We start from the raw sequence: 60,948 nt of genomic DNA on the forward strand, positions 1-60,948 counted from the left end.
CCTATCTCAATGCTTAAAATTTCGAATTATATATATATATATATATATATATATATATATATTATAATTTTGAATTCGCAAGGAATGGGTTAGAAAAAATTAATTCTATTTTTATCTTTTATCACATATGCGAACATATTTCTATACAAATATTTTCTAATAATAACTATTTGGTTATTGATTTTTAGTTTTTGAAAACTAAGACATACAAACACAATTTTTACACATAATTTTTGTTTTTATTTACTTTACCTTATTTTAAATTACATCTAAGTTATATAAGTTCAATCCTTAATTTTTAAAATTATGGCTAATAAATATCTAAACTTTCAAGTTTAACTCTAATAAGTCCCTTAAAAATGGTACTAAAAAAATCCCTTAAAAATATCTAACAAATATATAAACTTTCAATTTAGTATCTAAAAACTTCATAAAATATTAAAAATGCATAAAAATTTTCAATTTTGTAACCAGTAGTTACATCATTTAAAAAAAGTGTTTAGTACCGTATATAAACCACAAAAATCGAGATTTTAGTGATCTATTATATATTTTTTTAAGTAAAAAAACTATATATGACACAAATTTAAAAGTTAATGAACTAAAATTTAATTTTAGATATGTTATTGTTCGTATATCAGTTAGTTAGGCTCACTTTGGTATATTATAGGACTAAACTATTATATCAATGCATCTAAAATTAAATTTATATGTATTTATGCCTCTAGATAAAATCCTAGATTTGTCACTATCTTGAATAAAAACTAACGAGGACAAGATTCACCCCTTCAAGAAAAATAAACTTAGAATCACCTATCTATTGTTTTACTTAAAATGAACATAGGAAAACAAGAAATAAAAATCAAAAGACCAACGTTACCAAACAATCCCTTAATTAATTACCATAAACTTTGTATTGCCTGTTCGCTCGGTTGCCGATGGCGCGAACAGAGCTCAAGATTGCAGGAAGAAGAGGAGCCATTTCTGGGTTTTGGTCAGATCCTTCGTGATCATCTTGATTTTTGGCTGGAAATGGAGATAGAAGTGGTAGTTATATATGGTGTTGTTGCTGCTTTTGTACTTAGCTGCAGGGTAATTAGAAGCTTTGATTTGTGTTTAAGACTGGTGTCGCCAGATCGAGCACGTCGTTCATAAATAGACATCTATTATTACTTCAAAAGTTGATAGTTTAACCTTTGAACAGTTATTATTGTCAATTTGAACATAACTCAATAGATAAGACACCAATTATCATTTAAAAAGCCAGGATGTCTTATATATCTATGTGTGAGAGAGTATGTAAAAAAGCAATTGTTGCTCAAGGTTGGGTTTTGTTCGATTTTAACGTTTACTTTCCAGTAGATGTGATCAATCAACGTAATATGGAAAGTGTAGCTCATTTAAATATATTCCCATAAAACTAGTCAACAATATTCTATGAATTATTAATAATAAAAAAAATTTATTACGATTGCAACAACTTTGATTACGGATCTTTGAGAGTTGTTAAAGTTATTAACACTTTAATTATCCCTTTTTGCCTTAGAAAAGTAAAATATTGATATTGATGCCAACATGAACCTAGCTCAATTGATAAAGTTTTTACAATTGACTTTGAAGCTAAATGTTTAATCTTCCCATCCTACATGTTAAAAGAATCTCAATATCGATATTAATATCAAGATTTCAATTTCATGAATATATCAATATAATAACGAACTTAACATATATTTTTATAAATTTACAAAATTTATAATAATTATTTAAATGAGTAATTGGGTTTTTTTTTCTTTTTATTTAAATTATAGATCTTATTATTAGTATTTATATGGAAGTTAATAGACAATAATTTGTTATATTTTATATGTATTAATAAAATATATAGGAAGAGTATTGATTAACAATTTTTTATATCAATATTGAACTCTCCCATTTGTGAATATATCGACAAATCGATGATATATCCATAAGTCTACCCATATCACTTCCTATGTTCGTTAATAAATTAAATTATTGCAAAAGGATGGAAACTCAAGGATTATATTATTTTGGGAATGTTCTATTTTTTTTTTTTTCCAGAATTATATGTTTGTTTTAGAATCCTAATTTCTAGTTTATTTCTTGTTTCCGCTTTCCAATTTTTTGTTAGAACATATACGAACCTACATAAAATAGGCACTACTTTATCGGGTTTTTTAAAAAATAAAATATGATAGATTCTTACTAATGCGTTACTTTTCCTATAAAAAAATTGTTTTTTCAATAAACCGATCTAATTAAACATTAAAACTTAATACTTGATGCAGGAAATTTTCATTTTTTTAATTTAAAATTTTGAGAAGAAGAAATTGAAAAAATTTAAACACCAAATATACGTCAATTTGTTCTGCCAACATAAAAAAATCAAATATGTTCGTTTTTATTTATTAAGAAACGACACAAAATGCAAACTGTTAAACAAAAAATGTTCGTCATTGGAATATAACATCGTGAAAGCAAGTTTAATTAAGTAGTACTTGGCATGCAATTCTTCTTTTAATGTTGGAGGTTCGATCTCCTTATTTTCACAAATTTTTTTTTAGGTCAAAGGTGCACTTCTTGCTTTAACGATACTAAAGCAAATTCAATTTCACTTTAATTTGACATATCTTTTTTCTTTTAAGGTTAGAGGTTCGATTTTTCTATCTCTGCAATTATTATACTATAAATAAAGCAATGAATTCAAAATACACAACTAAAATGGGAATTTATATAGTCTTATTAATCTCATTCCAACCTTTCAACCATTTAAACTAACTTTGTTTCTCTAAAGATTTTTGTTTAAGTTTTTTCACATTTTTTTAAAAACACATTAAAGTTTTACATAAATTTTAAAAAAAAAAATCAATTTTTAAATACTGTTTGCTTTTTTAGTTTTAAAACATTAGGAGAAAGAAGTATAATTGAAAGTAGGATTTATGAGCTTAATTTTTAGAAACAAAAAATTGAAAACTCGGATGATTATTAAGTGCCCGTTTGGTAATCATTTCGTTTTTTTATTTTTAATTTTGAAAATTAAGCCTATTTCATTCATATTTATTACAATGATTTGTATTTTTATTAAGTACAATGGTTAAATTCTTAATCAAATTCAAAAAACAAAAATAACTTTTTAAAAGCTACATTTTTTAAATAGATAACAAATGAAGAAATTTGGAGGTGGAAGTAATGTTTATAGGCACCAAACGAGATCTAAACATAATATTATTGATTAAAACAAGCAAAGCATTTATTTAAACAAAAATGTCACAATCAACGAACAATACCACCATCGGCCAAAGTTCATCTTTTAAGTCATTTTCTTAAGGGTCAAAGTTGAATCATGTGGTACTAAAAAAACATAAAATAAAATATATTTTTTTAAAAAAAATAAAGGTTGGGTCATATATGGTTGGTGAATTAAAATTCAAACCCTACCAACCAAACATTGTCTTAAGGATATCAAAGCATATTAAACAGAGAAGGACATTCAACCCACCTCTAGTCTTGTAAGCCAAGAACAACAAAATCAATTGTCACGCTTCTTCAAAATTTAATGCTTACAAAAATAAAGCCTTATTTACTCTCTGTAGGGCTCTAATTTTATACCTGAAAAAACATTCACTAATTGGTCAAGGGTACAAACAATAATAGCAATCCATTCAATTGGTCAAAGTGATTCAAAATTACTATTTATATTTACTCAATAAGATAAGATCTTGCATTATTAGCTAACAGAAGGGCAAAATGGGAATGAAAGAGAAGGCCACTCCTTTCCATTTTGTCTTTGTTTTAGGAAATTGTTTGATTACTTATTTCTTATGTGTTTTTAAACTTTATTTGATTGTATCTTTTTTTGTACAAAGAGACCAAAATTCTTGAAAAAAAAATATATAGATTTTTACCCTAAAATTTTGTCCCATGAACATTCAATTTCATTAAATTACAACTAAAATTTAGGTAATTTAGGCAAGTATTGAGATTTCTATCATATTTATGGTACAAATTTGATAAAAATTTAAAGAAATATTACATGAGAGATAAGTTTAAGTTTTAAAATGTTGAGTTTGACATTAATCAAACTTAAATTTGTGTCAAATTTCATACTGATGAAATTATGTTGATTTTTTCATATTCTTTTTATATCTATTAAAACCAGTTGGTGAATGAGCGAAAATTAAATATAAAAGTAGAAATTACAACATTTAACTAAACCCAAAGTCTAATTGGATGAAAATTGATACAATGAAGTGAGTTTTCCCTATTTTATCATTTAAAAAAAGTTTTGGAAAACAAATTAAGGGTGAGTTTAGATTTTTTTTTTGAGAAGGAAGAGAAGTGATTATAAAAATCTAAATCGCTTTTTGTGTTTAGGAAAACAAATTGAGATTAAATCTATTAAAATCATTTTTAAAAACATTGGAATTATGTGGCAATGACCTAAAATAATATGATGATATAGATTTTCGTTCTAGGTCACTATCACACCATTTGTATCTCAATTTCCAACCAAGAATTTAAAAAATTTCTGCTCCTAAGGTATTTTTTTAAACATTTTATGAACATTCATGGGTAATATTACTACTTTAGAAGTATATGAATATATATTTTTTTTAATGATCTTTGCACTTATATGAGTAATAATTAGAAATATCTTAAGTTGCACCTATATTTTTGTAGCTCATTCCAACATGACAGAAAAAATCTAAAAAAATTTTCAAATAAAAAAATAATAAAAATTTGTTGATTGACAAAATCTAATTAGACAACTAAGTGAGATACAGAAATATGTGTAACTCAAAATAGAAATAAGTATTTTACATAATCAAAATTGTTATTTATCTTTTTTTTTTTTTTCTTTTTCTTTGTTTGATGACTTGTTATTTTCAATTATTACATACAAGTTTATGAAAAATGTGTCCAAATGAATGATATCGTCATGTTATTAAAATAATTCACCTAATTTCTAGGTTTAATTTATAGTCTCTAGCATATAATTTGACGAGAAAGGCATCTTCAATCCATCATATAAAAGTGAAAACAAGGCCAGTTGTCTTTCATTCACAAGCTTTGTCTTGCCAATATATATTTAATTTAATTTAAAATACATTAATTTATGATTTTAGATACGTACAACTAAATGGTATTAAAACAACTTATTTCGATCTTACTTCATATCTAAGTAAATATTAAAGTCAACACACATACATCACACTGTTAAGAATAATTTGTTCTTGTAAACCTAAATATTTATTCTAACATATTCATTCATTCAAAGTTTGAATTTAACAAATAACTTAACAACAACCATGTTGATTCTTCCCTACATCATGTTTTTAACTTAGTCAAAGTGAGTCTAGCTCCACATAATTGGCATGATCTTTTCCAAAGACCGAAGGTTTGATCCCTTATCCCGTAATTATTATACTTCAAAAAAAGAAAAAGGAAAAAAATCTTCAATGTTCAACTCACGTGAAGTACTATAACATCCTTTTTCTTGATCTAAGTTGTCTTACTTTTCCATCAAGAAACAAAACAAGACTTCCATCTCCAAGTTTAGCTCGAACATAGCTCGCCTCTTTTTGCATGTGAAGAGTCAAACCAAAATATCTAACAAGCATTAGCTCTCCCTAAAAAAGAAGGTAATCTTAACCACCTCTTTTAGCACAACTATCATGTTACGACTTCAACATCCCCCTCCTTAACATTGTTCTTGCCAAGGTATGTCCTTTTTCAACCTACTCAACTCCAAACCATTAGAGGACCCCTTATAGTGGATCTAACCAAGGGGCACAAAGATCCCAAAAATGCATCATCTATCCCCAAAAATGACTTCTTCTAATGCCAATATTATAAGAAACTATTAAGGTGGTCACCATGATGTGGTTGATAGTTTTATGCAAGAGAAAAAACTACAAACTACCTCAAACTTGTATCGAATAGTTATTAAGGAAACGTTTGGGGTAAGTAGTTAGTTATTATAATCCTAGGTTATTAATTTATTATTGTTGGGTTATAATAGTTTGTGTTGAGTGTAGATTATTTTAACTTGGATTATAATAACATGTGTTTGAAATGTAAACTATTTTAATTTGAGAAAAAAATAGTAGAAAAAATGATGAAGGCAAAATAGTTAAAACTGTGGCAAATAGAGATTTTGAAATAGTATTGACAGTAGTTAACTGTAGTATGTAGCAAGAGGGAGTTATTATAACCTTAAGATACTACTAGCCCCAAATACATCCTAAATGGGTGTAGGTCCTAGAATCTACTTCCACAACTGTTGTTATAAGACAGCCACATGGAATGATTTTTTTCGATATCCAAGCTGGCATATGAAGAATGCGTTTATTTGAAAAGGAAAAAAAAATTGTCAAAGAGGAAGTAGATGTAGCTTTCATAACAGACTGGAACTTATCAGAATCTTCCAAATAGCAGCCAGATCAACAGCAAGTATTGATCTACCATTAACAAAAAACAGAGGACCCAAACTCCCCATGGGCTATATGGGCTATGGAGAAAGATATGGCGTGGGTAGGGAAAACCTTTAACAACTATCCTTGCCTTTTGGTTCAGTAAACACAACACACTTTGCCCATCCTTCTCATTATTCCACATGCTCATTTTCCCCCCATCTCTTCAATTATTGCTTTTGCAGTTTCCAGCCAGCTCCCTTCCTTTTCCCCCCCATCACTTTCAATCCCTTTTCTTCTCAAATTCTAAACTCTATATTTGGTTCAAGTTTCAAGAACCAACATCTTTCCATAATCCCCCCTCCTAAAAAGATATTACATTCCCCCGTGTACAAAGACTCTCTCCCAGGCACCCTGACAGTTAATGACCCGCTCTTAAAAAACGAATGAAAACTAACATTTTGCTTACGTCATAGTGCACTTAATGCTTTGAACTTGGTATCGCGTTAAGGGAACGTCTTACCCATCGCGAAATGTTCATAGCTCTAACCCAATGATTAGTCTATCGCGATTTTCATTTGACATTGTTATTGGGTTAGGATTACAATCATTTCGTGATATGTGAGACATCCCCAACGCGATACCAAGTCCAAGGCGTTAGGCACATTATGACACAAGCAGAAGGTTAGTTTTCATGATCATTAATTGTTAAGCTGCCTAGGAGAGGATCATCCTTACAAAAGTCTTTTTTTCTTTTTTCTACCACTTGCTGAGAATCAAGTCAAAGTGAGGGAGGGATTTACATGTGAAGACAACAATTCTATTGGTACAAATTTTTGGTAGAATCAAGGAACAAAACAGGACTAAACAATATTGAGATCATAGTGAAGTAGAATCCAAAAACAAGAACTGAAGTGGCTTTCAGATGGACATTCTAGTGCAGTAATAAGGGAAGGGAGCAAACTGATCATTGTTTTTGGGTAGAATACAAAAAAAAGATTATGTGAGTTTAGAACTAAAATGGCTTCAAATTGACATTGCAATTAAGTAACAGCTGAAAGGACCTAGATGGTCTATAGTTTTAGAACTGGACAAGAAAGGTTTGAACTAAGAAGGCATTCATTGTTATGCCAAGTCAAAAAATATATATATACATAATCTAATTTGACGATTTGTGAAGGTATTGTTCAATAAATGTAATGAACAGATAAAAAAGAATACAAGGCAGAGTAATTAAAATTGTTGAATGGAGAAAAAGAATCACCATCGGCCATTTTCATTCTGGTTCTCCAACACCCAAGCTCTGTTTTGTCTTCGCAAGTATCTGCTGAAGACTGAAGAACTCGAATGGCTATGGCTTCTACTAACAGACTCAGAATCATTTGAAGGCGAGGAAGAAGATGAAGTCGACGACCTAAATCTCCCAAAGAAGGAAAAGATATTACGAAATGTTCGTCCAATTCCACGGCTCTCTCTTCCCCTGCTTCTTCTCGAAGCCCACGAGACCCTTCTTGGAGCTCCGTTAGCATTGAACCCACCGTCCATTTCGGTGTACACGGCCGGTGTGTCTCTCTCGCCGGCCAATCTTCCGCCAGCGAATCGTCCGACGGCAAACCCACCGCCAGGGAGCCTCCAGATCGTTAACCCAACGGTCTCTTCGTCAACAACCCGATCTGAAACACTGCCGGCCGGAGACACACGTTCCGAGGGCAGCTCGTGCCGGCAGACAGGACAGGAATTTCTCATGGAAAGCCAAGGGATTATGCAATCGGAGTGATATATGTGCTTACAGGGCATTTCTCGGGCTTCAGTTCCGATTTCAAACGCTTCTTTACACACAGCGCAGTGCGAATCGGAATCCACATGACTTTCTAAAATCTCAATCGTCGGCATTGATTCCACAGCGGCTTTCGACGCCGGCGGATTTTCAGATCTACCAAACCCGTTGATCTCCAGTTGAGCCAACTGCTCCAGTAACCGATCGAACCCAGTCCCCATCAGAAACTCCGACATGGTCGCCGGAACCGGCCGGAGTCCAGACCCAGCACCATCGTCGTAGTAAATATCAAAGCTATTCCTCTCTCCACCACCAACCACATCGCCGCCATCAGCAGAACCACGAAGAACAACAACAGGGTTAAATGTCGACCGATCCCCAAGTCTCCGACGACTACGGCGGGTGCTCAAACGAGGAGACTGAAACGAATCTTGATCCAAAGTATGGATCGTAGAAGGTGAGAATCGACGGTGGAGATTCGCCGCCGGAAGAGAAGAAGCGGTTTCAATTGCTTCGACAAACCCACCGTCACAGTAAGGACAAGTGATAGAATCCTGAGCCCAAGCACGAACGAAACGATTGCAACGGTAACACCAATACGACGCCGTTCCGGAAGACATGGCCTCAGATCTGACTGAATCAAAGAATTCGAAAGAAAGGGGAAAAATAAAAGAAAGAAACTGGGAGCTTGTCGAAACGAAGTAGACGAAGAAAAGGGGCTTTTATGAGGCACCGAAATTTGAGTACAAATCAGGCACGCGGTTTCACACGAGCGTGGCCACGCGCCTTCACGTAAATGAACTGGCACGACACGTGGCTCGATTTTATTAGTGAACTTATTGACAGTATCAGTGACCATTTTGAGTTGGAAATTCGGGCCCATTCCCCGCTCCAATACGGATAAAGTTTTAAAAGGAAGAAAAAAGAAAAAGAGTTTTTTTTTTCTTTTGGTAATTACTAATTAGGAGGAGTGGGCGCGTGAACCGGAGTAGGACCCACTGGATTTGAGACGTTGACTAAAAAGGACGGCCGGTTAAACCGGACCGGGTCTGGCCCATTGCCACGAGGGAGACGCCGAGTTTGAATTTCAAAATAGTCGCCGGTGGCACGGGTGAGACAGTGTAGAAGAAGATTCTTTAACGAGGCGACTTTGAATTGAACGAGTTTTTTTTTTGCTCTTATTCTCTCTGGCAAAATGGTAGATTGCACTTTTGATGTTTGAAAATAGTGTCTATTCGATTGATAAAATTTTAAAATAGACACTTCTTGTATTTGGTGTTTGAAAACATTTTTTTTTGTCTCTAAAGTTAAATTGATGGGCTAATGAATGAATGATTTGTATAATTGAATTACATTTTTAAAGGATGTGATAGTTAAATCAACGATGTATCCAAAAACTTAAGTTGATGGATGAATGTAAATTCAATATTATATTAATATTTTAAGACTCTTCCCAGTTTTGAGCTTGAAAAATTGTTAGAAGATTTGACAAGTGAAAATAAATATTAGTTGGGAAGGAAAATAATAAAAGTGTGTTTGGCCCAAGGAATTTAGAACTTCACTCTTTATTTGCCCCAAGGAATTTGTGCATTCCATTATTAGAAAACATCATTTTATACCTTATCAACTCTTTATATTGTGGGCCCTAAAAGTTCACAACTACCTAGATTTATAACTTCTGTAAGTTATAACTCACTGTTCCACTTCTTACCTCAAACACCTCTAAGAGTTTGAACACAAGACCTTCTACTTTAATACCATATTAAATGATTGATTGACCAATTTTGAGATCAATTGATGATTTAATATAGAGTATTAATTAATTTAATATCATTTTTTAGTTGAATGACCTTTTTTCTTGTCCCTTCTATTGGGGTTGATGTCCTAAATATCGTAAGTTCTGTAGTTTGTAATTGTATTGTACAAACAGTTTATTTATTTAAAAATTTTGAGGTATTTTATTTAATATTTAGTATCATTAACTCACAAAACCAATAAACAAACATCCAAGGTTATCTTCTGAAGCTTAAACATGCATGTAGAGACATACAGATGGATTATGTTTAAGTGATAACCTGAAGGGTCTATAGTAGATGGATAAGGTTGAGTATCTTATCCTGGTGACACTACGAATACTACCTGTTTTGTAGATGTTATAATTCTTGTAAAGTTCTACAAATGATCTGATCCTGATCATTCAGGTAAAGACATGTGAACGGGGGTGTTCTATAAAAAAGGGTTTGTATAAGACCAAACCACAAAAGGAATGGTATCATTATATAACACTGTTAATAGTAGAGACTTACATTTCACCAGAATGACCATAGGTGACATGATCTAAATCTTGAGTGAGTTGTGAACTCCTGCTTGTGAAGGCGATCCTTTGATTTGCATGGGTGAAAGTGGCCAGTTCATCGATGCAATATGCCTACCATTTTGGGGATTCATCTGATTAAGGAGTTGGGTGTTAAGGTTGATGCCCTAAATCTCGTTGGGTTCAATAGTTTGTAAACATGTATTTGAACAAACATTTTGTGATGTAATAATATGAGATGTTTTTTTTTTCACTACAGTCTTTGTTATATGAGATATTTTGTTGCATTAACCACAAACCAATAAACTAAGATCCTTGGTTATCGTTGTAACTTAAGCATGTATGTAATGACATACAAGTGGATCGTGCTTTAAGCGATAACCTAAATGGTCTGTAGTAGATGGATAAATGAGGGAAACCTTAACCTGTTGACACTATGAGTGTGGCCTACTTTATAGATGTTACAAGTGTTGTAATGTACTATAAATGGCTTAATCCTGACCATTCATGTATTAGACATGCGAGCGGGGATGCTCTATACAAAATAGTTTGTATAAGACCGGACCACAAAATGTTTAGTTTCGTTATATAACGTCATTCATGACAAAGACTTTCATTTCACTAGGATGACCATAGGTAACATGACCTTAATCCTAAGTGACTTGGGAACTCCTGCCTATGAGGGCGATCCTTTGATTTGTATGGGTACGAGTGGCCAGATCGTCAACTCAAACCTATCACTTTGGGGATTCGTCTGATTGGGGAGCTAGAAACTCAGCTACACAAGACGGAATTCACTCTTTCTCCGATTTATGGATAAGTAGATAAATTGCTCCCTTAAGGGCTGATTCCGAGACTTGAGCAATGTGACACCACACCTTCCCTTGGCCCGAGAAGGATTTACTCATAGTAGGACTATGATGTTAGTTTGAAATGTTCAAATTAACAAGAGAAAATTTGATTATATATGATATAATTAAATTGTATCAATTATATGAGATATAATTGAATTAATGCATTAGATACATTAAATGGAGGAATTATTATTTAATATTATAAGGGAGAAAAAGAACTATGATTTATATATTGCATGAGATGTGATATTAAAACTATAGGTTATGAATATATTATTTATATTTGTAACTAAACCAATTATAGGATAATTGGTTACGGTTTTTTCTCCCATAACCAACTTAGTGAGAAGTTGTGATCAGTTATGGTAACTGATGGTTAAAATGAAAATTTTTACACAATGCGCTCATTTCGATATCGTGAATCGGACGATCAAAAGCATAAGCTATACGATAGCTTAAGAGCATACACGATCGTGTAGCAAGTTTTCTATACGATAGTCACTTATCTTCTAAACGATTGAGTACACTGTCTATACGATAGACTAAAACTATCTCCCACTCACTCGATCATCTAAACAATCTGAAAATTCCTCCTACCCTCTACCAAATTCTACAGAGCCTACAACTCTTGGATTCTCACACCGAGAATACCGAGATAACCTGCTGATGGTGTCTGTTTACTGTCTGAGGGATAAGTGTTGTTAGTGCTTGTTCGAGGATATAGCTGAAGCTTGATGTTCGTGTTTGGTGAACGATCGTGCAACAAAGTTCGAGGGAACGAGAAGAATAATTCTTCAAGGGTAAATTCACTTGAACATTTGTATTTCCCTTTTGTTGCATGCTGTAATTTAGAGTTTTGCATAACTATTACTGTTTGATTGCAAATGTGTACGTTCTATCACAATGGGGTTTGGAACGATTTCGCTTCTACTCACAGGTCTCTTTGTTAAGAGTTCCTTCAATTGGTATTAGAGACAGGTTATTCTGATAGTCCAAATTCTATTGATGCATCGAATTACATTTACAGTCTTAATTGGTTTTTGTGTAGTCTGCAATATGTTTAAATGTTAGATGTAGTTGTGGATTTGAGTCAATGGATGTTTCAGGATGGTTGCCTCTGTTCTTTAAAGCTTTCTTTACTTTTCAAGTTCATTTGTAAAGGCCCCTGTGTTTTTAGGCATAATGCATTGCTATCGAGTCTGTATTCAAAGTGTTTGAGTCTGTAAGAGTCGTTCGTGAAGAAGCTTTAGGAGAGTTTTTCATAACTATTACTATTTGATTGTAAATCTGTACATTCTGTCACAGACGATTGTTTACCTTTTCCTACACGATCGCTTACTTTGACTACACGATCGTATACTTTACCTAAGCGATCAAGCATATTGTCTATGTGATAGATGACCGCATCTCCCACTTGCTTGATCGTTGTGTATGATCGCTTTTCCTCCTTTCCTCTGCCAAATTCGAACAAAGCCCACACTTTGGATTCTCTCTCAAATAATACTAAGGACTCCGTGTGGTGTGTCTTCTTTGTTTCCTTCTGTTCGAATGGTGACTATTCGAGGTAGACGGCTGGGCTTCAGACTTGCTGTGAAGAAGAAATCTTCATCTGGTATGATTTCTTGATCCCTTTAGCATTATGAAAGTATGTTTAAATGTATATGCGGTAATTCCATCACAATGAATTGGAAAGATATGCTTCCGCTCGTAGGTACTCTTGAAAAGAGTTCCTTCACATCCCTACTTAGGAACTGACTTGGAAGATGAATTAGATAGATTTGCTATACAAATGAAATTGTTGATTGAAGTTTATTAAATTGTTTAATGAATATTCATCATAATTGTTTGACTATCCAAAGTAAGTATTATTTTTGGGCAAACTTAAACAATCACTTAGTAAAAATAAGTAGTTGTATTTTTTCTAAGTTAAATTAACCATAGGTAAAACACTCGGTGGGAGAAAAATGGGGTATATGATACTTCATTATTCTTTTCACGTTTCTCCTTCATAGTTTACACTGTGAGACCTATACTCGGCCTCGAGGCACCTTTACTTGTGTCCCCTACAAGTGATCTTTGTATAGGTCAATACCAAGGTGAATGGAGAGAGTGTTTATAGAAAATGGAAGTGGGACGTGTGTCAACACATCCCACGGTCTCTCTCATTAGTTTATAGTAAATTTTCATGCTCGGCCTCAAGGCACCTTTGCTTGTGTCCCCCTAAGGATGGCATTTACATGATTCTTTACTCAATGGGTAGGGTTGCTTTAATTTTTGCTCCAAATGGTTTTTCCCGACGGTTGGCTCATTGGGGTGAAACTTTAGAATCTAAAATGAGAGGTTACACTTACAAGAAAATGTTAAGCTAGTTAACACTTTCTAGACCGAACAATGATGACTAATATTTATAGGAACAAAAAGTTGTCCTATATATTGGTTGAGATTGTCTCATTTCAGTAAAGGGGTACCCGATCACTCTACGGTGGCTTTTACCCTGCCTCACTAAAACATCATTGCAAAATAGATGTCACATAGGGTGCATTAAATTATTTTGCTAAATTTAATTGATTTTTCAAAATGAGTAATGCATGGATTACTAATATAAATAAATTGTATGTTTCGACAATATTATCAATATGACTTCTATGACTCTAAATATGCTCATCACCAACAAATTAACTGGTGATAATTACATCACATGGAAAAACACAATCAATACAACTCTGATCATAGATGACTTACAATTTGTCCTAGTGGAGGAATGTCCTCCAAGCCTTGCCCTAAATGCCACTCAAAACGTTCGGGAGGCATACGAGCATTGAGTATGGACAAATGAAAAGGCCCGAGTATATATCTTGGCAATTCTTTCTAAAGTCTTGGCTAAGAAGCATGAGCCCATGCTTATTGCTTGTTAGATCATGGAGTCCCTACGGAGAATGTTTGGACAACCATCCGCTCAACTCAGACAAGACGCTCTTAAATTCATCTTCAATGTCCGTATGCAAGAAGAGGCCTTTGTTCAAGAATACATTTTGAACATTAGGTCCATTTTAATGTGCCTGAGATAAATGGGTTTTTCATTTATGAGGCCACTTAAGTTAGCTTCATCTTGGAAACTTTATCTGAAAGTTTCCTACAGAGTTTCCTATAGTTTCATAGCAATGTTGTTATGATCAAGATTGATTACAACCTGACCATCTTGCTTAACGAGCTACAGACTTTCCAATCCTTAATGAAAGTCAAGAAATAGAAGGGTGAGGTAAATGTTCCCTCGTCTTCTAAAAAGTTCTACAGAGATTCGACCTCTGAAGCTAAGTTTGTTCCTTTCTCTTTCGGCACCAAAAAGTGGAAGAAGAAGAAAGATGAAAAGGGGAAAGCCAACCCACCAGCTACTGTCCATAAGGGCAATAAGGCCAAGGCTGCAAAGGGAATATGTTTCCATTACAACTAGAAGAGACGTTGGAGAAGGAATTGTCCCAAGTAATTGGCGAAAAAGAAGAAGGCCAAGCAAGGTAAATGTGATTTACTTGTATTGGAGACTTGTTTAGTAGAGAATGATGATTCGACCTAGATAATAAATTCATATGCCAATAACCATGTTTGTTCTTCATTTCAGGGAATTGATTCCTAGCGAACGCCTGGTGAAATGACGATGCGTGTAAGAACTGGGCATGTTGTCTCTGTGAGGACGGTGGGAGGACTCTGGCTTACTATACAGAAAAAATATATATTTTTAGAAAATGTATATGTAGTTCCTGATTTAAAGAGGAACTTAATTTATGTAAAGTGTTTTCTTGAACAAAATTGTACTTTATCTTTTAATGTAAATAAAATATTTATTCACAAAAATGGTATTAGTATTTTTTCTACTAAACTGGAGGATAAAATATATGTGCTAAGACCGTTAGCAACTAAAGCTCTTAGAAATACTAAACTGTTTAAAATTGTGGTAACTCAGAATAAAAGACAAAAAATTTCTCTTAAAGAAAATGGCCATCTTTGGTATCTAAGATTAGGACACATAAATCTCAATGAGATCGAGAAATTGGTTAAGAATGGATTTTTAAGTGATTTAGAAGAAAATTTTTTATCTGTATGTGAGTCATGCCTTGAAGGTAAAATGACTAAAAGATCTTTTATTAGACAGAGCCAAAGAACCCTCATAGCTTGTACATTCATACCTCTATGGTCTGATGAATGTTAAGCCAAGAGGAAGGTTTGAATATTTCATCATTTTTACTGATAATTATTCTAGATATGAGTATGTTTGTTTGATGCAACATAAGTCTGAAACCCTTGAAAAGTTCAAGAAGTACAAGACTAAAGTTGAAAATGCATCAAATAGAAGAATTAAAATATTTCGGTATGATCGAGGCGGAGCCAAGACTATTTGAGAGAGCATGGAATTGTACCCCAACTCTCAGTACCTGGTACACCTTAACAGAATGGTGTATTAGAAAGGAGAAATCGAACCCTGTTGGACATGGTTCGGTCTATGATGAGTTATGCTTCCTTACCTGTCTCGTTTTGAGGATATGCAATATAAACTACAGCTTACATTTTGAATTGTATACCATCCAAAAGTGTTACCGGAACTCCTTTGGAGTTGTGGAATTGTCATAAAGGTAGTTTAGGCCATTTCAGGATCTGGGGTCCAACAGATGTGCTTGAGTTAAATCCTAAGAAATTGGGACCTCGTTCCAAATTTTGCCTATTTGTAGGTTACCCTAAAGAAACGAGAGGTGGTTACTTCTACGATCCTAAAGATAATAAAGTATTTGTATCGACAAATTCTACTTTTTTAGAAGAGGGTCACATAAGGGAGCATAAGCCCCACAGTAAGATGATGTTAAATGAACTTTCCAATGAAACTACTGGACCTTCAACAAAAGTTGTTGAAGAGCCCAATACCTCAACAAGAGTTGTTGAAGTTGGTTTATCTAGTAGGTCACATTCACCTTAAACGTTGAGGAAGCCCCAACATAGTGGGAGGATTGTGAACCCGCTTATTCTATATGGGTTTAACATAAACCCTAGTTATTGTAGCTGACGATGATGTTGAGGATCCATTGTCTTACAAGAAGGCAACAGAGGATGTTAACAAAGATGTGGATCAAAGCTATGGATCTCGAAATAGAGTTTATATACTTCAATTTAGTTTGGGATCTTGTAGATCAATTTGATGGGGTTAAACATATAGGTTGCAAATGGATATACAAGAGAAAACAAGGTGTTAATGGGAAGGTGCAAATCTTCAAGGCTAAAATTGTGGCGAAGAGTTATACCCAGGTTGAAGGAATCGACTATGAGGAGACTTTCTCACCTGTTGCCATGTCAAAGTCTATTTGGATACTCTTGTCCATTTCTTCATATTATGACTATGAGATTTGGCAAATGGACATCAAAACTATTTTTCTGAATGACAATCTTGAGGAGACCATATATATGGAGCAGCCTGAGGGATTCATAACCCAAGGTCAAGAGCAAAAGGTTTACAGGTTTAATCGGTCTATTTATGGATTGAAACAAGCTTCTCGATCTTGGAATATAAGATTTGATACTACAATCAAATCTTATAGCTTTGATCAGAATGTTGATGAGTCTTGTGTTTACACGAGAATCATCAACAGTTTAGTAGCTTTTCTTGTGTTGTATGTAGATGATATCCTACTCATTGGGAATGATGTAAGTCTACTGACTGAAGTTAAAAATTGACTAGCGACCCAATTCCAAATGAAATATTTGGGAGAGACGCAGTTTGTTCTGAGCATTCAAATCTTTAGGGATCGAAAGAACAAAATATTGGCCCTGCCTCAAGCATCATATATTGACAAGATGCTTGTTAAGTTTTTTATGCAGAACTCCAAGAGAGATTTGCTCCTTTTCAGGCATGGAGTTATTTTGTCAAGGAACAGTGTCCTAAGATACCTCAAGAGGTTGAGAAAGTGAGTCAGATCTCTATGCATCGCCTATTGGTAGCCTCGTGTATGCGATGTTATGTAATATACCTGACACTTACTATGCAGTGGGGATAGTCAGTAGATATCAGCCTAATCTAGGATTTGATCATCAGACCGTCGTTAAGAACATCCTCAAGTATCTTCGAAGAACGAGGAACTACATGCTCGTGTATGGTTCTAAGGATTTGATCCTTGCACGGACTCTAATTTTCAAACTGATAAGGATTTTAGAAAATTCAATTCATGATCAATGTTCACTCTTAACAGAGGGGTTGTAGTCTGAAGGAGCACCAAGCAGGATTGTATTGCTGACTATACTATGAAGGCTGAGTATGTAGCAACTTGTGAAGCTGCCAAGAAAGCTGTGTGGCTCAGGAAATTTTTTACTGATCTGGACGTGGTTCTAAACATGTCAAAGTCTATCACTCTTTATTGTGATAATAGTGGTGTTGTGGCTAATTTCCGAAAGCCTAGGAGTCACAAACACGATAAGCACATAGAGCGAAAGTATCATCTCATTCAAAAGATTTTGTATTGAAGGGACGTGATTGTCACGCAGATAGCTTCGGTGCACAATATTGTTGATCCATTTACGAAGGCCCTCACGACTAAGGTGTTTAAGGGTCACCTGCAGAGTATGGGTCAATAGGACATGCCACATCTAGTCTAGGGCAAATGAGAGATTCTATACTGGGTGCGTATTATGCTCTAGTTTCTTGTTTTGCGTACTTTTGTATTGGTATGCCTTTTATGATGTACACTCCACTAGCTTTAGGACAAGTAAGAGATTATTGGGGTTGATGCCCTAAATCTCATGGGTCATGTAGTTTGTAATTGTATCGTACAATCAGTTTGTTTATTTAATAAAATCTGAGGTATTTTATTTGACTTTTAGTAGCATTAACCCACAAAACCAATAACTAAACATCCAAGTTTTTTTTTTTTTTTTTCTGAAGCTTAAACATGTATGTAGAGACAATTGTGTTTAAGTGATAACTTGAAGAGTCTATAGTAGATGAATAAGGCTAGGTAATTTATCTTGGCGACACTACGAATATGACCCGCTTTGTTGATGTTAAAATTGTTGTAAAGTTCTACAAATGATCTAATCCCGATCATTCATGTAAAGACATATGAGCGAGGTTGTTCTATACAAAAGGGTTCGTATAAGACCAGACCACGAAATGAATAGTCTCATAATATAACACCGTTAATAATAGAGACTTGCATTTCACCAGAATGACCATAGGTGACATGACCTGAATCTTGAGTGAGTTGTGAACTACTGCCTATGAAGGCAGTTCTTTGATTTGCATGGGTGAGAGTGACCAGTTCATCGACTCAATATACCTACCATTTTGGGGATTCGTCTAATTGGGGAACTAGAAACACAGCTACATAAAACGAAATTCACTTCTTCCCTAATGTCGGGTAAGTAGACAAATTGCTCACTTAAGTACTGATTTCGGGGCTTGAACTATGTGGTGCCACACCCTCTCTTCGCCCGATAGGGGTTTGGTCATAATTGGACTATGACTTATTATTTATTAGAGTGATCGATGGTTCTTAAGGAGTTAGATGTAACTACAGGGACAAAACGAAGACCTAGCTGTACTTACGAGCAATTTGTGAAAAGTCATCGCACTATTGACTGGTTATATGTAATGGACACAAAAATATATCTGTAGTGCGAAGAGTGCAACTGTCGATCTTTAGTGGAGTGACCGAAATGGATGTTGGGTAATTTAATTAAGGAGTTTAATTAATTATCCAAGTACCATTGGAGCTTCAATCTACAGGTCTATAAGGTCCTCTCAGTAGCTTAACTGGGATTATTGAGAATTAATTTTGGATTAATTTGAAATGTTCAAATTAATTTAGGGAATTAATTATATATAATATAATTAATTTGAATTAATTATAAGTGTTATAATTAATATAATGTATTTGATACATTCTAATATAAAGTTTATTTGAGAGGAAAAAAAATTGAATATGATTCAAATATTAGTTATATGAATTGGATTCATATAATTAAATTTAATGTGAATTTGATTTATACTAAATATTATAGATTATATAAGATATTATTAACCTTATGTTAAATTTGATATAACATAACGTTAGTCATATATATGGTGAAATAAAATCTCAATGTCATGGAAAAAGAATATATTTTGCCTTTCTTTTAATCCAAAAACAATACATCATATTGAAAGCGATGGCAGATGCCAAGAGAAGAACGACAATTAATTGGAGACTATTTAATTTAATATAATAAAACAGAAGGGAAGAAGATTAGGGTTTAGTGAGTTGGGCGGTGAATTCTCGCCCAACGTTTTAGTCTACATTAAAAAAATATATATTAAGGTAGAGTTGTGGTACTAATCTTTGTTTAAATTAATTATTCAAGAAAATCATGTGACATAAGTGATGATATGGCATTGATAGAACCAGTGTAGATAAGAGAATTTCCATTAGGATCATGTAGGATTTTTATATTTATTATTCAATTATAATGGGCGTTAGTTTAGAATAAGATTAGTTAAGAAAAATTATTGGCGTGACAGATCAAAAGTGCTTGGTTTTTCTTTTTTTGGTAGCCCACTAATTTTTGTCTCTTTTCGTTTCCGATGACCATAGGGAAGCGGCCGCCGTTCTGTTTAACCACCGCATACGGCGGTAGAATCCGCCGTGGACACCGTCTCATTTGGATTCAACAAACCACCCAAACTTGACCTAATATTTCCTTTTTCATTTTGAAGCTTCACGGGATGGAGTGGGCCTTGGTATTGAAATTGAAGCCCATTTAATTGGGCTGGATCTTAATGGGCTTTTACGATGGATTTGATAATAGGTTACAGTTCAGGGCCCGAACATTTGTGCTCGAAAACAATTTCTATGGTAGAATTTAAATATTGAATAAATATATATATTATTTAACTTAAATAATAAGCATTTAACATAAATTTAATGATGACAGAAATAGTCACTAAAACTATATGTATTTTGTTTTATGTTTAACTTACCATCATAAAAACAAAATGTATTGGACATAGATGAAAATTTTTGGGATATAAATTATTATGGGGAATAAATATACTTCTCATTGGGTTGAAATTATAAATATATTTTGACCTTAAATTTTAAATTTGAGAATAATAGAAGAGATAAAAAAAAAAAAAAAAAAAAAAAAAAAAAAAAGGTGATGGATAAAATTAAATACATATGTGATGTAATTGACAGAATACTTATAAACTAGAATTTATAAAGGAATGATATAACAAAATATTACCCACGTGTTTTTTCTTTCCTTTGAATTGATTGACTTTTGGAAGAAAAAAGGAATAATAATGATACAAGGTTGAATTAGAAAATTTTAAAATAAAAAGAAAATAAATAGACATTAAGACATTGGTTGGTAAACATTTTTTTTTAAAAAAAATTATTTTTCTTACCATGATTTACATTTTTTTTTTGTATGATGATTGAATCATTAGTCAAATTCAAAAAACTAAAATAAGTTTTTAAAATCTACTTTCTTTAGTTTTAAAATTTTGGCTTGATTTTTCAAATCGTTAAAAAACAAAAATAAAAAATCAAATATTTACCCAACAATATCTAAGTTAATCAATTATTTAAATTTGCTTCATTTCCTTAATATTTAGGGGGTAAGGAACTAATTAAAATGGAACAATTTTGTGTGTTTTTCTAAAAAGCTATTTATTATTATTTTATTTTATGCAAATTTGTTCTTAATTAAATTAAAAAATATTATGTGTGATCAAATTATATATTTTGAAATTGTAAAAAAAGAAAACAAATAAGAATGGTTTAGATATACTATGTGAAAAAAAAACTAACATTCATAAAATCCAACATGTATCTATTAACCCCTAATTTTAGGTGGAAAATTTCTTAATAGTTTTTTTTTTTAAAAAAAAAAAAACTTGATTTTAAAATAAGTTATCAATAAATATCTAATCTTTTACAATAAACAAATAAAAAATAGAACAGTTTACATACAAAATCTTGATTTGAATATTTGAACCTTCATAAAATCTAAAAAATAACAAAACATATTGAAAAAAGGAAGCGTCTAATTTTAATTTTAACCTATAAATAAAGCCCTTCATTTAAATTCAATCAATCGGAAAAAAACAATATGGCTAAATCTTCACTCATGTTTTTTTTTTTTTTTTTTTTTTTTCTTAAAGAGATTCATGGAATGTTAGGAAATAAGTTATATGTAGTATTTTATTAAAAAAAAAAAAAAGTTTTTTTTGAAGGAAAAACTAAAAAAATAAAGAATTATATTTATACACGTTTCAACCCATAATTTTGGGATGAAAAAATCCAAATAGTTTTTTTCAGTAATATTTAACTTCATTTCCAAATAAAGTTATCAATAAATAATTATATCTCTTTAAAACGAATATATATGATTGTTTGAACTACACAATAACTTGTCTTCAAGTTTTGAAGGTTTAAAATTTTTAAAAAAATGATAACATATTACAAAAAAAATAAGCACATTTTGTATTCAACATTAAAAATAAAAGTCCTAATTTAGACTCAATATCAACACACTTATGTTGTTTTTCCCTTAAAACTTTAAAATAAAAAAACTTTGTTTACATACATATTCTTGTTCTTAATGAAAAAAAAATAAATAAAGATTGGTAAAAGATTATCAAATAAATTATATGTTACTTTTTAAAAATATTTACTTGCATTTTAAAATAAGTTGTCAGAAAACAATTATATTATATGTTCTTAAAATTAAAAGAATAAAACAAAAGGGAATGATTTATATACAAAATCTTATTTCATTTGAAAAAAATATTCAACATTCATAAAATTAAATTTGGGGGAACAACTCATGGAATTGTTATTTTTAACCTACAAAATTCATTACCTTACAAAACTAATCTCTTTTTTAAAAACTATTTTTTCTCTAAACTATTTTCAAAATTTTCAAATTTTGAATGGAGGGCTCCGTATTGTATAAATGCCTTCAGTATATTCAATGTTACATTTATCTAACACAATTTTAAGTCACAACTTTGAGTTTAAATTTGAAATTTCAATTTTAAAGCTTATTATTATTATTTAAATTGAATTTCAATATTAGATTTGGAAGTTATTGTTTTCTCTTGGAAGATTTGAAAGTTTTTATTATTTAAAAAAAATCCAATTATAATATTAGAATGAAGGGTTTTGGAAGCAATGATCAAATATCATTTACTTGAAAATTTCTTGGTAAGAATTAGGGGCTCCTAACTAATTTAAGTTTAGCCGGAAAAAAATGAATTGACTAAGAAAAACCTGTTGAAATTGGATAAAAGAAGAATTAAACTAACTTAAGTTTCAAGGGGAATGGATATGAAGAAAAAACATTCTCTCCAAAAGGTACCTAAAAATCAAAGTTACCTAGAAATAGGACAAAAACATTTAGAAAAAAAAAAACCAATTGTAATGTTAGAATGAAGGACTTTGGCTGTAATGACCAAATATCATTTACTTGAAAATTTCAAATTTAATGGAAAAAATGAATTAACTAAGAAAAACAAAATGATGGGTAAAAAAAACATTAAACTAACTTAAGTTTCAAGGAGGATATAGAGATAACTTAAAAAAAAAACATTATGCCCAATTTCTAGGTAACTTTGGAAAGTTACCTAAAAATTGGAAAGAATCCATACAATGGTTTTCAGTTTTTATTTATTTATTTTTTCTATTTATTTTTAATAATTAATAACTAATAATTAATTTTTATTTTTTTAAAAAAAGACCATTCTAATTTTTAGGTAACTTTGGGAAATTACCTAGAAATTGGACAAAATCAATATAATGGTTTTTATTTTTTTAATAATTAATTATCAATTTTAATAATTAAAATTTTTTAAAATATATTTGTCCAATTTTTAGACAACTTTGTAAAGTTACCTAGAAATGAAAGTTATCTAGAAATTAGACAAAATCCATATAATGGTTTTTAGCTTTATTTTATTTTATTTTTAATAATGAATGTTAATCATTAATTTTAATAATTAGAAAAAGGCTTAATAATTTCTGTCCATTTTTCTGGTAAAAATTATGGTGAAGATGGATAGAAGTTAGTTTTTCTTTTAGATTTCAATTTAAAAATATATATTAAACTAAAAACCCTTATATCCACATAATTTTCTTATTAAGGTTAGTTTTTCTTTTAGATTTCAATTTTTTTTTTTAAATATTAAACTGAAAACCCTTATATCCACAAAATTTTCTTATTAATAAATTTTAATGTTAATATTAATTAAAATTAATTATTAATTATCACAACTAATTTTTTTTTTTTTAAAAAAAAAAAAAAACTTATGTATGCATTATGTCCATTTTTCTTGTAAAACTTACCCGGAAAATGGACAAAAAGTTTTTTCTTAAAAAAAAAATTAATATAAAAAATTATAATTAATACTAAAAAATCTGAGATCTTCTCCCCAATAGGTAAGAAATCTTCTTCACCTAATTTTTCAATTCTCATGGAAAATTTCACGTAAGAACTTTTTTTACCAGCAAATATTCAAATTCTGACATGAAATCTCAATGGTTTTATCCCTAAAGTCTAAAATTGAAGTTGAATTTGAAAAATTGTAATAGAAAAACGCAAAATAAAAAATGAGGAACAAAATGATATTTTCATCATATGAGGCCCTCCATTTAAATCTCAAAAAGTAGGAAAGATGTTAGAAAAATAGTTTTTAAAAAAGAGTTTAATTATGTTAGAAAAAATAGTTTTTTAAAAAAAGGTTAATTTTTTAAGGTGGAAACTTTCTTAGATTAAAATAACAATTTCGTGAAGAGCTCCAAATAATTTTTTAGTTATATTCACTTGCATTTTCAAATAAGTTTGGATTGACTTGAGAAAAATTTGTTTTTAAAAAAACTCAATGACAAAAAAAATATTGAAAATACACTTCAAAAGTTATTTAGAGTGATTGCCAAATACTTCATTTTTTTCAAATGGTTTTTTTTTTATTTAAATTAAACACTTGAAAATGCATTCCAAACACATTTTATATCTTCTTAAATTATTTGGATAACTTGTTTTCAAGATTTGAACACTCATAATATGTAAAAATAATAAACATATTAAAGTGAAAATTCAATACAAAATATAAAACCCTTGGACAAAAATTGAAGAAGAAATAAACAAAAGAGTATTACAACAAAATACGGGTTTGCTTTTAGAATAATTTTTTTTTGGAGAAAAACATTCTCAAACAAGTAATTAACGGATCAATTAGACTTATCACGTGAACTAAAAATATGTATATATAATATTTTCGATGGAATAAAATAGTTTATTTTGTGAAAAGAACAAAAAAAATGAAAAATTTCTTGTTGGGATTTTTTTTTTCACTATCAAATCTCAGGGAAAAAAGGGAAGGCTTAGTGATTAAAAACAACATCAAAATAAAATGGTTTTTTTAAATTAAAAAAAAAGTAGAATTTTTTAAATATAGAATCTTGATTTCAAGATTCGAACATTCAGAAAATGTAAAAAAAATTAAAAAAAACAAAAAAAAAAATACATATTCATCTAAATCGTCATAATTTAATTACAATACAAAAAATAAAACCCTTTGATTATAAGTTGTTCGCTGAAAATAAAATAAATTTGTAAAATTATGATTGTATTTCAAAATGTTTCGATAAACAAATATATATACATCATGAAATTCAGAGAGATGACAAACAATACTTAAAAAAGAGAAAATTAGATGAAATATCTTATATGATAATACAATTGTTGTGGTCAAACCTCTTGAAAGAAAAATCATTATGATTAAAGAGACACACCAAATAATACATAAAAAGAAAATACAAATTTATTGGCTAAAATGTATATGAAAAAATTATATAATTGTTTAATGTATTTCGAAATGTTCCAATATACAAATTTAGACAAATCATACCGAAGAAAAGAGAAAAAAAATAGATGAAATACTTTATTTGATAATAAGTTTTTCACTGTAAAAAAAATCTCTTAAAAATCATAGTGATTAAAGAGAGGCATATATACACAAAAACTACAATCATTATATGATTTACTAAAAAAAATGTTAAAATATTATTTTGGTCCCTTAACTTTCATATTTGTTTTATTTTAGTTTTTGAATTTTGAAAAGTATAATTATAGTTCTTGTAGTTTAAAAAAAAAAACTCGAAAATAGTCTCCATTGTTAGTGTTGGGATTAGTTGAATGTTAAAATGAGATGATGTGTCAAAAAAGTTAATTTTCTTCTATTTCCTCAAGTTTCCATTCCCCTTCTCATTATTTGTTTAGCTTTCTCTTTCCTCCAATTTTCTGACACACCATCTCATTTTAACATTCAACTAACCCTAACCTTACTTGGGACGGTTTTTTTTTTTTTTGGGAACTACAAAGACTAGATTAGACATTTCAAAGTTCAAATACTAAAATAGAACAAATAAGTAAGTATGTTGACAAAAATTGTATTTTAACCAAAAAAGATATAGATGTCACACCTTCTTCCTTCTTTGTTGATATGTTTTTTACCGATATGTAGATTTCTAAATTATACATTTTACTTTCTACGTTTTCTGTAGAGGTTTTTTTGACGAAAAGATGCACTACTATAAAAATAATGTTTCTTAACGTTTTTAAATGTCAAGTGCCACTTTTCTTGACGTTTTAAAAAACGTCAAGGAATCTAGTGTCAAGAATGTTGATGTTCTTGACTAAGAAAAAAATGTCAAGAACAGTGACACTTGACATTTTTGAAATGTCAAGAATATTGGCGTTGACAAATAAAAAACGTCAAGAACAGTTTTACTTGACGTTTTTGCAATGTCAAGAATATGGGAGTTTTTGACTTGTTAATCATGTCAAGAATATCTATAATCTTGACACGTTCAACATGTCAAGCCTACTTGTGATTTTTTTTAAAAAAAAAAAACTGTAATCTTGACGTTTTTACCTATAATTACTCCTGTATTTTGATCCAACAACCATGTTTGGTATATATATGACATACATTCATCAATCAAATAAACAATATATGCATTTTCAATCTTATATATCAACCAAATTTCTACCAATATCTAATTAAAAGTTCACTTCTTTAACATTGTCAATATTACAACCTCATGAAGCATTTCTAAGTTAAAAGAATATGGAAAACTGATAGAGTAAATAAGCATGCAGCGGAAAAAATCAGAATCAATAAACACTCTAATTACACTTAATTTGAGTTTAAAAACATGTATGAAAACCATTTTCAAAAAAGAGGGTTCAAGAATGTTATACCTTTGATGATAACTCTTTAATTTCAGCTCCTCTCCACGAATTGGATCTCCAAATTGACAGTAGACTACCACAAAGATCTCCTCTACTATTCTCCAACTTGGATTGATAGGTAGAATCTCAGTTTGAGATGAATTTGGTGAAGGGAGGAGGGTTTGAGAGAGCTTCGGCAGAATTTCAGAAATTCACACTCAATCTTCTTTTCAATGCTGAAATTCAACATATTTATGAAGAATATGCATGCAACCACTACTTGGTAATGCTTATTGACATTTCAATCAACACCAAGTTAGTGAGATTGGTGTTGATCTATGGATTAATCCACTAACTCATTGTTTTCCAATTTCTATTTTCAATTTAATCTAATTTTCACCAAAAATAGTTTTAATTCAAAATTCAAAAACTAAATTTTAAAATGAAATTGAAAAATAATTTATTTATTTAAAAATTAATTAAGCAATTTTAATTAATTGATTAAATAATAATTTAATATCAAATATTAAATTAATCAAACACCTAATTTATACATGAATCCTATTCATGTAATCAATATTTAAATATTTTAAACTCTCCAAATATGTTTAATTTTGACAAATTTAAATTTTTTAATAATATCAAATATAATTAACCAAACCCTAAATTGAATTTGAACACTTCAAATTCAAAACCCTAATTACGATTTTAAAAATTTGAAATCCGCTCAATTCACTAATTCAAGATATAATGTTACGAGGTAGTAGAGGGACCTTATAGACCTACAGATCATGAGCTCCAACGATTTGAGATTAATTGGCTAAACTCTTTAGACCAAATTAATCAATATTCGTTAACTACCGAGACATACCACTATAGCTCGATAGTTGCACTCTCCTCACTGTAGATATATTTATGTCCAATTTAACCATAATCAGTAAGTCGATCATTCACAAGTCATTCGTATTTTACTGCTAGGTCAAAATTACTATTTTACCCCTATAAATACATTTTGTTCCTTAAGCCCCCACTGATCATCTATTGAACAATTGGTTTATAGTCTAATTAATAAACCATGATCCTCTCGATCATGAGAGGGTAGGGCCCTGTTGTTCAAGACCAGGAATCAGTACTTAAGAGAACAACCTATCTACTAACCTTAAGTCGGGTATGAGTGAATTCCATCTTGCAGGACTATGTCCCCAGCTATCTATCTGGTCTTATCCCCAAAATGGGAGGCTTATTGAGCAGTGTTGTTGGACTATTCACACCTATGCAGATTAAAGGATAATCCCGAATAAACAGAAGTTCATAGTTAGCTTAGGATTAAGATCGAGTTACCCTAAGTTATCCAATTTGAAATAGTCACTTTTAACAGTAAACGGTCGTTATAAAGAAAAGTGACTATTTCGAGGTCTGGTTTTATGCAAACATACTTTTCATAGGATGCCCTACTCGCATGTCTCTGCATGAATGATTTTGGGATCACATCATTTGCATCAGTATACAAAGTGGGCTGCATCTAATAGTATTACCAGGATGAGGTGTCCAATCTCATCCATATACTTATAGATCATTTTGGTTATATACTAAAACTTGATCCACTTTTATGTCTCCACATAAAGTTAAAGTATTCATATTAAAGCCATGGATTTGTTTGTTGGGGTTTTATAACAAAATGCAACATCAATAATAATTTATTGAATGAAATACTCAATACTTTTATTGGTAAAAAGAATATGTTTCTAACATTTACAAACTGCGAGTTTTAGGACATTCCCAACAAAAACCTCATATGAACAATTCCAACATTATAGTCAACCCCATATGAACAATTTCAAAAGTATAACAACTATCAACCCCCATATGAATACATTTCCTATTGTACAATCAACCCTCATCCCCTCTATAAACAATTAAAAAAAAATTACACTTATCAATCGCATATAAAGTAATCCTAACCAAATCTCGCTTACTATGCTCCCGCCTCCACAAGAATAACGTAGTCCACCTTGAACTCGTCGCTTTTAGCACCTACATCAATGAAATAATACCCCAAAACTACAAGATCTAGAAAGATGAACACACATAAATGTAGCCATTGTGTCCTATAATCCATTCTGTATCAAATGTCACAAATTTACACAAACATAACACTAGAAATAGATGTAAAACATAGTGGAAATGATACATGTTAAATATACAAACACGAGGTTGGAACTCATACTTTGTTTTTATATCCAACCATATTCAAATCTAGTAATGAGCTTTGAACCTTATAATGATAATGAACTTTAAACCCTGCATCTTGCCCTCAATTTTTAAAGTGCAAAACTAAAGATGAACTTACTAAAATTAACTTCTAAGTTCAATCTACTTCAAAATATCCAAAATCTTTCTTCCAAAATCTCAAAATCAGCTACTAATGAACAAAAAGTCCTTTAAATAAACTAAATATAATTTAGAAAACAAAAAATGGAAATCAATAAGTAGTTTAAAATAAAAATCTATTAGCAGTACAACAAAAATATAGCTTCATTTCTGCAATGCTAGTAATGATTTCCAGATATGGACAAGAGTATGCTTCATACTTACCATCTGATTCTGAGCGTGTCTTTAGTGAAATGGTACACTTGGATTGGACGATCATTTGGACCAAGATTTTTTTCTTCTTCCGGAATATGTAAAAAAAAAAATGAGGACAAAATGAGGTAAGACAAAGGCCACAAAGTAACCAATGCAAACAGTGCCCAATAAAGGAACAGAGTCCTAATTTTAGGACTTCCCAATGAAAATGCCTTTTGCATAAACTAATTAGTAGAGCCAAAATTAAAAACAATACGTCGGTGATATAAAGTAATAGTCATGTAAAAACCTCTCACACTCACACCATGTAGATCTTATGGTAGAAAACTTCAAGAAATCTAAGCTCTGCATCAGAATGAGATAATTCAACCAATTTATGAAGGTAAACTATAAGTTCAAAGATAAATACTGACAAGAAGATACAAGAGAGATGGATATTGTGAGTATATACTCAATCACTATAGAATATATACTCAATTCATCCTTAGTTGCATGATGAAATGCTACTTTGAGAGGTTTTCACCATAAACTACAATAGAATATGTAGTCATTTCACCATGCTTGTTTCTTTTGTTCTAAGATGATAATTTAGAGGAAAACCCATCAAATATTGGCTTGGCAACTTGTTCCTCGTCAAATCAGATCCAAGAATCCACACTCATCTCTTCAAATCCCAACAAAATCACACCTCAAAAACATAAAACTCATGAAGAAAATTTTCCGAAAAAATCATTTGAACGGAAGCAAAGATCGTTCCAAATTCCATTTTTATTGAACATAAAGTTTTACAGTAAAACAACAAAAAGATATGCATTTACTTAAAATTACAACATGCTTAAAAAAAAATACAAAGGATTTTAGAAACCTTTACCTTTGAAAAACTCTTTCTCCAAAGAATCCCTCGTTCAAGCCACGAACGGAACTCCTTCCTCGCGGATCTCCTTCTTCACACACGAACACCACTACTCGAGAACCCTTTGTATTCTCTTTGGGATTAAAGGATCCAAGCAAGAGTTGTGAACTTTGCTTGAATTCTTGGAAGAGGGAAAGAGATGGAGAGAATGAAAATGATGTTTCTACAGAGAACTTTTCTGTTGGAGAGAACACTTTTTCTCTGTGAGAATTGAAGAAGATGATGATCTTCTCAACTTCTTTAATCACACGTTAATTTTCTTGAGAGAATGTGGGGAGAGAGTTATAACTCCTTCCCTTTTTATTAATTTCAAAAAAATTAATAAAATAAAATAAAATATATAATAATTACTTTATTATATATATACGCTATATGTTATATCAAATATAACATAAACTATAGATTTTATTCTCTCACAACTATACGTGACATTTAATATAAATCACATTTATATTAAATTTATTTATATGAATCTCATTCATATAAATGTTATTTGGATCATATCCAAATATTTTATTTCTCTCAATATAAATCATATTTATATTTAATTACATGAATCTCATTCATATAATTGGTATTTGAATCATATTTAAATTCATCTCATAATGTATCAAATGCATTATAATTAATTATATCATATATAATTAATTTTCTCAAATAATTTGAACACTTCAAATTAATCCAAAAATTAAATCCTTGTTGAACTACAGTGGGGACCTTATGGACCTGTAGATTGAAGCTCCAACGGTACTCGGATAATTAATTAAACTCTTTAATTAAATTATCCAACATCCGTTAACTGCCGCTCACTCCACTAAGGACCAACAGTTGTACTCTTTGCACTACAAATAAATTTATATGTCCATTGGATATAATAAATCAACAGACGATGACCCTTCACAAATTGCTCGTAAGTACGTGATAATGCGCAGAAATGCACATTATTACAGTGCTAAGATATTAAGCAATGAAGGTTTGCGTTGATAAAATATGCTAGATTGCGTCCAAAAAGCATTAAGTTTATAACATTGCGGTCGCATGCGTCCATCGCATAGAATCAGTTAACTTTTGTATTTTTATGCAGAATATCATTGACGCAAGGCGAAAAGCGTGATCACAAGAAATCAACGAACGAGTGCAGCATTACCGCAAGGCTTTGCGGTGATTTATGCTCACAAACATCTACTCAAGAAGGATTGTCGCATAGAGCCGGCGCAACTTGGTGGGCGCATATGGGTGAAAGGCATAATTAATCACGATGGGACAGAAAGTTGATGACGACCAAATCCAAAGTAAGTTGACAAGCTGCTAACGATAACAAGTACACTCAGCTTTTCGGTGACAAATATTCGGCGCTTTAGTCAAAGAATTAAAGTCATCCCATCTGTGCAATTATAAGAGAGAAGCCGCTGTCCACCCTGAAAGCTCTATAAATACCAAAGGCAACCTTCAGAAAAGGAGTTCGACAGTTTAGCAATTCAGTTCTTTTTTTTCATAGTTTAGCCTTGTCCATAGTTTTCCTTTGTATTTTAAGGCGCAAGCAAGAGAAGGAGATTGTACCGATAGATCGTTCCGTTAAACTTGAGAGGGTGCCGAAAGCTTCAAGATCAGAGAGAGGGCCAGCTCCTGTGGAAGCAGAAATATCTTTTAAACCGAATAAAGTTGATAGTGTAAAGATCTTGGGAAGCAATGGATTGCTACCATACTCTCTATCCTTATCTTCCATTGTTATTTTGTACTCAAACTCATTTATAGAAATGGAATGTACTTCTCTATATCTGTTCACTCTCTGTTTATTACGCATGAGTAGCTAAATATGTTGAATGGGTTGAGAAGCACTTAGCTAGCATAATTGGAGATCTTCATTCTATGTGATTATCTTGTATTATGTATGCTTCATTCGTCCATTAGAGATACTTGGGAGGGTAATCTAAGGACAGGATCTAGGCTTGGAAAAGTCAGGTTAGAATCTAGGCTCGGGAGAGTCAGCTCCATAATCAAAAGATAAGAGCTTAGGAATAAGTACTGTTTGCTATTAATGCATCGTATGCATCCTAGAGATAGAATATGATTGTGTGCGGTCACCTTGTCTTTGTGTGGATCTTGCATCATCGCATAGGAAAAGAGTAGAGACTTAGGAATAAGCTCTATGGACACTTTTGCATTCAACACATGCGTCCTAGATTTAAGAGCACCGCATTTGCATTGGAAAATGATTTGCTGTTGCATGAGTGTAGCATGATCGCATAGTCTGATGCATTCCCAGGTAACGTAAGTTAAAGACCTTCTCAACCCGTTCATCCGCATACTCAGTGCATCTATCGTATAATCAAACTTTTCTCCAATCCGTCGCATTTATTTATTTCATTACCGCAACCAACAACACCAAACAACTATTGAGTTACCGGTTACCACAAAGTCTTTGTGAAAAATTATCACCGCATATTGTTTTCCCAAGTCCCTGAGTTCGACCCTGGACTTACCAGGAAACTTAGTGGGGTTTATACTTAGATTCCACTGAGAAAACTTGTTGCTCAATGCAATTCCATCACCGCATCTCATCCATAATTTCACCTCATAAAATAACGCATTAGTATAGTTGGGCTAAAATACTGTTTTGCCCATGTAGTTATAACTAACTCCTTAAGTACCACTGATCCCTCTAATGAACAATAAGTCATAGTCCCGCAATGCCAAGTCCCTCTCAGGCCAGGAGAGAGCATGACCACTATGTTCAAGACCCGAAATCAGGCCTTAAGGGAGCAATTTATCTACTTGCCCCTGCATCAGGAAATGAGTGAATTCTGTCTTGTGTAGCTGTGTTCCCAGCTCCCCAGTCAGACGAATCTCCAAAATGGTAGGCTTGTTGAGTTGGCAATCTAGTCACTTTCACCCATACAAATCAAAGGACCGCCTTCATGAGCAGGAGTTCACAATTAAGGATTCAGGTCATGTCACCTATGGCCATCCTAGTAAAATATAAGTCTCTATTATTAATAGTGTTATATAAAGAGACAAATCATTTCATGGTCTGGTCTTATATAAAATCTTTGTATAGGATACCCTTGCTTACATGTCTCCTCATGAATGATCAAGATCAGATCATTTGCAGCATTTTACAATACTTGTAACATCTACATAGCAAGCGTATCCATAGTGTCGCTAGGATAAAGTACCCAGTCTTATCCATCTACTACAGACCATTTAGGTTATTATTTAAACAATATCCACTTGTATGTTTCTACATACTTGTTTAAATTACATGAAATAATCTCGGATCTTAGTTTATTGGATCAAGTATGCTTATAGAATAATACTTATTTTATTAACAACAATATGTTTATACAAAGTTTACAAACTACAAGATTACAAGGAGATTTAGGACACCATTCTCAACAATCTCTCACTTGTCCTAAAGCTTAGGGAGACTAATGTACAATATAAATAAAGTACAAAAATACAATAAACTAAGGCATACACTATACCAAATAACATCTCCCACTTGCCCTAGACAATGTGTCGTATATCTCGTAAACCCAGACTTTCTAGATGACCCTTGAACACTTTTGCCGTGAGAGCCTTTGTAAACAGATCAGCAACGTTGTGCTCTGAAGCAATCTTCATGACAATCACATCACCTTGATGCTCGATCTCCCGAATCAAATGATATTTTCATTCTATGTGTTTGCCTCTTCAGTGACTTCTAGGTTCCTTAGAATTTGCCATAACACCACTTTTATCACAATAAAGTATGACAGGCAAAGACATATTTGGAACAACTTCCAAATCAGTAAGGAACTTCTAATTGGTTCTCAACCCCAGCTTTATATTCTTTGAACTTTTCAAATGTTTCGGATTTATGATATATTATGTAAATATGCCCATACCTTGAATTGTCACCAACAAAGCTGATGAAAAATTCATATCCTCCTCTAGCTCTAACATTCATAGGACCAGAAAGGTCAGAGTGTACCAATTCTAAGGTCTCTTTGGCCCTAAGACCTTTTCTAGAAAAAAATCTTTTAGTCATTTTACCCTTAAGACATGATTCACACGGCGGTAATGAATTGTCTTCTAACTGATTTAGATAACCATTCTTCACCAATCTCTCAATCATGTTGAGATTTATGTGACCAAATTTTAAGTGTCAAATATAGGCATTTAGAGAAACTTTCCTTTTCTTATTTTGAGTCTTAGATTTTAAACATCTCTATGTTTAAAACGACTTTTACCTCAGTCGTTTTTAACATGTACAAGTTATTTTCTAATTTTGCGGAACAAATATTAGTATCTTTTGAAGTAATGAACACTTCATTATTTTTTTTTTTAAAAAAAAAACTTTGTAATTTCGTTCTAGCAAACATGAGACGAATATTAAATTCCTTTTCATAGAAGAAATATAATAAACATTTCAAGTAAAATGTACCTACCTCCTATAAATAACTTCATATCCCCCACTGCTTTAGCTGAAACAACTTCCTTGGTTTCTACCTTAAAGGTTGCTTCGCCTTCTGTAAGTTGTCTCCAGGAACTAGTTTCCTAAGAGAAAATACAGATGTGATTAGCAGCACCTGAATTTATTACTCAGGTCTTTTTATCGTTTTCCACTAAGCATGTCTCGATGACTAGTAAATCGCATTTACTCTGTCATTCGAATTTTTCATTCTCATCTATATTGTTCAAAACTTTAGATGAGTTGGGAGATAGAGGACAATCCTCTATTAAAACTTGTTTTGAATCATCATTTGCTAGTAATTTGTATGTTGAATTGTTATTATCATTAATTAAAGAAGAAGCGAGTATTTTAGAAGAATTCGACATGTTGAAAATTTAAACATATTCTTATTATTAACTTACAACTAAATCCAAATCAAGTTTTAGCAAAAGTAATAATGTACCCATAATCATTATTTATTTGCAACGATATTATAGTGAGTCAAAATAAGTGCTACCAATGGGCAGTCAAATACTCCTTCACTAAAGCAAGACATTCTTGACTAAATAATATCTCTAGAATAACTCATATTTCGATAGTCATTTAGCTACTGTTTTTTTTTTTTCCTTCAGAACTTACCAACACTTTAGTAATTCCATAAGTGTAACCCTCCATTTTTAGACTTTAGAGGTCGGCCCCATTGATGCTACCGAATTGAAAAGTCAAGATTAAAAAACGACCTAAGAAATCCAATCCATTTCTGAAGTTTGATTGTTCTGAATCCCATGTTACAACCCTCTGAGGGGATAGCCATCGTTAAATGACTAGCAAGGCTGACATAAAGATGACAAGCAGGCACAACATAAGAACCTCACGGTCGAAACAAATGGAAGAGACCGCAAGACACGTTGACACATATCATTCACCCACTTACTATGAACTACTTCCCTCATTCACCTTGATCTCGATCCATACAAACACTTGCCGAATGGAGCAATCAAGGTACATAATCGACATGAAGCGTTGCACGAATCTCACGGTGTGAACTTTCTAGGGACGTGAGAGTTGAAATCAATATATCGTATATTTGATTTTACATTGAACAACTTCCCTTCATTCACCTTGATCTTGACCCCCATGCAAACACTTTTCGAATGGAGCAGTCGAGGTTCATAATCGGCAGAAAGCATTGCACGGATCTCATGATGTGAACATTTTAGGACGTGAGATTTAAAATCAAAACATCACTTTTGATTTTACTATGAACAACTTCCCCTATTCACCTGATCTTGATTCATGCCAACACTTTCTGAATGGAGCAGTCGAGGTTCATAATCGACACGAAGCGAAACATGAATCTCGATGTGAACTCTTATGGACGCGAGAGCTAAATTTAATATATCGTATATGTTATTAATCTCTCATTGAAGCATTCTAATAAATTCCCACTGAAGTGTTCTAATAACATATCATATATGCTATTAAACTCCCACTGAAGTGTCCTATTATTTGTTTAGGTATATTTTTACTCAGGTTTGTTCTGACTAATTAAACAACCTAACTCTAGGTGTTTATCCAAGTATAACATTTATATTTGGATTTAACCTACGATGTCTAGGTGATAAACCAGTTTTAAAACCCCACACCACTCACGTATTGCTCATAAAACTGGTTAACAATGCTCAATTATTCAGCCATAATCCCCATGTAGGAAGTGTTCCGTAGACCGTCAACTTAAGTATCCCCAGCCTTTGACAGGATATTATATACCGGTTGAGTTTGTAACCAAATTTTACAAGATGTCGACCTATTTTAACTATTAAAACAGGTGGTTAACCTACGTGAACATGCAACTTATCTTTGTTATGGATTTTAAATGTCTAACCCAGTTTTATAACAACTTACATAATTTTAGACATGCTAAACATCCATAACATACATCAAAGGCATTCAACATTTAATATAACATTTATATTAAAACATTTGAAACCCTATACATGCATATTATATATTATAACACTTTATAACATACTTTCAATGCATGTAACATGCTTCCTATGGTAGGATTTTAAATCTACATGGCATACTATATACATATACAAGATTTATTTAATTATAACTTACATCACATGCATAAATAATTAAACACAAACTGATATGGTTTTAGTTCTGGCATTTTCAAGCAAACAAATGTCTAATTATTACAAAAATCAGCAAAAACTAGCTGCAAAAAACTTTTGGATTGCTCGAACTACCTTGAACCGGACCTGAACCTCTTGAACTGGACCTCAAATGCTAAAAAATGGGTTGAACCAGACAAAAACCATCGAGTCCATCAAGCATCGAGTATGCCTTCAAGCGTCAAGTACCATCGTGCATCGAGTATTTCACTAATACCACCGAGTATGCCATTGAGTATCATCGAGTATGGCATCATGCATCGAGTATTTCACAAAATACCATTAAGTATGAGTATTGAGTACCATCGAGTACAACATTATGCATCGAGTATTTCACAAAATACCATCGAGTATAAGCATCGAGTACCATCGAGTATGGCATTGTGCATCGAGTATTTTACAAAATACCATCGAGTTGCTCATCGAGTATGGCATCGTGTTGGGATTGATGTCCTTATTCTCCTTGTTGTTTGTATTGATACACATTGTTTGATGAATAAAATAAATGTTATTTCATTCTGGCATTTACTCATATCCAATAAACAAAGCTCCATGGTTATCTTATGTGAACTTAAGCATGTATGTGTGATATACAGTGGATCATGTCTTAATTGATAACCTAAATAGGTCTGTAGTATAAGGATCAAGGTGGGATACCTAATCCTGGTGACACTACGGATACGACCCGCTTTGTAGAGGTTTGCAAGTGTTGTAAACTACTACAGATGATAGACCTTGACCATTCATGTGGAGACGTGCGAGCGAGGGTATCCTATACAAAAAGTTTGTATAAGATCCGGACCACGAGATGACTAGACTTTATATATAATGTTGTTGATACTAGAGACTTACATCTCACCTAAACGACCATATGTGACACAACCTCAATCTTGAGTGTTTTGGGAATACTTGCCTTTGGGATAGTCCTTTGATTAGTATGGGTGAGAGTGACCAGATTTCCAACTCAACATGCCTACCTTTTTGGAACTTGTCTGATCTGGGAGCTGGGAACTCAATCCACAAGATGGAATTCACTCTTTTCCCGAAGTAGGGATAAGTAGAGAGATTGCTCCCTTAAGGGCTGATTCCAGGACTTGAACATATTGGTCACAACTTCTCTTTGGAAGAGAGGACTCAGTCATGGTAGGACTATGACTTATGTTCATTAGAGGAATCAGTGATACTTAAGAAGTTAGATGTAACTACAAGGACATAACGGTATTGGTCGAGTTATACTTATGAGCGATCTGTGAAGGGTTGTCGCACTACTGATTGGTTAAGATGGACACATAATATATCTGTAGTAAGGAGAGTTCAGTTGTGGTCTTTAGTAAAGTGTCTGACAATTAACGGATGGTGGATCCTGTGACTAAAGAGTTTAGTTAGTTATTCACGTACCGTTGGAGCTTTGAGCTATAGGTCCATAAGGTCCTATTGGTAGCTCAATGGATTCCGTTGAGGATCAATTCTTGGTATTGATTTGAAATGTTCAAATTGACAAAAGGTATTTTGATTATATATGATATGATCAGTATGATGTATGAGATACATCTAGTGGATGATTGATGTAAATGAGATTTACATTGAGTACCATGGAATAGAAAAAGAACTATGGTTTATATGTTTCATGAGATGAAATATTAAAACTATAGGTTATAAATATAGTATGATAAGTTGGTTATCATTTATATTTATAATAATATTAGTTATTGGATAATTAAATCTTTGTCTTTAATAACCAATTGAGTGGGAGATTATTGGTGGTTCATGGTAACCGTGAGATAAAAGGAAAATTGTTTTCCTATTTTTAGTAAGTTTTTTTGTCAAAAATTGTTTTGGAGATTTTTCCCAATCGTAATCTCACAGAAAGGAAGTTGTCAAGTAAACACCGATTTACTAAGCGACAGCTTGAAAAAGGAAAACGACCATGTAGTATTTGTAGGCGACAGAAACGCTGCTAAGCAATGAGTTAAACGATCGCTTAGCTTTTGCTAGACGATCGCTTAGCTTTTGCTAAACGTTTGGGCATCGACCTATACGATAGGTTTAGTCTTCTCCCACTTGCCCAATCGTGTACATGATTGTTGATTCCTCATTATTCTACCTCAATCTAAGTCCACACAGAGCCCACCCTTTGGATTCTCATACCGAGAATACCAAGGTAGCCTTCTTGATGGTGTCATACTTAACTCGACGTCGTCGAGGTTCTATGGAGGCCGTTCGTGTTGTTGGGGTGTTCATGACCGAGGTGATCGCAGAGGACGAGTGCGCGGTGTTCGTGCTGTGTAGCGGTCGTGTTGTTCGAGTGTTCATGAGCAAGAAGCGTGGAGACGAGTCTACAAACGTTCGTAGCATTTCTCCTTGTTAATTTGTATTTTTATGTTGTAATTTCTGTAATGAATGCATAACCATATGTTTTGTTTACGACTATAATTTGTAATGTTCATATATGATTATAATTTGGAATGATCTATTCTGCTGCTCATAGAAATCCTCGTGTTCGATTTCCTTCACATCGTGTATCGAGTATTTCATTAAATACCATTGAGTATAGGGCATCGAGCATCGAGTATTGGGTAGTGGCTGAAAATCCAGTTCCTGCTACTCGACCTTCTTCACTTCTTTCTTCAATTACATCCTAATTGCAACTCTAATGAATCCAATTGAATTACACACTTAATCACACATAAAAACCCATAAATCAAGAGTCAATTACAAGAATTACAACATAATTGAAGAGAAAACAATGTCAAAACTCATAAAAAACCTTATCAGTTGATCATTTTCATATAGCTTATGAAAAACACCAACCAAAACTTAAATTAACGCTAATTGCGTGCTTAAATCACGCTCTGATACCAATTAATAGGATAAGATAACATGCAACGGAAGCAAATAGAATCAATAAGCATTCCAATTACATTTAATTTGAGTTCTAAAAGCATACTTAGACAGAAATTTAAGCAGAGTGTTTCTCAAAAATATACCTTTGATGAATTCTCCCTATTCCAAGCTACTCTTCTCGTGATTCTAGCTCCAATTCAACAGTGAACCACCAAGAGATCTTCTCTACTATTCTCAACTTTTAATTTGAGTGGTGAAACTCACAATTGAGCTGAATTTGTGAAGAGAAAGGGATGAGTTTTCAGGTGAAGGAGAAGAACTCAGCTGGAACTTTTTCCTCTAGTTCTTCCAACTTCCTTCTTTCCAATCCTCACAGATTGAAGTGTTTTATCCACTCTTTTCATGTAGGCATTGAAGAAAACAACTCAAGGCCACCTCAATTGCATGTATGAAAATGAGATTTGTGTGTATATATCAGAGGAACATCTCAATTTGATGAAAATATGGGAAGATCCCACTTAAATCCAATTTCCTATTTTTGTATTTTTAAATTCAGATTTTAATTAATTAAAAAATTAACTAAAATATGGTTTAATTAATTCATAATTAATTAAAATTTAAAACATCAAAATTCAATTTCTCAAATTGAATTGAAATTGAAAATAAATTTGATTTTTAATTAATTAAACATAATTAATTAATTAAATAACAATTTAATATCAAAATATTAAATTAATCACACACTTAATTTTTTAAAAATGAATCTTATTCATGTAATTAATATTTAAATCAATATTTAAATATTATAAACTCTCCAATTTGTTTAATTTCGATAAATTAAACGTTTAATTATATCATATATAATTATACAAACCTTAATTTGAATTTGAACTTATTCGAATTCAAACCCTAATTTCCATTTGAACATTTCAATTTGAAATTCAATTTGAACACTTCAATTTGATATCATTCCAAATTCACTCAATTTACTAATTCAATGTGTTCATGTTTTATGAGCTAGTAAAGGGATCTTATAGACCTACAGATCATAAGCTCCAACGATTTAAGATTAATTGGCTAAAACTCTTTAGACCAAATTAATCAGTATTCGTTAACTATCAAGTCACACCACTATAGCTCGATAGTTGCACTCTTCTCACTGTAGATATATTTGTGTCCACTTGATTTAACCATAATCAGTAAGTCGACCATTCACAGTACTTGAGAGAGCAATCTTTCTTCTATCCCTAAATCGGGTGGGCGTGAATTCCTTGTTCCACTCTATGTCCCCAACTATCTACCTGGTCTTACCCCTAAAATAGGAGGCTTATTTAGCCGGTGCCGTTAAGTCAACCTTCACCTATGCAAATCTAAGGACAATCCCGAATAAACAAGAGTTGATAGTTAGCTCAGGATTGAGATCGAGTTACCTAGGTCATCTAAGAGAAATAGTCAGTCTCAAACAGTAAATAACATTATAAAGTAAGAGTGATTTATTTCTTGGTCTGATCTTACGCAAACTCATTGCATAGGATGCACCCACTCCTCATGTCAATACATGAACGAATCAGGATCACTTCGTTTGTAGCATCTTACAACAAATTGTAATAACTACATAGTGGGTCGCATCCGATAGTGTTACTAGAATAAGACACCTAGCCTTATTCGTATACTATACATTTTGATTATTTACTCGAACCTGATCTACTTTTATGTATCTACATAAAGTTCAAGTATTCAAATAATAGTTATGGATCTTAGTTTATTGGATTTAGACTTTATAAGTGTAATTTATAGATTCAATAACAACTTTATTGAAGTGATATCGAATAACATCTTTATTGATAATAGAATATGTTTAACTGTACAAACTGCGAGTTTTAGGACATACAACCCAACAGTTTTTGCTTCAGTCAGTTTTAATACATACAAGTCATTTTCAAGTCTAGCATAACAAATATGAACACCTCTTGAAGAAATGAATACTTCATTGATTTCAAAAGTTACTTTATACATATTTTCTATAGACAAGATACGGAGATTAAGTTTATTTTCATTTTGGGTACATAATGTACATTTTTTAGTAAAATGAAATAATCTCTGAAATATAACTTGATGTCTCTCACTGCTTCTGCTGAAATGACTTCACCCGTTCCCACCTTCAAAATCATTTCATTCTCTAAAAGCTGAGTCTAAGAACTAGTTTCTTGAAGAAAAGTGCAAATATGGTTAGCAATGCTTGAATCTAATAATCAGTTTGCTAGTGTATTAGGTTCTATATATACCATTTTCCACCAATACAATCGTCTTTCTCTTTCTCGCCTTCTCAATTTCTATCTCTATCACACACATCAGTCCACCGCCCGCTACCACGTTCTGTCGGCCGTCGACCGCGCCGCCACTTTCCTTTGTCCATTGCCATGTAGCTCTGGTAAGCACCACTTTCTTTCTCTCCCTTCGATTATTCTCTCCCCCACCCTCATGATTATTCCTCTTTGTTTAGCACCGTTGACTGCCACAACACCGTTGGCGTCATCCGTCAGTCTACATTGATTCAATCAAACTGATATGTGTTTGTTTTGTTGAAGCTTGAAGAAGGAAATTTCAATTTATGCAATTCGAATCTTTTTGGTTATGGGGTGAGGGAAGAAGTAGGGGTAAGGGGAAGCGAAAGTGAAATTGTAAGTATTCCAAGTATATCGGCGGTATATCAGACCTAAGATATGAGTGTATCAAACATCTATCAATAGATATTTAAAGTAACACATGAGTGTATCAGACATAAGAAAGCAGTGTATCAAACATCAATCAATATATATTTGAAGTAACACATGAGTGTATTAGACCTAAGACATGAGTGTATTAACGATATATCATACCTAAGACAATAGTGTATCGAATGTATCAAATGCGTATCAGGTGCATCAAATGTGTACCAAATGTATCACGCGGGTTGAGTTTACTTTTTATATTTTTTACAAAAATAATAAATCTAGACTATGGGCCTAATTAATATATTTATTTTTCTCCTTTTGCCAGTGCCCCTAGATAATTTATTGGAACTCCATAAAAGAGATTATATTAGAAACATTAAGAAAAGTTTATTAAAAAAACAAAAGTTTAACTGATAAAATTAATTAGATATTTTAAAGCACACAACTTGTATGAATTAATTCATAGCCCACGAGTTATTTATTGTTTTCTAAAACCAGTTGACACTCAATAATAGAAAAAAACAGCTATAGCACTAATTAACTCAATGCCAAGTTTGGTCGTGTATTTCTCTTTTTTGAAAGTTTATCTCATATTTTCCCCTTAAATCTTAACCTATTTTTATCACTTCCTAAGTTTACTTGTATCTTCCCATTTAGTCCCATTCACAACCAATTTTAGATCATCTTTTGTTAATTAGTTAAATTCAACAAAATCATAAATCTTCTATATTTATCACCATTAGCAAAATAGTTGGATATTCAAATGGTTCTATAACATTACAAACTTTTTTTTTCCATCTAAAACTTAGAATTTTTTTTTTAAAAAAAGGTTGTAATTTTTTATTTTTTTATTTTTATAAAAAGGTCTTTTATTACATTATTTATTAATTGTCTCACTTGTTATTTTTTGTAAAGGAGGTTTTTCAAACTCTTACCTAAAAAAGTTAGGTGCGATTAAGGAGAGGTCAATTGGTTAACTAATTACATCAAAATAGAAATTTTATATCAAAATACATCACTGTTAGGTTAAGTTTAGTTTAAATCATTTTACATGAATAGGTTGTTTAGTTTGATAATTATTGGGAGGGTGAGAATCAAATTACCAACTTTTAAGATAATTTGTATTTCACTTAATTATGTTGGCACATAAATATTATTTATAAGTATTTTTTTTTCCAAAAATAATAATCAAAACATAATGTACCATTTTGTTTATATCTCCCAAATTACAACAAAAACCGTCTCATAAATCGTCTTTTTAGTACAATTACGCATGAGATTGAAACATCGACTTCAAGAGAAAAAAGTTATGTCAATTACATTAAGATAGTTCACTTTAGCCCATCTCATAAATAGTTGTTAATACATTGAAAATTTGTTATTCTCTCAGTCAACATTGGTTTTTAGTTAATGCATTTTAGTTAGACATTTCAATTATTTAATAAAAGCGTAGCTCTTATCAAACCCACCAAATCCTATTTTTGAATTACAGGACATAATAAACTCATACATAATAAAGCATTTTTAAATTGAAGAGAGCTCAAGTTCCTTAAACCCTATTTAAATTTGTTCCAAGTCATAACATGCCTAAACCCGTATTAAAGATAAGTCGATACTTCTTTAAAAATTATTTTCAAACAATTAATTGTACAAATTAAAGCTATAAAAAATATAAAAACTTAAAAACAATACTCCCAACGTAATTTTGACAAGCTATAAAATAATTTAAATAAGAGAAAAACTTTGGTGCTGGCTAGATTGCTCCTATCTTCATGTAGTCTACCACTTACTCTATTAAAATTTGACATTGACATGTGATAATAAATTTTGGCTTTAAAAAGACATTGAAATTTCATGTAATAACAATAATTGTGGTAGCAAATATATCAAATTACAAATAGTAAGAAATGGAAGCAGAAAATAAACAAAAACAAAAATATTGGACTTTAAACCAATAAAATGAAGCCACATCATACATTCCAAATGAGATAAAAAGTTAATTTAAAAGTATTTTAAGTACAAAGACAAGGGCAGGATGAAACAGTAAAAAAAAAAAAAAAGGGAAAAAAACCGAAGTAAGAAGTGTATATTTAAGGATTTTTACCTGTACTGTTCTAAATATATACGGTACGGGTCGAATCCAATGGAACTGACGTGGCATTTGGAGATTCCTGTCTGAAACACATAAGAACTCATCTTCATCGTTTATTTATTTATTTTCTTTTTTTAATTTTAAATTTCTCTCTCAAAATTCTCATTTTTACAAATTCATTTTCCAATGTGATTATTTTTATCAGTCAGTTATCATTGCTTCGCTAGGTCAATCACCCAAATTTAAATTGTTTTTAAATATATATTTATTTTTTTCAGATATTTTTGTTTAAATATTACAAAATAAATTACATATATATATAAAATGATTTTTTTTTACCTTCACTGTATTTAATCTCACCTTCAAATGGAATAAAACCCTAAAAGGGTTCTCGTTTGTAGCAATCGCCGCCGGATTGATCTCAGCTGTCTCCGTCTTTGTTCTCTATATTTCAATCCTTCTTCTTGATCTCATTTCAGCTCCGGGAATCTAACTTTTCATTTTTGATTTTTTGTTTGTTCATCCGTGTTCTTCTCAACTTCTTACCGTTTTGTTATATTTGCTGTTGCTGCTGTCGTTATTACATGAAGATTATGTTAGAGAATTTTGTGTATCTTGAGAGAATTTAGGTTGTAGTGAAAACTTAAATGTTTTTTTGTAACATTTTTCTTTTTGGGTTTCGAATTGATGGTTAGGTTGTAAAGCTTTGGGGTTAGGGAATTGGTGGAACGAAAGGAAATTTTGGTTTTGATTAGTTTAGGATACTTTTTCAAGCTGTAAATAGTGGTTTCTTGTTGTAGGGTTTTTCATTTTTATCTCTCTCTCTCTTTTTGGATTAGTTTTTTGGTTTGAGGTTTGCTCTGAGGGCAGTGATCAGATAGGGGTGGAAGGGTTAGACCGATGTTTGGTGGAAACGAAGGATCGTTTGGTGATGAATTAGAGACGGAGATAGGTTTATTGCTTCGTGAACAGCGTCGGCAAGAGGCTGATGATCGTGAACGGGAGCTGAATTTGTATAGAAGTGGATCAGCTCCGCCGACTGTTGAAGGGTCTTTGAGTGCGGTGGGTGGTCTGTTTGGTGGGATTGCTGGTTCTGCTAATGCCTTTGCAGAGATAACTGGTTCTAAGAATGGGAATGGTTTTGTATCAGAGGAACAGCTTAGGTCTGATCCAGCTTACTTATCATACTATTACTCAAATGTGAATCTTAATCCTAGGCTTCCGCCTCCATTGATTTCGAAGGAGGATTGGAAGTCTGCGCAGAGATTGAAAGGGGCAAATTTGGGGTTGGGAGGGATTGGAGATACAAGGAGGTCGAATGTTGGGGCAGATAATGTCAACAGATCCCTGTTTTCTATGCCCCCTGGGTTTAATGCTAGGAAACAAGCAACCGAGGTTGAGTTGGACAAAGGGCGTGGCGCCACTGAGTGGGGTGGTGACGGGTTGATTGGTTTGCCTGGTTTAGGACTTGGAACCAAACAAAAGAGTCTAGCTGAAATCTTTCAGGTAAATTGCTTCCTTTTACTGGATTCAGTTTTGTAGTCAGTTTGAGCATTGGAGTATATTGTCCTGGGTTCACAAACATTGCAGTAAACTAGAAGTGTTGAGTTCATATTTTGAAATTTATAACTTGATAATATTTGGGTGTAAGTTAATGGTTTGTTCTTTTGACTTGATTTTGAGTTATTGATTTTAATCGGTTTGATCAGTCCAATTTAATTTTGTTAGTGTTATTACTGATATTGTCGCTACTCATGGTTATTTTGGCCGATTGAATTTGTTCTTGAAGTGGTTATATGCTTTTGTATAAAATTTTATCCTTGTTGGCTTTCGAAAAAGTATCAAGTTCTTTCCAACATTGTAACTCCCGCACTTGTTGTTTTATCCCATTTTGCTCGTGTTTCTTGAGTTTGGCATTATTTGTACTTTTGTTGCATGTTACTGTGATGTGAACCCGGTTCTTACAAAATAATTGAACTTTAAGAAGTCTCCACTACAGATTGGTCTTTTTCCAAGTGGTTTAGCATCTAATGTCTCTGCAGGATGACATGGGACGCACAACTCCTGTTACTGGGTTGCCATCCCGTCCAGCCAGCCGCAATGCCTTTGAGGAAAATGTTGAGACTATAGGTGCTACTGACGAGCTAGCCAATTTGCGTCATGAGTTGATGATTTCTGAAGTGATGCGATCGGGTGCAAATGGTCAGAGCTCCTCTGCTGGTCAAAGTATTGGAGCACCTTCTTCGTACACTTATGCTGCAGCCGTGGGTGCTTCATTGTCAAGAAGCAATACACCTGATCCTCAGCTTGTTGCAAGGGCTCCCAGTCCTTGTCTTACCCCTATTGGAGGCGGGAGAGTTGGAGCTGTTGAAAAAAGGAACATTGCAAGCCCAAATTCATTTAATGGAGTCTCAACTGGAATCAATGAGTCTTCAGATCTGGTATCAGCTTTATCTGGTATGAACTTGTCACCAGATGACACCATAAATGAAGAAGGCCATTTGCTATCTCAAATCAAACAAGATGGTAATAACCAACAAGGCTACACATATGGCTTGCAAGGAGGTCAGAATCATATTAAGCAACAGTCGTTTGCAAAGAAGGTCGAGTCTGGGGGTCAACCCAGATCTTCATTCTCAGACTTAAATGACAACAATGGTGGGGGACACAACTCCTCTAGAGACAGGCACACTGAACTGCAACAGCCTTCTGTTCCTACTGCGAACTCGTTCTTGAAAGGTGGTTCACATGCTTCATCTCATAACAATGGAGCTCAGTATCAGCATGTGGATGGCACAAATTTGACTTATCAGAACTTTGGCCTGAGTGGGTACTCAATTAGTCCACCTTTGGCATCTATGATGCCTGGTCAACTTGGCACTGGTAATTTACCAACATTGTTTGAAAATGTTGCCTCGGCTTCAGCTATGGGAGCCTCTGGTTTGGAGTCACGAGTTCTTGGTGGAGGTTTAGCTTCTGCAACTAACTTGACTTCTTCTGCTCCCGATTCGCACATCCTTGGTAAACTGGGAGGTCAAATGACTGGTAATGCTCTTCAGGCATCCTTTGTCGATCCCATTTATCTTCAATACTTGAGGACATCTGAATATGCAGCGCAACTAGGTGCCTTAAATGATCCTTCTCTTGATAGAAATTATCTGGGCAATTCATATATGAATCAGCTAGAACTGCAGAAGGCTTATGTGGGGGCCCTACTATCACCTCCAAAATCACAATATAGTGTCCCATTCAGTGGTAAGTCTGGTGTTTCAAATCATCATGCTTATTTTGGTAATCCAGCTTTTGGAGTTCACATGTCTTATCCTGGAAGTCCTATGGCTAGTCCTGTCCTTTCTAACTCGCCTGTAGGACCTGGTAGTCCTATCCGGCACAATGATCTTCATTTGCGCTATCCTTCGGCTACGAGGAACTTAGGTGGTGTTATGGGTCCTTGGCATCTGGACGTTGGAAATATCAACGAAAGCTTTTCATCTTCTCTACTAGAGGAGTTCAAGAGCAATAAGACAAAATGTTTTGAACTTTCTGAAATTGCCGGTCATGTGTTTGAATTCAGGTCTGTATATATATCTTGCTTGTTGAACTGATTATATGTGGTTTATCAGCACAATCCCATCCTAAAGTGTTTTTTCTCTTCTTCTGTAACTTTTTTATGAGCAGTGGGGATCAATATGGGAGCCGATTCATTCAACAAAAACTTGAAACAGCTACTGCTGATGAGAAAAATATGATTTATCAGGAAATTATGCCTCAAGCTCTTGCTCTGATGACTGATGTCTTTGGTAATTATGTGATTCAAAAGGTAATTAGTCCTTTCTGAACGATAATTGTCATTATTTTCTGGTTTTAGTACCTTGCTTTCGTTCTATTTGCTAATTACCAGAGTACATTTGCAGTTCTTTGAGCATGGACTTGCAGTACAGAGAAGAGAATTGGCCAATAAGCTTTTTGGTCATGTACTTACACTGAGTCTTCAGATGTATGGTTGTCGAGTGATCCAGAAGGTACTGCTTATCTTAAGCTGGAATGCATATTATCTTCTGAACAACATGCCTGTATTTTCTTCTCTCAACTGTTGAATCCAATATCCTTTTTAAAACAATTTCAGTCACTTTAGTGCAACATTAAGTTTTTTGCCTTGTTAAAGATTTGAAGAGTTGATTTAGCAATATTCTAATATGGTTGCAGTTAAATCAGCTAATGAAATTTAACGTTTTTGTAACGATCTATGTAAATGTTAATACTTGCAGTGAGAAACACACTTTGAGTCTGGTGTGGAGGCTTTTGGTAGTAGTCTCCCTTGTCTTAGGTTGGGTTTGGACTCTAATCCTCTTCCTCCTCTTGTACATTCTTTCTGGTGCAACGTATATGTTTCTGTGAGAGACAGAGACATGTCAGCTTGGTGATATGGTCACCAAAGAGTAGCTAAATTATCCTTTCTGAAAAGAAAATAAATGAATGGAGCCTTGATGAAGTTCAACTATTGCTTCTTCATTATCGGTTGCTATTCATAATGTGACTTACTGATGTTTGTAATACTCATTCTAATCATGTAATGAGATTGACTGATGGTTGTCACATAAATATATGTCAACTCAATTGATCAGGCAATTGAAGTAGTAGATCTGGACCAAAAGATTAAAATGGTCGGGGAGCTTGATGGACATGTCATGCGGTGTGTACGCGATCAGAATGGGAATCATGTTATACAGAAGTGTATAGAATGTGTCCCAGAATCAGCGATCCATTTTATAGTTTCAACATTTTTTGATCAAGTCGTGACACTCTCAACTCACCCATATGGGTGTCGTGTGATACAGGTTCTTTTTGAATGTTTCATTTCCTTACAGCATCAAGTTGATTTGACTGGTGAAAACTATGCTGATATGTTTTCCCTTTGACAGAGAGTTCTTGAGCACTGCAAGGATGAAACTACTCAGAGTCGAGTTATGGAGGAAATTCTAGGATCTGTTAGCATGTTGGCGCAAGATCAATATGGAAATTATGTGGTTCAGGTTCATGCTTCTAGACGAACTCTTTTGAAAGCAATGATAATTCACTTTATGCTCTGTTTACTTTTTAGTTACATGAATAATGTGCAAGCTAAACTCTTTGATTTCATCTATTGGAGTGCTTGCTCCAAGTGTGAAAAAGCTAAGATATTCTGGATGTTTTAATTTGTACGATCTTATCAGTATCTGGAGATTTTTTATTTCCCCCTTCCCTAATTACTTTGTCTGATTCTCCTCCTAAACAGCATGTATTGGAGCATGGAAAACCTCATGAGCGTTCTGCAATTATCAAGGAATTGGCTGGTAGAATAGTTCAAATGAGTCAGCAAAAGTTTGCCTCTAACGTTGTTGAGAAATGCTTAACCTTTGGCGGTCCTACAGAACGCCAGCTATTGGTGAGCGAAATGCTTGGAACTACAGATGAAAACGAGCCCCTTCAGGTTTGTTGTGCTAAACATTCATCTCTTATGCACTGTTGTGATAATCTCTCTCGCCCGCTCATGAATTTGTATGTTCAATTGAATACAAAGTGAATGTGAATTCTTACGAGTCACTACCTCATCATCTGTTATTGAATCTTATTTCAGGCAATGATGAAAGATCAGTTTGCAAACTATGTTGTCCAAAAAGTGCTTGAGACTTGTGACGACCAACAGCGCGAATTGATTCTCTCCCGAATCAAAGTTCATCTCAATGCACTGAAGAAATATACATACGGGAAGCACATTGTTGCCCGCGTAGAGAAACTCGTTGCAGCTGGAGGTATATACATTCCTTATCGTCTTTAACAAAACCTTTTACGTAACAACGCTAAACAACTCTTCTTAGACGTGTTTGAATTGTTGACAAACATTTCCATATGAATTATTTGCAGAAAGGAGAATTGCAGCTCAGTCTTCTCCACACCCTTCTTTGGTGACTTAGGAAAGAAAATGTGTACAGCTAACCGAAGCAATCGCTAGAGCGAGCGAGCGAGCTTCTTCATCTCTTTCCACTCTTTTCCCTTTTATCATCTAGAGCAGTAGCTCAACCTCAACCTCAACCTCTCTGTGAAGACAGGTATGAGCTGATTGAAAATAAAACAAGTTGTTTGTTTGTACTTTGGAAGGAAGCCTGTACATTTGTAGTTTTAAGCTGCTTTATACGTAGAAATCGATCAATTTCGCGGCACCGATGTTGAATGGCACCCGATTGCTGCGGACGAGATAAAAAAAGGGCTGCCTGCCTATACTTAGTTTTTTTTCTCCTGTAAATGACTTTAAAATGTTGAGGTAGTTTTTTTTCCTTTTTCTTTTTTCTTTTTCTATATGTTTTAGCGTGACTGTACAAAATGTTGCCATGTGAAGAAGAGCTGTTTATGTTAGATTATTGAGGCCATAGTTTTCTTCTCATGTATGCTATTTTCATCACTCTTTCCTCTTCAACTCTGTTAGTTACTCGCCATTTCTTCTCCCTGGATATTTTATTTTCATTTCCTTCATTTGCTGATTAATTAAGTTTAGACTTCAAAATTTTATAAAAACTCATGTAACAGAGAAACCCTTAAAATTTGTTCTTAATAAATTGGCCTGTTTGATTAGAGAAAAAATGTTCTCTTTTTTCTTTCGAAAAGTCATTTTTGTAAAAACCGTTTAAAATACAATTTGAAACATTTCAAAAGATATTTTAAGTTGATTATCAAACCCATCATCTTTTTCTAAAAATGATTTATTTTCAAATTAAATACTTGAAAAGTTAAACTAATCACATTCTAATCCATGTCTTTTGTAATTTCTGATTTATTTTCAAATTAAATATTTGAAAAGTTAAACTAATCACATTCTAATCCATGTCTTTTGTAATTTCTGATTTATTTTCAAATTAAATATTTGAAAAGTTAAACTAATCACATTCTAATCCATGTCTTAATATTAACTGAATTTTGAAGTCTGTTTTTCTTTTTAAGAACTAAAGCTTATCTTTGTAAAAGAAATGTAAAATTGAATTTATAACGGAATGTCACGATTTTTTTAATTAAATTAATATTCATTTTGGTTTTGCTTTGTAATCTTCTAATTTTTGAAATTACGGAGTAATGATCTTGTAGTGAGGTCGTGAGATCTTTTATATTGGCAAGATTGACAATTCTGGATTCACGGTGAAATTAATTATTCTGAAGCCAGAATTTTTAAAAGTTATATCAAGATGATTATTGTAGTGATTATGTTAAATTATGGATTATGGTTAGGAGATAATTAAAATCTAATCCAATCATTTTATAAGAGTTCTCTCAAACATAAAGACTATTTACAGGATTACGAACAAAGAAGGTATGAATTAAGGTACATCAAAAATATAATTTGCATACGAATTAATTATAGTTTAAGGTAAACAGATTAAAAAAAAAAAAAAAGGAAAAAAAATGGATGTCCAGTTGATTCATCAGAGAAAAATGACGATGCCCTAATTCAACAACGGGAAGCAAATTCATCAGAATTCATGGGAAAATTAGACAGTACCAACAATAGGATTTCCAGAATTTGCTTCTCGTATTAATCCATATCATCAATCTTCTTCTTCTTCTTCAACCTTCTGCCCGAATCCCCTCGGTCCACCTTTAGCTTTCACCTTCTTCTTTTTCCCACTCTTCTTCTTCCCCGCTTCCTCTTTCTCAAACTTCTCCTTCTCTCTCTTCTGCAAGAAATCCGTCACGGCAATGTAGATCACCTGAAACCAGAAATACACAAACAACCGATATAGAAACCCTAATTAACCGAACAGATGAAACTCAAGAGGTATTCGATCGAAATGATTTTAGTATTTTACTCCGATTGTGAGAATGGATAGACCGATGAAAGCGACGAAGAGGAGGACGGAGATTATGGTGGAAACGCCGTCGTCGGTGGTGGATACTATCTCTTGCGATTTCTCCACCAGTGCGGCGGAATCCGAGGCTAAAGTATCTTCAGAAGTGGCATGGAGCCTCCGAATTGAGATGGCTTTTTGACGATTTTGGTGGAGAGGATTCGGAATGAGAAGTGTTCGTCGGCGAGAGGGAGTGGTGGATGAAAGGAACGTCGGAGATGAGGAACAACGGAGAGTAGGAAGAAGCTTGGAAGAGTTTGGATTGGGAGAGGAGAGGAAAATTGGTAGGGATAGAAAAGTGGATGCGGTGGAGGCCATGGCTCATCTGCTTCAATTTTCTCTCTCACTGCTTCGGTGGGAAACGCATCCTGGCTGTCCACATCCACGACATCGTTTCGTCGTCATTAAAGGGTCCCAAAAGAGGTATTTCCAATTTCTACCCTTGCCAATTTCAAAGACAAATCGCAAAAATTAATATCATCCTGGTCGTAATTATGCAGTCAAAATGTTTAGTTGTAAAAATATAATAGTGTTATTGATAACGTGTAGAAATATAATTTATTATCACAAAAGTAACTTCCTTGTTAAATTTGTTTCACTAACGCATCTAATTACAAGAATTCAAGAAATTTCACAAGTGTCGCAGACCAAGTTAACGCGAGGGCATACGTCCAAATATGTCCATGCAGAAGCAATACATTGGCTTGCACTTTATCTGTCAAATCACCACTTTCAGGTATGGATATCTGACTGGCGGCGTCTGAAAAGCTCTGAAATGGCGGGCGGTTGACTAGGCCATGAAATTTAATGTGAGCCTTATCATAAGTTGCTGAAGGAAACGCCCAAATAGGGAAGCTTGCTGTTAAGAGAAACAATAAGACACATTAGAAGACTTAGAGGTTAGATAGTTAGAAGCTTTGTCGTTGCAAGAAGAAGATAGGAGGAAAAGATCCGTTGTCATCGTTGTTCAAGAAGAGTTGTTGAGGACTAAGCTCAAGAGAGAATTCTTTATCACCTCTTCACCAAGTTGGTTGTAACAAACATTTAAATCAAGCCAAAGAGGACAAGAGATTGAACTCTGCGGTTTGACTTCATTCTTTTCTTTTACTTCTCACTTTCATTTACCATCCCATTCAATTAAGTTGAGATTATTGTAAACATATTTGCTATCTTTAAATTCAATTTTACATTTGATCAATCTACTATCGTTTCTCTGTTTACATTCAAATTTGTGTGTGGCTGCTATTTTTCTGACTTGTTGCATACTTGAATTCCATGCTTTAATCATTTTGATCACTTGATTGAAGTTATTATATAGTTAAACTGTTCGAGAGAGTAGGTTAACTAAAGAACGCATTGAGTCAGAATGCATAGTAAATTTAGAGATAAAAATACTTGTATTTTTACTATTCTTCGTCACTAACGCATGCACCCTAGAGGTAGGAATATATGTGGCATTCACATTGAGAAATGTTGAACAATACGATCTAAGGAAGAAAGACTTAACGTATACACATAAATAAGTATAAAGGTTTAAGATGAAGGTTGAGCAAAATGGTCTCTCCCTCAAATGAAAATCAACATGGAGGGCTGAGCAAAAGGGTCTCTCCCTTACATGAAATTCAGTTGTAAGGTGATGGCAAAAGGGTCCATACCTAGCCTAGGTTATGGTTGGGAATTGAACAAAATGGTTCTCTCTTAGTTAAGGATCATATCGGCCATGTTTTAAAAAATGTTATGTTGTTATGTTATGCATGCATGTTTGCTTGGACAATATTTAGTTTTCAGTTTTTAGTTATCAGTTTCCAGTTTAAGCATGAGATTTATGTTTTAATTAAGTCACTCACTGGGCTAGTAGCTCACCCGTTTTTATATGTTTTCCTTTCCAGGTAGCGGTCATCTCCCCTAAGGTTAACTGCACTGCTGCTCTGCCACTTAAAGTTTAGTTGAAGGAAACTTGGGTGGTTACTCTGTAAATATTTGTACACATGTGTTGCATACTAGGGACTTGATCTGAGGGAGTACAGAATGATTTCACGGTGTGAACTAATGATAGAGACCATAGGACGTATTGACACACACCCTTCACCCACTTACTATAAACACTCTCTCCGTCCACCTTGATATTGACTCATGCAAACACCATCCGAAGGGGGATTCTCCCAGGGCACCACAAGGCCAAGCATGAATCTCACGGTATGAACATTCAGGGAGAAACGTGAGTGGAATTATAGACATATCAGATACATCTCTTCCTCCCACTGAGTATTGTATAACCTAGAGTTTAGTTTACTTAGAAAAAATACGGCTAAGGATTTTAACTAAGTGACTTTTAGGTTTGCCCAAGAGTAACTTTTACCTTGGAAAGTTAAACAACTTTTGATCATCATCCATTAAACACTTTAACGGAGTCTTTGATCAAATCTGATACCAATTGAAGTAAATCGAATCCGAGGATTTCCATGAGCAGCGGAAAGATCATTCCAAATTACAATCATATATGAACTTTACAATTACAATCTCAAACAGAAACATACAGTTATGCAACATACAAAAATTACATCTTGTTATACGACAGATCAAGGACAAGAGTAATACACTTCTGTCGACTCATTTTCAAGTTCCTTGATCACGAACGCTTAAGCACAGCAACACACGAACGCTCATCCAACACGATCGATTCATTGCACGATTACCGCACACTCGAACTCAGCGATCGCCAAGGTCACGAACACCCCGAACACCACGAACAATCTCCATAGAACCTCGACAGTGTCGAGTTGAGTATGACACCACCAAGAAGGCTACCTTGGTATTCTCGGTGTGAGAATCCAGAGGGTGGGCTCTGTGTGGACTTGGTTTGAGGCAGAAGACTGGAGGAAACACAATCGTGTAAACGATTGAGCAAATGGGAGATGGAAGAACCTATCGCATAGGTCGATGCTCAATCGTTCAGAAAAAGCTAAGCGATCGTCTAGTAAAAGGTATGTGATCGTTTAGCTCATTGTTTAGTTGAGTATCTACCGCCTAAGAACACTCCACAATCGTTTAGCCCACTCCAAGCTGTCGCTTAGTAAATCTTATTTACTTGACAACTTTTCGTGAGTAACTTCCGAGATTGGAAATCTCAAAACAACAATTTTCTTCATTACTAAAATTAGGAAAATATTTTTCCTTTTTATCTTACGGTTACCATGAAACTACCAATAACCTCCCACTTGATTGGTTGTTAGAGAAAAAGAGATAATTATCCAATAATCAATATTATTATAAATATAAATGATAACTAACTTACCATAATATATTTATAACCTATAGTTTTAATATTTCATCCCATGAAACATACAAACCATAGCTTTTTTTCTTTTCCATGGCACTTAATGTAAATCTCATTTACATTAATCCTCCACTTGATGTATCTCATACATCATGCCGATCATATCATATATAATTGAATTACCTCTTGTCAATTTGAACATTTCAAATCAACACCAAGATCTGATCCTCAACTTGAATCCATTGAGCTACCAAGGGGACCTTACGGACCTGTAGCTCAAAGCTGCAACGGTACGTGAATAACTGACTAAACTCTTTAGTCACGGGATCCACCATCCATTAACTGCCAGGCACTCCATTAAAGACCGACAGCTGAACTCTCTTTACCGCAGATATATTATGTGTCCATCTTAACCAATCAATAGTGCGATAATCCTTCAAAGATCGCTCGTAAGTACAGCTCGGCTAATAACCATTATGCCCCTGTAGTTACATCTAACTCCTTAAGTACCACTGAATCCTCTAATGAACATAAGTCATAGTCCTTACTATGACTGAGTCCTCTCTTCTAAAGAGAAGTTATGGCCACCATGTTCAAGCCCCAGAATCAGCCCTTAAGGGAGCAATCTATCTACTTACCCCTGCTTCGGAAGAGGAGTGAATTCCATCTTGTGTATTGAGTTCCCAGCTCCCAAATCAGACAAGTCCCTAAAAAGGTAGGCATGTTGAGTTGGCAATCTGGCAACTCTCACTCATACTAATCAAAGGACCGCCCTCAAAGGTAGGAGTTCCCAAAACACTTAGGATTGTGGTCGTGTCATCTATGGTCATTTAGGTGAGATGTAAGTCTCTAGTATCAACGATATTATATACAGAGTCTAGTCATCTCGTGGTCTGGTCTTATACAAACTCTTTGTATAGGACACCCTTGCTCGCATGTCATCACATGAATGGTCAGGATCTACCATCTGTATTAGTTTACAACACTTGCAAACCTCTACAAAGTAAGCCGTATCTGTAGTGTCATCAGGATCGGGTATCCCACCTTAATCCTTATACTACATACCTATTTAGGTTATCACTTAAGGCATGATCCACTTGTATATCACATATACATGCTTAAGTTTACATAAGATAGCCATGGAGCTTTGTTTATTGGATATGAGTAAATGCCAGAATGAAGTAACAGTTATTTTATTCATAAAACAATATCTATAATTACAAACAACGAGACTCTAGGAGAATTAGGACACCAATCCCAACAAAAAGAGGATCAAGTTTTAGTATTTAGCCAAAATGGTCTATAAGTATATGGATGAGATTGGATACCTCATCCTAGTGACACTATTGGATGCGGCCTATTTTGTATACTTATACAAATAATGTGATCCCAAAATCATTCATATAGGGACATGTGAGTGAGGGCATCCTATGCAAAGAGTTTGCAAAAGACCAGACTCTGAAATAGTCACTTTTCTTTATAACGACCATTTATTGTTAAAATTGACTATTTGAAATTCAATGACCTAGGGTAACTCGATCTTAGTCCTGAGCTAACTACGAACTCCTGTTTATTTGGGATTATCCTTTGATTTGCATTTGTGAGAGTAGTCTAACAACATTGCTCAATAAGCCTCCCATTTTGGGGATAAGACCGGATAGATAGCTGAGGACATAGTTCTGTAAGATTGAATTCATTCCTACCCGACTTAGGGTTAGCAGATAGGTTGTTCTCTTAAGTGCTAATTCCTGGTCTTGAACAACGGGTTCCCACCCTCTCATGATCAAGAGGGACAAGGTTTATTAGTTGGACTATAAACCAATTGTTCAATGAAGGATCAATGAGAGCTTAAGGAGCAAGATGTATTGACCTAGCTGTAAATCTGAATGACCTGTGAAGGATCTGAAGGAACTCTTATTCAAGAGTACCTATGAACGGAAGCGGATCTTTCCAATTCAATGTGACCGAATTACTGTATATACATTCAAACATACTTTTATAATGCTAAAGGGATCAAGAAATCATACCAGATAAAGATTTCTTCTTCATAGCAAGTCTGAAGCCCAACCGTCTACCTCGAACAGTCACCACTCGGACAGAAGGAAACGGAGAAGACAACACCACTTAGAGCCTTCAGTATTCTTGGAGTGAGAATCCAAACTGTGGGCTTTGTTTGGATTTGGTAGAGGGAAAGAGAAAGAGAGACCGTACACAACGATCAAGCAAGTGGGAGATACGGTCTTCTATCGCATAGACAATATGCTTGATCATTTAGGTAAAGTATACGATCGTGTATTAAAAGTAAGTGATCGTCTATGCAATCGTGTAGGAAAAGGTAAATGATCGTCCAAACCATCGTGTAGGAAAAAGGGTGAGCGATCGTCCAAACGATCGCTTAGGAAAAACTAAGCGATCGTATATACGATCGTTTAGTAAATACCAGGAGCTAAACAATCGCTTAGGAAAAAAGTAAACGATCGTTTAGATAATAGCGTGCGGCGGTGTAATCGATATGCGATCGCTTAGCAATATTATATATGTAAGCGATCGTGCAGTGACTATCGTATAGGCACTAATTTTCTAAACGATGACACTATCTTTTTCACTATACTCGCACACATCAAGATCAACACACCGTCTGCTATTTATAATGCACTCATCCGTTATTTAGAACGAAGAGGCGCCTTCCCATTTCCTTTATAACCGTCCAATGAATGTGATCTTATCACATTCATAACTTATAAATTAATATCATATATTAATTATAATATTTTTTCTCTACTAGATATAAATCATATTTATATCCAATTTCCTCCAAATTAATGTATCTCATACATAAAATTAATTATATCATATTTAATGATCTCGTTCAATTATATCATATATAATCGAACTCCCTCTTGTCAATTTGAACATTTCAAATTGACCCAAAAACTGACTCTCAACTTGTATCCAAGCTACCAAGGGGACCTTATGGACCTATGGCTCGAAGCTCCAACGGTACGTGAATAGCTGGCTAAACTCTTTAGTCATGATATCCGCCATCCGTTAACTGCCAGACATTCCACTAAAGACCGACAGTTCAAATCTTCTTGCCATATATATATTTCTATATCCATTGGATATAACCAATCATCAGTACGATGATCCTTCACAGATGCTCGTAATTACAGCAGACCAATTTACCGTTTTGCCCCTGTAATTACATCTTCCTCTTTAAGTACCACTGATCTCTCTAAGGAACAGTACAACATAGTCGTACTATGTATGAACACCTCGCGGGCCATGAGAAGGTGCGTGACGCCATATCGTTCAAGCCCTGGAATCAGCTCTTAAGGGAGCTATCTATCTACTTATCTCTGCCTCGGGAAAAGAGTGAATTCCATCTTGTATAGCTGAGTTCCCAGCTCCTAAATTAGACGAATCCCCAAAATGGTAGGTTTGAGTCGGCGTTCTGGCCACTCGCACCCAAGCAAATCAAAGAACCGCCCTCAATTGCAGGAGTTCCCAACTCACTCAGGATTGAGGTCATGTTACCTATAGTCATCCTAGTGAAGTGAAGTCTCAGTTATGAACGGTGTTATATAACGAGACGTTAACACTTCGTGGTCAGGTGTTGTATAGGATGCCCCTGCTCGCATGTCCCCTACACGAATGATCAGGATCAAACCATTTGTGACAAGTCATAACACTTGTGTCCATTCCACAAAGCGGGCCGTATCCGTAGTGTTACCAGGGTAAGGTTTCCCTCCTATATCCATATACTACAGACCATTTTGGTTATCACTCAAGACATGATCCACTTGTATGTCACTACATACATGCTTAAGTTACATACAGATAACCAGGGATATTAAGTTTATTGGTTTGTGGTAAAATCTAAATGTGCAAAGTCAATTAGTGAAGTAAATATCATCTAACTGTTCGTACAAAGTTGTTTACAAAGTACTGGACAAGAGACTTTAGGGCACAAACCCCAACAGGATCGACTTACTAAATATTGTTAAAATGTGAAAAAAATATATCCATAGTGAGGAAATTGCAACTATCGAGCTATAGTGGTGTGTCTCAATAGTTAACGAATATTGATTAATTCGGTCTAAAGAGTTTAGCAAATTAATCTCAAATCGTTGGAGCTCATGATTTGTAGGTCTATAAGTGAAGGAACTCATATCAAAGAGGACCTATGAGCGGAAGGAAGATCGTTCCAAATTCATTGTGACAGAAATACTGCATTCACAAACATACAACAAGTTATGCATCTATAAACAAATTACAGCATGCTTTTCAAACTTAAATATAAAGGAACGAGAGACATACCTCTTGAAGAACTCTTCTTCTCTTTATATCTCTCTCTCGTCAAGGAACATCAACTCTCATTGTCACTGTGATCGACAAGTCTATCGTCCACCAAATCTCGTTTTTGCTCATCACCGCACGATCTTCTACACGAATAGGCAACAAGGAGAACACCACCACTCAGTAACCTCGGTATTCTCGGAGTGAGAATCCAGGAGGTGTGGGCTCTGTTGGATTTGGTAGAGGGGAGGAGGAAACTACGATTGTTTACAACGACCAAGTTAGTGGGAGAGATTTTATGTCTATTGTATAGACAGGTGTTTGATCGTTTAGCAAAGGGTGCACGATTGTTTAGTAAAACGAGGCTGATAGTTTAGATGATCGTTTAGGTAAATCGCTCTTGTGCACGATAATTTAGAAAATGCTATACGATTGTTTAGGGCGGCTACGCGTGTACACGATCGTTTTGGACAACTTGAGCTATCGTGTATGCTCTCGTTAGCTAGACGATGGGCAATGTACTAGTCGTGAAGTGATTGTCCAATCCTTTTGCAAAATGAAAACTATTTTCATTTTATCCTTCAGTTACAAAAATTGAATGCAACCTCCCACTATCTCGTACGGTTATGAAGAATGATAACTTGTAGAAATACAAGTTATTTATGCTGCCTTATTCAGATATTGCATCCAAAAGTGATTAAATATGTGTCGATTATATGAAAATTAGCTCAAGAATACAATAATTATGAATTATCACAATTACACCCACTAACATCATCAAGATGGTAGAAGAGGACATTTCTACTTTTTTTTTCAGGAAACCAAGTCACCGCTTGCGATCAAGGCTCAAGATGAACTGACCAATGCATCTTTGTCACATTGCGCCCGTCAATCAACAATAAAGAGACAATCAACGCAATGATGGCGCAATGCGACAGTCGATCCAGAGCTGAATTTCAACCGCATGCAGTAATAAAAAAAACACCGCATGCGAGCACCCGATCGAAAGATGTAGCTAAGCAACGCAAACGCGGAGGATTGCGACACGTGTGCAACTAATGGTTGTGCAGATTTGACAGTCTGATTACATAACAGAAGGAATAATTTTC

General features: G+C 33.5%; 3 protein-coding genes and 1 long non-coding RNA gene across 5 annotated transcripts; 2 read left to right on the forward strand and 2 right to left on the reverse strand.

Moving 5' to 3' along the window:
- Positions 1-7,439: 7,439 nt before the first annotated feature.
- Positions 7,440-8,915, reverse strand: RDUF2 (zinc finger (C3HC4-type RING finger) family protein). Its single transcript, XM_039046938.2, has one exon. It carries the CDS (start codon positions 8,826-8,828, stop codon positions 7,692-7,694), a length of 1,137 nt encoding a protein of 378 aa, XP_038902866.1. The 5' UTR covers positions 8,829-8,915; the 3' UTR covers positions 7,440-7,691.
- Positions 8,916-44,512: 35,597 nt separating this feature from the next.
- LOC120087850 (pumilio homolog 2-like) lies at positions 44,513-50,843 on the forward strand. Of its 2 annotated transcripts, XM_039044794.2 has the most exons (10): positions 44,736-45,895; positions 46,432-47,644; positions 47,759-47,963; positions 48,068-48,209; positions 48,304-48,411; positions 49,015-49,227; positions 49,312-49,422; positions 49,665-49,859; positions 50,007-50,181; positions 50,294-50,843. In XM_039044794.2, the coding sequence occupies exons 1-10, from the start codon at positions 45,290-45,292 to the stop codon at positions 50,341-50,343; spliced, it is 3,018 nt and encodes a 1,005-aa protein (XP_038900722.1). In that variant the 5' UTR covers positions 44,736-45,289; the 3' UTR covers positions 50,344-50,843. The 2 variants fall into 2 exon arrangements, with proteins under 2 accessions (XP_038900721.1, XP_038900722.1); XM_039044793.2 differs by having other exon boundaries at positions 44,513-45,895; positions 46,432-47,963.
- Positions 50,844-51,735: 892 nt separating this feature from the next.
- On the reverse strand, positions 51,736-52,729 carry LOC120088501 (uncharacterized). Its single transcript, XM_039045850.2, has 2 exons — positions 52,225-52,729; positions 51,736-52,125 (listed from the first exon to the last, which is right to left on the reverse strand). Exons 1-2 carry the CDS (start codon positions 52,579-52,581, stop codon positions 51,964-51,966), a joined length of 519 nt encoding a protein of 172 aa, XP_038901778.1. The 5' UTR covers positions 52,582-52,729; the 3' UTR covers positions 51,736-51,963.
- On the forward strand, positions 52,564-53,491 carry LOC150033130 (uncharacterized). The gene is made up of 2 exons (XR_016523813.1): positions 52,564-52,686; positions 52,882-53,491. It is a non-coding gene; the product is annotated as an uncharacterized LOC150033130 (long non-coding RNA).
- Positions 53,492-60,948: the final 7,457 nt, after the last annotated feature.

This window comes from Benincasa hispida, chromosome 10 (assembly GCF_027475165.1).
Source record: "Benincasa hispida cultivar pf3 chromosome 10, pf3_genome.v1.1, whole genome shotgun sequence".
NCBI classification, from domain to species: Eukaryota; Viridiplantae; Streptophyta; class Magnoliopsida; order Cucurbitales; family Cucurbitaceae; genus Benincasa; species Benincasa hispida.

What these genes read in the sequence shown, in the direction of transcription:
- RDUF2 (XM_039046938.2), bottom strand. Translation starts at nt 8,828, where the DNA reads ATGTCTTCCGGAACGGCGTCGTATTGGTGTTACCGTTGCAATCGTTTC.
- LOC120087850 (XM_039044793.2), top strand. Translation starts at nt 45,290, where the DNA reads ATGTTTGGTGGAAACGAAGGATCGTTTGGTGATGAATTAGAGACGGAG. An exon ending in GTTGTCGAGTGATCCAGAAG is followed by an intron (nt 48,412 to 49,014) that starts GTACTGCTTATC and finishes TCAATTGATCAG; the next exon opens with GCAATTGAAGTAGTAGATCT. An exon ending in GAAACTCGTTGCAGCTGGAG is followed by an intron (nt 50,182 to 50,293) that starts GTATATACATTC and finishes AATTATTTGCAG; the next exon opens with AAAGGAGAATTGCAGCTCAG.
- LOC120088501 (XM_039045850.2), bottom strand. Translation starts at nt 52,581, where the DNA reads ATGGCCTCCACCGCATCCACTTTTCTATCCCTACCAATTTTCCTCTCC. An exon ending in TATCCATTCTCACAATCGGA is followed by an intron (nt 52,126 to 52,224) that starts GTAAAATACTAA and finishes TTCTGGTTTCAG; the next exon opens with GTGATCTACATTGCCGTGAC.